The sequence below is a fragment of the Heptranchias perlo genome, chromosome 1 (genome assembly GCF_035084215.1).
Source record: "Heptranchias perlo isolate sHepPer1 chromosome 1, sHepPer1.hap1, whole genome shotgun sequence".
NCBI classification, from domain to species: domain Eukaryota; kingdom Metazoa; phylum Chordata; class Chondrichthyes; order Hexanchiformes; family Hexanchidae; genus Heptranchias; species Heptranchias perlo.
This window is the reverse complement of record NC_090325.1, coordinates 118,250,113-118,322,201: the sequence shown is the minus strand read 5'-3', so window position 1 is coordinate 118,322,201 and position 72,089 is coordinate 118,250,113. Positions and strand designations below refer to the sequence as shown.

The 72,089-nt window shown below is 43.8% G+C and overlaps 1 protein-coding gene across 3 annotated transcripts; it reads left to right on the top strand.

The window, feature by feature from the left end:
* The first annotated feature begins 28,398 nt into the window (after positions 1–28,398).
* On the top strand, positions 28,399–68,231 carry tmem175 (transmembrane protein 175). 3 transcript variants are annotated; one of them, XM_067990549.1, is made up of 10 exons: positions 28,399–28,786; positions 37,947–37,985; positions 40,115–40,212; positions 40,486–40,537; positions 50,100–50,135; positions 51,906–51,989; positions 55,530–55,694; positions 61,176–61,254; positions 61,665–61,794; positions 66,534–68,231. In XM_067990549.1, exons 1-10 carry the CDS (start codon positions 28,568–28,570, stop codon positions 67,198–67,200), a joined length of 1,569 nt encoding a protein of 522 aa, XP_067846650.1. In that variant the 5' UTR covers positions 28,399–28,567; the 3' UTR covers positions 67,201–68,231. The 3 variants fall into 3 exon arrangements, with proteins under 3 accessions (XP_067846650.1, XP_067846658.1, XP_067846668.1); XM_067990567.1 differs by lacking the exon at positions 28,399–28,786 and adding an exon at positions 32,271–32,351; XM_067990557.1 differs by lacking the exon at positions 37,947–37,985.
* The last annotated feature ends 3,858 nt before the right edge of the window (positions 68,232–72,089 follow it).

The window sequence follows — 72,089 nt, the reverse complement described above, 5'->3', positions numbered from 1 at the left end:
TACCAGGTCGAACTGAGGGGGAAGGGAGAATTGTGCCACCATGTACTCGGAGGGTTGGAGGGGGTGTTTTTGTGCGAGGGGATTTGGAGAAGGTAAATGTCTCTGTGGACTGGATCCATCAGGGGAGGGCTAGAGAAAGGAAAGTGACTGTTGGGGTAATTTTTGCAGAATTAAAAATCCTAAAACCACTTTGTCTTTCCTATTTTTCAATTAAAAATTTACCAATTGCGAAGTACATGATGTCCAAAGGGACTTAGGGGTTCAGGTACATAGATCATTGAAGTACCATGAACAGATGCAGAAAATAATCAATAAGGCTAATGGAATGCTGGCCTTTATATCTAGAGGACTAGAGTACAAGGGGGCAGAAGTTATGCTGCAGCTATACAAAACCCTGGTTAGACCGCACCAGTGAGCAGTTCTGGGCACCACACCTTCAGAAGGACGTATTGGCCTTGGAGGGAGTGCAGCGTAGGTTTACTAGAATGATACCCGGACTTCAAGGGTTAAGTTACAAGGGGAGATTACACAAATTGGGGTTGTGTTCTCTCGAGTTTAGAAGGTTAAGGGGTGATCTGATCGAAGTTTATAAGATATTAAGGGGAACAGATAGGGTGGATAGAGAGAAACTATTTCTGCTGGTTGGGGATTCTAGGAATAGGAGGCACAGTCTAAAAATTAGAGCCAGACCTTTCAGGAGTGAGATTAGAAAACACTTCTACACACAAAGGGTGGTAGAAGTTTGGTTCTCTCTTCCGCAAACGGCAATTGATGCTAGCTCAATTGCTAATTTTAAATCTGAGGTAGATAGCTTTTTGCCAACCAAAGGTATTAAGGGATATGGGCCAAAGGCACGTATATGGAGTTAGATCACAGATCAGCCATGATCTTATCAAATGGCGGAGCGGGCTCGAGGGGCTGAATGGCCTACTCCTGTTTCCATGTTCCTATGAAAATATTTAAAATTAACCAGAATCCAGATTTTGTGTGAGGCAGCATTTGGAAGGAGTGCGTACAATTCTAAACTTTTCCATCCCAGTTTCTGCCTTAAAATATAAAGAAAAATAATTCAATTCAAATGTCAAAAGAGAGTAGCTCTCGATGAAGTTGAGCAAATGGCCCTTCTTACATAAAAATAAAATGCAATGATCTTCATTGTAGATACCAAAAAACCTGAAAAACATACCAAATAAATTGCCAAAAATCAACGTTTTCTGAGGGCATTTCCCCGGGCACTCTCCCTAAAACAAAATCTTGTAAGTTCAGCACTTGCAGGCTTTCGTGTCCTTCATTACAAGTAAACAATTGGGGGTAAATTCCTGAGTATGCACTGGTGGCAAGGAACCTCAATTTGGGCAGTGTATTGTGAAAAATTATGGCCGCGCTGCTTGCGATTTTCTGATGTGTTGCTAATAGGCAAGGGTCCCTGCCACCAGTGTATACTCAGAAAATTAGCCCCATTGGGTATACCTACAGATTACATTACAAGCCCATGTTTCATTGCACTGTCAGTGTATTTACTTGATTTCACAAGTCATGGGCTTATATTCAGTGTAGCTTTTGTGTTCTTATCTCCTCTGGTGCAATGTCAGCTGTAAAACTGTTGGTCAACTTTTGCTAGTTTTATAGGTTGCCATGCATACGTTCTGCACCACTGTATTACCAATATTAATATGTTTTATTTTGTTAAGTGTTCCCTAGCTCTCTGATGCTGACTCTTTTCTCTTATTGCGGCCATCCTGCCTAGCTACATGTTCTACCACATTCCCTGCCCAAACTGCAGCAGTGTGGCTCTTAGCTACAGGTCCCACTATTCCTTTGTTCTCTGGCCTCTTCTCCTTGTTTGAGCACTTCAATCTTTATCACCCCTCCCACTTATCTTTCAAGGTTCTTATTGCTTACCATCTCTGAAGGTCCCTGATGATTTCCTTACCAAAATTTCCTTCCTATTTTCCACACTCAGCCTTTAAACCGAGTGACTCCACACCCTTAGTGACTTCAACCTTCAGCTAGAGTCTCCATGACCCTTCTCTTCTGACAGTTATACCCTCATGTCCTCTCTCAGCTTCACAATGAATATCAACTTCCCCACCCATAGCCAACCCCTCAGCTAGGCATCAAAACTGGAGCTAGTTTTTTCCAGTGGTGGAAGGTAATGGCCTTGTCAGTGATTGATACCTTGCAGGTGGAATAGCTTGGCTTGATGGTCCAGAGCGCCCTCCCCCAAGAGCAGGGGTGCATCATGTCTGGCAAGAGATGACAGACAGACTGAATGTTGTCTATAGTGCTTGGAAACAGATGTGAAAGACAACACACTTCAAAGAATCTGTCAAAATGAGACTAACCAACATGTACTAAGTGGATGGCACATGTCATAAAGCATTTATTGATCACCCATGCCAAACCTTCATAGAACTTTACAGCTCTTTGATTGCATCTCATGCATTCCCATAACTCAGCAGGACATACAGTCAAGATGTAATATACAATACTAACTTGCCATACTAACATCTTCCAAAAGCTTCAAGTTGGACACATGGTAGAAATCAGTGACCCCCTGCACTTTAAAAACAGCATCAATGTAGTGACATTGGGCATGTGGAAAAGCAGATAAAACTGTTCGACAAATGCATCAATCACCTTTTTGATTGCTTATGTGGCCAGCCCAGGAACTTATATTAGTGTTAGCTAGGGCTGAATCATTGACTTAACAACTGCTGATATTGGTAATCTTGCCAATTACTGGTAGTGCCAACCTTATGTTGTAAGTTTGCTGATGGTATCCTTCCTTCAGGTGACAAAGCTCTTTTCTGCTAACCTGGATCAAACTGAGGCAGTTGTCCTGGGTAACTGGGAAGTAGATGTGCCACGAGCTGCAGAATGGTTTGGGGTCTGTTACTCTCCCTTCTTTCATCTTGTTCTATCTTGATCTTGAAATGGTGGTGCTTTTACAAACAAACGTACCTTAAGTGAGCAGAAATGGCCATCAGCACATTTTCCCAAAAAATATTTTCATAAAAAATTCAGAAATATGGAAAAACTGTCTCATTAAGGCCACTGCACTAAAAAGATGCTATAAACATTACAACAAAACCTTCCAAAGACTATTTAAGAGCACTTGATTTCTTCTTTTTTTATTCATTCCCAGGATGTGTATGTCACTGGCAAAATTATTGCCCATCCCTTTCCTTGCTCTCATTCCAAGTGGGCATAGAAAAAAAAGCAAATCCAGCACCAATACCATGGAATTGTGACTGGTATTCATTAAATATTTTTGCATCCAATCTGAGACATAATGAAGGTGGTCCATGAAATGGATTCAATCAGCTCCTATTAATAGATCCTGGCCTGGAGTTTTCACTTAGGGCACAATCAGCATTTGGGTGCTAATTGCACATAAAAATTGCACAAATAGGCTGAGAATCGCCAGGTTTCTGCTAAAGTCCATTAACATAATCACAAATGTAAAATCTGCCACGCATCAGCGCAATTCGGCAGCTTAACATAACGTAATAATCTATTTTTTTTCCAATAATGTATTTAAGAGTGGTAATCCGATGCAGTTTTATTAATACAGCTGAAAATGGGTGTATCATTAAAAATAAGCATTTTTAATAAAGGTGTCAAGTCCTCTGAATTAAAATCACTGAAAATGACTCAAAAAAAACTATACTGAAGCATTTATTGTTTTCATTGGTGTAGACTAGTCAATTTCTTAGTCAGTTAATGTTTTTTAATATTTAAAAACATTTACACCATGCCTACTAGTGTTTTTTTGCACCAAGAAAGCTAGCTTAATTTTAAAAGCCTCCTTGAACGGATGCACGATGACACAATTGGTGGAAACTCACCATTCTCGTTGTTTCAAGAGGGGGCATGGTCAGTTTTGTGGGCAGGACCTGCTTCAGTGCTTTTTTTTAGGCAGTGCAAAAGATCCCAGAAACTCAAATTACGCTGGGTGTAAATTGCGCCCTGTGTAAATCGAAATTCCACTATGTTTTGCACTGATCCAGATTGATTGTGCTGAAAAAGCCAGCGCAAACTCTGGGCCCACATGTTTGCAGCTTTGAAAGAAATTAATGCTGGGCCTCCACACTCAATTCACCACTTCCTCTACATCAGCTGCACTATCCTAGTGCACAAGACCCTCCAACTCTTACTCAGGTTTGACCCCCTATCCCTCAATTGTGAAACATCTTGGAACGTTTTGCCATGTTAAAGGTGCTATATAAATGCAAGTTGTTGAATTGGTTGTTGTAATGAAAATTAATTTCAGGTAGGTCTCATGCAGCCTATAAAGAGAAGCGACTTTTGTCCCCTTAGATCGATTTGGAATCCATTGAAGAAAGAAAGAAGTAAATAACGAATTAATTTGTATTTATAAAACTCTTTCACGACCCAGGATGTCCAATAGCTTTTCAAAATCGATGAATTACTTTTGAAGTGTAGTCACTGTTGCTACATAGGCAAATGCAGCGGCCCGTTTGTGCACAGCAAGATCCTACAAACAGTAATGATAGAAATGACCAGTTAATCTGTTTTTGTTTTGTTGATATTGGTTAAATATAATTGTTGATCAGGAGATTCAAACATTCTTCTCATAGTTTGCTATCTCATTCTCTATTGCATTATGTAATGCTATATATAAAAATCAATATTGGCACTTAGACAATAGCATCTTATAACTACCTAAGAAAGGATATACTTGTCATAGATGGAGTGCAGCGAAGGTTCACCAGACTGATCCCTGGGATAGCAAGACTGTCGTAGGAGGAGAGATTGGGTCGACTCGGCCTGTATTCACTCGAGTTTAGAAGAATGAGAAGGGATCTCATTAAAACAAATAAAATTCTGACAGGGCTAGACAGACTGGATGCAGGGAGGATGTTTCCCCTGGCTGGGGGGTCCAGAATGAGGGGACACAGTCACAGGATACGGGGTAGGACATTTAGGACTGAGATGAGGAGAAATTTCTTCACTCAGAGTGTGGAGAACCTATGGAATTCTCTGCCACAGAAGGCTGTGGAAGCCAAGTAACTAAATATATTTAAGAAGGAGCTAGATAGATTCCTAGACACAGAAGGCATCAAGGGGTACGGAGAGAAAGCGGGAATATGGTATTGAGATAGAGGATCAGCCATGATCATATTGAATGGCGGCGCAGGCTCGAAGGGCCGAATGGCCTACTCCTGCTCCTATTTTCTATGTTTCTATAACTTTTATCCAAATGTCTCAAAGATCCCCTCACAGCAAATTATTTTTCTAGCATGCAGTGACCGCTGTTATGTAGGCAAACATGGCAGCCATTTTCCAACAGCAACATCGTAAAAATAGCAACAAGATGAAAACCTGGTTTTTTTTATGGTGTTGATTGAGGGAAGATTGTTGACCAGGACACTGGAATAGCTCCCTGCTGTTCTCTGAAAAGTGACACAGGATCTTTAATGTCTATCTAAACCACTGGAACAAGTAGACAGGTTAGTTTGAGATCTTGTCCAAAGATTGGCATCTCTAATAAGGTAGTACTCCCTCAGTACTGCGCTGGGGTGTCAGTCTAGATTATGAGCTCAAACCCTGGTATTGCAACATTCTGACATTTTATGTGCATATTTTTTTCTATATAGTGGGTGATTGATTCTCCTTTCTTCATCTATTTTTTTCCAATTTAATTTACTTTTCCTCAGGTCCTGACATTGACTATGCACGCTGGTCTGAAATCGATATTGCACTATTAATAATTTCATTCAATCTGCTCACTTACTAATGCGAATACTGAAGTGCTTTCTCCTCACATTAGTAGCACGATATTGATTTCAGACCAGAATGCTTGATAGCAGTTTTCCACTGAAGAATCATCTGGCAATGTAAAGTGCTGAGACAGCACTGCTACTCACCACAACCATAGACTTCTTGTACCAGGTTGAAGCTTGCTATTTGTCTCTTATTGAAATGAGAGCCTTGTTCTCACCACAAAAGCCTACACTCAATGATCAAAAACGTAACCTTATGCGTTTATTGGGTCGGATCTTGCTGGAGCGGGGTTTCTTGCAGCGTGCCAGTGAGTTAGACTTTTTTCTGCACCCTTCAGTTCAAACATTTTTTGCACTGTAACTTGCTGGAAGTGCAAGCTGATAACAGCGAGGGCAATAGGCATCTGAGACCCCAGTGAATGGTGGGACCAACATCTCCTATGAGATTTAAGGATTGAGAAATAAACAGAGGAACAACTGAGAAGGAGGGTGAATTAGAGTGGGTTAATTACCCTAGGACTTGAATTTTTCAACCCCTATCAATTCCAGAATTTCAGGTCAGAAAGGATTAATTAAACAAACCAGCCCAGTGGGGATGCAAGAGCAAAATGGGGTTTGTAGCCTGTTACCTTGTTAAGTTAGCTGACGATGATAGTTCAGGGAAGCCTTATGCACTCAAGTCTCAGGCTTCAGGTGCACAGTCCTGCAATGGAAATACTGTTAGATACATTTCAAACACAGAAAATGCTGTTATATAGGTATATTTGATAATTTTCTTCTAAATTTTGTATTTCCAGTTAGTCCTCAGTAAATAATGGTTAACTTTGGGTTTTTTTATTCGTTCATGGGATGTGGGCATCGCTAGCGAGGCCGGCATTTATTGCCCAACCCTAATTGCCCTTGAGAAGGTGGTGGTGAGCCGCCTTCTTGAACCACTGCAATCCGTGTGGTGAAGGTTCTCCCACAGTGCTGTTAGGAAGGGAGTTCCAGGATTTTGACCCAGCAAAATTCTCTATATGATGGACAGATTTTGAATTGTTTAAAAGACAATTCCTTAGCCGAGAGAAACAGTGTGTAAAGCTTTAATACAGGCATTCTAGGTATACATTGAAATTTACAAGAACACAAGATGAAGCTTGGGAGAAGCTGCCGAGAGAAACACTATAAATCGATGGAGAAGCGGCTGAGTGGAGCACTATAAAGCACAGGAGAAGCGGCCGAGAGGAGCTTTATAAAACGCGGGAGAAGCGGCCGAGAGGAGTGTTATAAAGCACGGGAGAAGCGGCCGAGTGGAGTGTTATAAAGCACGGGAGAAGCAGCCGAGTGGAGCGTTATAAAGCACGGGAGAAGCGGCCGAGTGGAGTGTTATAAAGCACGGGAGAAGCAGCCGAGTGGAGCGTTATAAAGCACGGGAGAAGCAGCCGAGAGGAGCGTTATAAAGCACGGGACAAGCAGCCGAGAGGAGCGTAATAAAGCACGGGAGAAGCAGCCGAGAGGAGTGTTATAAAGCACGGGAGAAGCAGTTGAGAGGAGCATTATAAAACACGGGAGAAGCAGCCGAGAGAAACACTATAAAGCACAGGAGAAGCGGCCAAGAGGAACATTATAAAGAGTGGGAGAAACACTGAAAGGAGCATTATAAAGCATGGGAGAAACACTGAGGGGAGCGTTATAAAGCATGGGAGAAACACTGAGAGGAGCATTATAAACGCAGGAGAAGCTCTAAAAGAAGCATTATAAAACTAACACATGGAAAAATCTGGAAAAAAAATTCTGAAACTGAAAAAGTGACATCAAAGCAGAGGTGGAACCCGAAGAATTACAGCTAAGCATTTAATTTATTATATAATTAAGTCAAGTGTTTAATTTATTATATAAATAAGCTAAGTGTATAATTAATTAATCAGTTCTAAGGGGATAAAACTAAAATTAACTAGAGGATACTAACATGGAAGGGGTCTGAATTTCATTAAATTATAATCTGGTACAAATAAATAATAAATAGGAGTTAAGGAAATGATAAAATAAAGAAGTTAATAAACAAAAGAAAAGGCTAATTAGCTACAAATTAATCTGAAATCAAGTTAAATCCATCTACTAAATATAATCTAGATCTCAAGTAATTCTATTATATCTAGAACTAAATAAATACTAATAAATAAAAACTAGAAATGGCAGTGCAGGCTATGTTTCGGGACTGTAATATGTGGGCATTTGTGGACAGCGAGACTGTCCTTGTTGCTACATCCGCAATAAATTTCTCTGGCTCGAGACACTCCGGCTCAGAGTCTTTGAGCTGGAGTGCAAGTTAGACACATAAGAGAGGGGGAGGAATTTTTGGACAGTTTTCACCAGAGTACAGTCACACCTCAGAGGAAAGCACAGGTACAGGAAGAGAAGAGTGTGACTGTTGGTTAGCAGGGTAAGGGTAACAAGTGGAGATAGAGAAGGAGGTCCCGTAGCACTGGTCCTGTCCAGCAGGTACAATGTACTTGCTACCTGTGAGGATAAGGATGCAGGCTGCAGAATGGATGGCCAGAATGCTAACTATGGCATTGTGGAGCAGGAGGCAGTCCAAGAAGGGGGTGGGGAGAGCAGAATAGAAAAGTTGTAGTCATAGGGGATAGATATCATCTTCTGCAGTCGCAACCAAGAGTCCATAAGGGTGTGTTGCCTACCTTGTGCAAAGGTAAAGGATATCTCAGAGCAACTAGAGAGGAACTTGGAAAGGGAAGAGAAAGATCCAGTTGTAGTGGTCCATGTTGGGACCAATGACATACGAAAGAAAAGGGATGAGGTCCTGCTAAGGGAATAACAGAAATTAGGAACTAAATTAAACAACAGGACCTCATGGGTGGTAATCTCGGGATTACTACCAGAACCACGTGCTAATTGGCATAGGGATAGGCAGATCAGGAAGGTGAATGCGTGGCTGAAAGACTGGTGTGGAAAGGAGGGGTTCCATTTCATGGGACACTGGCACCGGTACTGGGACAGGAAGAAGCTGTACCATTGGGACAGGCTCCACCTGAACCAGAATGGGACCCGCGTCCTAGCAGAAAGGATAAATAGGGCTGTCGATGAGACTTTAAACTAGTAAAATGGGGAGAGGGAACTGGTGAAAATAACATCAGTCTGAAGATAAAAGAAATAGATGAGTGTAAATTCATTAGAAAAGGGAATAGTGCCAGAGGACTGGGGGACAGCTAATGTTATTGCTATATTTAAAAAGGGAGATAGAGAAAGTCCAGGGAACTATAGCTTAATGTTGGTGGTAAGAAAGATAATGGAATCTTTACTCAAAGATGTAATAGAAAAAATATAGAAAATGAAAATATAATAAAGAGTAGTCAGCACGGATTTCAGAAGGGAAAGTTATGCTTGAACAACTTTATTGAATTCTTTGAAGAAGTAACAGAAAGAGTAGACAAGGGTAATGTAGTAGATGTAATATATTTGGATTTTCAAAAGGCCTTCGATAAGGTACCGCATTATACACTTGTGACTTAGGTCAGAGCATGTGGAATCAGGGGACAGGTGGCAGAATGGATAGCAAGCTGGCTGCAAAACAGAAAACAGAGAGTAGGGTTTAAGGGTGGCTACTCAGACTGGCAAAAGGTGGAAAATGGTGTTCCACAGGGATCGGTGCTGGGACCACCGTTGGTCACAATTTACATCAACGATTTGGACTCAAGAATCAGAAGCACAATTTCAAAATTTGAGGATGACATGAAATTGGGGGGGGTGCAGTTAATACAAAGAACGAATGCGTTACAATGCAAGAAGACATTAATAAACTTGCAGAATGGGCATGTAATTGGCAAATGAATTTCAATATAGATAAGTGTGAGGTGGTGCATTTTGGAACAGCGCTGTGGGAGAACCTTCACCACAAGGACTGCGGTTCAAGAAGGCGGCTCATCACCACCTTCTCAAGGGCAATTAGGGATGGGCAATAAATGCCGGCCTCGCCAGCGATGCCCACATCCCATGAACGAATAAAAAAAAAGGCCACATATTGCTTGGATAATAAGCGTCTAAATGGGTAGAGGAGCAAATGGATCTCAGAATATAGATTCACAAATTATTAAAAGTAGCGACGCAGGTTAATGAGGCCTTAAAGAAGGCAAAGCTAGCACAGGGGTTCTAGAGGGATAGAACTGAACAGCAGAGAGGTTGGGCGGCTAAATTGGGCCATGTAGCGCCCATTGTTTCGGCGCTACACGGCCTCTCCGACATCCAAGATGGCGTCTTGGATGCACATGCACGTTTCCTGCGTGACGTGCGCCAGATGCTATCTTGGTATAGGAGTTAGCACATGCGCAAATACCGAACGCTGGAAGCATGAAAAGTAGGGAGAAAATGCGTACAATCAGTGTGCAACGCTGATTTAAAGTGATACGCACCATTTTCGACCTTAATGCTCAACTCAACGCACAGTCTTATCCCCGACCATCTAAATGGGTCTTACAGTGCCTGAAGGACTCCCCACCAGCACTATTTAAAGGGGCCATGCAGGTGTTGCGGGTTAGTTGCTAGATTATTGCTTCTGGCTGCTGGAGGAGTAGGAAGTATTTTTTGAAGCTCCTTATTCTTATTGAGAGTTCCTAAGCTACTTTTCAGAGTGCTTTGGCAGGTATTGTCTTATGGGTCGGAAAGTTACAACCATGGTTGAACAACATTCCTGCCAACCATGGGCGGTCTGCTAGGGCTCCTAGAGCATTGAGCATGACTGGGAGCGTGCAGAGAGGCCATGCATATCAGGTCAAGCTGCGAGGAGATGGAGGACGAGGAGCTGCAGGGCACTGAGCAGGAGGCCCTACCCAATGAGGGCCTTCAGGGATCAATTTTCTTACCTCAACATGACTGAGGAGGATTGCATCCGACGCCTGAGGTTCACCAAGGAAGCCATCACCGAGATCTGTCAACTGGTGCGGCCACAGCTGCAGCCTCAGAGCAGGACGAGAACAGCGTTGCCGGTGGCTGTGAAGGTCACTGTTGCGCTGAATTTCTACGGCTCAGGAGTATTTCAGGCCTCTGCTGGCGATGTGTGCAACATCTCGCAGTATGCAGTGCACTGCTGCATAAGGGAACACTTCAGCAGTCATGGACATTCATCCACCGACCTTCGGGTAAGCGTACTCCAAGGCGGCCTTCGAGACACACGACAACGCAAAATCGTCGAGCAGAAATTGATAGCCAAGTTCCGCACCCATGAGGACGGCCTCAACCGGGATCTTGGGTTCATGTCACGCTACACGTTACCCCACCAGCGAGCAAATGTTATCTGTTTTTAATATAACGGGTCAGTTGCTGTCTTTTCTATGTTTCTACCTCTCTATCTCTGTTTTTTTTTGTTTGTTGTTTTTTTTTTGGTGATTTGTATATTCTGTGAGACCTGGCAGGTAACACCTGTCTGTCTGCACACTGATTGCCTTGGCAACGGGCAGTTGAAAAAACTGTCTGTACTCACCAAGCATTGTTCTGTGAATTATAAATGCGATTTCATTTCGAGGTTTTCATTTTCACATCGTTCACCTGACGAAGGAGGAAGCCTCCGAAAGCTTGTGAATTTAAAATAAAATTGCTGGACTATAACTTGGTGTTGTAAAATTGTTTACAATTGTCAACCCCAGTCCATCACCGGCATCTCCACAGCATAAGGGAAGTCACAGACGCACTGTACCATGAGGAACAGGTTCATCACCTTCCCTCTGCACAGAGACAAGCAGAACGAGCGAGCACGGCTGTTCGCCCACATTGCTGGCTTCCCCATGATGCAGGGTGCCATTGACTGCACGCATATTGCTCTGCATGCCCCGCATATCAACCCGGCTGTCTTTGGCAACCGAAAGGGCTTCCACTCCCTCAATGTGCAGGTGGTATGCGACCTCACCCATCAAATCATGGAGGTTGATGCCCGCTATCCTGGGAGCAATCACAACGCCTTCGTCGTGCAGCAGTCCAACGTGCCAGCTATCTTTCATCCGACTCGGCAAGTCAAAGGCTGGCTACTGGGTGACAAGGGCTATCCCCTCACGACGTGGCTCATGATACCGGTCAGGAACCCACGCACATGTGCACAGCAGGCCTATAATGAGAGCCATGCTGCCACATGCAACATCGTGGAGCACACCATAGGCCTCCTCAAACAATGCTTCCACTGCCTGGACTGGTCTGGAGGAGCTCAGCAGTACTCCCCTGAGCGGGTGGGCAGATTTGTGGTGGTATGCTGCATGCTGCACAACCTTGCCATCATGAGGGACCAGCCTTTGTCACCAATGATTGCAGAACATGCTGAGCCAGAGGTGGAGGAGGAGGAGGCTGAGGAGGAGGAGGCCGAGGAGGAGGAGGAGGAGGAGGAGGAGGAGGGGGTGGAGCCGGAAGAGGCAGTGGAGGAAGGTGCAAGGGTGCAACAGGAACCACACGCCGTGTCTGCAAGGGCTCTGCGTGCTCGCCTGATCCGTGCCCACTATCAATAATTTGAACTACATCCCCCAACTCACCAACAGTCCTACACTCCCCACCTTTCCACTCACACCAGACAATCAAATCACCCTCCATCTGATTACACATCTACAGAATACACTGCAGCAACTCTCCAAGGCTTCTTCGATAGCACCTCCCAAACCCACAACCTCTACCACCTAGAAGGACAAGGGCAACAGGCACATGGGAACAACACCACCTGCACGTTCCCCTCCAAGTCACACACCATCCCGACTTAGAAATATATCGCCGTTCCTTCATCGTCGCTGGGTCAAAATCCTGAAACTCCTGACCTAACAGCACTATGGGAGAACCTTCACCACACGGACTGCAGTGGTTCAAGAAGGCGGCTCACCGCAACCTTCTCAAGGACAATTAGGGATGGGCAATAAATGCTGGCCTTGCCAGCGATGCCCACATCCCATGAACGAATAAAAAAAATGTCCCTCTCAGTTCACTGCATAAATAAAAACCACCGCCAAAAGCAAAATCAAAGTCTCATTTATCAATGAATAAATGCAATTATGCAAATATAACAGAACTATTCACCCTTGTGCATTCCCTTAGTGCCTTTTGTTCGTGTGCCTTTACCTATCCTAGTGGCTGGAGCATAGGTGGTGGGAGGCTGCTGGCCTTCAATGGATGAGCATGCATATGGCCTTGGAGGATGACCTCGAGCAGCTCTGGGCCAGGAGGGCCCGGCTTCAGACTGCACAATCTCAGCATGGGCTGCACCAGTCTGGCCTGGCTGGCCAAGAGGCAACAACAGGGGCTTTGGCGGAGTGGCAGGGGTGGGAGCAGGAAGGCTGTCGTCCTGAGAGAGGACAGCAGATCCGACTGCCGTGGCGCCACTGCCACTCTCCCGGGGCGGCGCCTCAGCAATCCTGGTGATCAGCTGGAGAACGGATTGCTGGAGTGCTGTGATGCCCTGGAAGCCACATTCCACAGTGATCCCCAGACCCACAATAGCAGCAGTCTGAGCTTCCAAGGCAGCATCTGAACTGCAAATGCAGCAGTCAGACCTTGGATGACAGATGTTTGTGCTGCGATGGAAGCTGTGATATCAGTCATCAGACGTTGCATCATGGTGGGTTCCACAGGTGCGCAGATGGAGGTGACCACCCGTTCCATGTTGGAAAGGATGGGCTCCAAGCTCTGCGCAAAGCCCTGTGCCAAGTTGGAGCTGGAATCCTCCATGCCCCTTCTCATTGTGCGCAGGCTTTCTGGCAGGTTTTCCAGTGCCCCAAGCATTTGTTGGTGTACCCCCATCAGCTGTCTTCTGTAGCCTGGCCCATCGAAGTCCTCATCTGACTCCTCTGCAGCAGAACTAGTGAGCGACCTCGCCCTCCGGCGAGCTGGCACCTATGGTATCCATTCCTCCGCCCCGGCTCCTGCACACTTGTGCTCGGTGTCTCACCACATGCAGATCCCTCCTCTAACCTAACCTCTAAAGGATGCGCAGTGTCAGTCTCTGAGCTGGTGGAAGCAAGTATCAGATCGAGTGACGGTGTGGCTTCAGTGTCCTCCTCCTCCCCCTCCTCCTCCTCCCCCTCCTCCTCCCCCTCCTCCTCCGACAGTGCTGCCACGTGTTCTTGGGTATCTGCAATGACAAAGGGAAACAGGTCGAGTTGTGGAATGGAGAGAGGAGCAAGTAAGACGTGTGTGCAGCACATGAGTCAGAAACTATTATGGGAGGAGGGAGATGTGGAAAAGGAGAAGGAGCATGAGATATGCAGAGACCTCCTTCATCGGGACCTCCAGCGTGGCATGTTGTGACGGCTGCAGCGATGGCCTGCCCAATGATCCTGAGCACTGTCTCCTCTGGGGGGGTGAGGACGTGTAAACATGCCCATCCACCCTCCGGTCCCTCCTGCTGCCGGGTGTTATGTGCCACCTTCTCCTGCAAGACAGAGGACGGTGTGTCAGTGAGTGTCCTGCAAGGTGTGTGGGTGATGTGCCTGTCATGGTCGAATAGCTACTAGTTTGTGTGACTTGTGAGTGGTGGTTGTGTGGCCTGCAAGTGTGGTACTATGTGCGGGTGAGATGCAGCATGCCGAGTGCAGCATTGCGTATGGATGGGCAGTGTTTGTTGGAGGGTGGATGGCAGAGGTGTCATGCGTGGAGCAGTGGTGCAGTTGGTAGGATATGCCACTTGACACTTGTATTCACTCACCTTGACCACTCGTGTCAAATCATTGAACTTCTTCCGGCACTGCACCCACGTGCGTGGTGCAATGCTCCTGGTGTTTACTTCCTGCGCCACAGCCTGCCAATGCCTGCGGAGCTGCAGTCTGGAGGGTCTCCTGCCACCCTGTGGGTACATGCTGGCCCTCCTTTCATCCATGCCTTCCACCAGGGCCTCCAGAGCATCATCTGAGAAGCGTGGAGCCCTCTCTTGTGCCGGCCCAGCTATTCTCGTGGCCATCTTTCCCTCCTACAAGTAAGCTGTGTACCTGCCATTTGAAATGTGCCTGCACCTTTAAGAGGTACAGGCTGCTGATGACATGCGCTGTGCACACCCCATTTCCAACTTCCTCATTCTCCGTGCAGCCTCTCAGCAGTGCGGGTTGCACTGGCTGCATGGAAATATCATGGTAAGTAGCAGGCAGCACGAAGTTCACATGCTGCCTGCGTAGGGTCTATCGGGCGTGGGGTGGCTACCACCGCCCGAAACGGACCCTTATCCAATTTTTCCCACCTTATGTTAAACTTTTATAGAACCTTGGTTAGACCACACTCAGAGTACTGTGCACAGTTCTGGTCTCCATATTACAAAAAGGATATGGAGACATTGGAGAGGGTGCAAAAAATATTCACAAGGATGATACCAGAACTGAGAGGATTTATTTATCTGGAAAGATTAAACAGTCTGGGGTTCTTTTCTCTAGAATGGGTGACCTGATAGAGGTCTTTAAGATAATGAAAGGGTTTGATAGGGTAGAGAAAATGTTTCCACTTGTGGGGGAGTCCAAAACTAGCAGTCATTAATACAAGATAGTCACTAATAAATCCAATAGGGAATTCAGGGGAAAAGTCTTTACCCAAATAGTGGTAAGAAAGTGGAATGGGCTACCACAAGGAGTAGATGAGGCAAATACCACAGATACATTTAAGGGAAAGCTAGATAAGCACATGAATGAGAAAGGAATGGAAGCATATGCTGATAGGGTTAGATGAAGTAGGGAGGGAGGAGGCTCGTGTGGAGCATAAACGCTGACATAGACCAGTTGGGCCGAACGGCCTGTTTCTGTGCTGTAGACTCAATGTAACAAGGTAAAATAAATATAGATGGAGAATGTCCCATCTTATTACATTCATCCAAAGAGAAAAACCTGCAGTTTCCCCATCACGGTTTCCACTGGCTCTGAAATAATGCTAAGGCTCGGGTATCCAAACTATGTCCCAAAGTCCAGATGTGGACGCTGAATTTGAGCTATCTAGCCCACATCCATGGAACACCGTGACCTGACCACTCAACATGTTCCTGATTCCTCTCTATTTAATGTCACTACCAATTCCCACCTCTTCCTGCTGCTCCAAGTGATTGAATGGCACTGCAAACCGTGAGCAGAAATTCTCAAGCTATCAGGAATTTGCACCCATAGTATTCAGTGGCATTCAATTACTAGGAGCAGCAACAAGAGGTCGGAACTAGCAGTGTCACTAAGAGAGGAGGAGATGGGAGCTGCATGAAAGTCATGAGAATGACAGCATAAAAGTGATGGGGGGGCAACTGCATCCGTGTGAAATCAGACAGGGGAGAAGAGTACGAGCATGAAACTTGATGAGGGGACAAAAGTGCCAGCTTGATGAGATGGGGAACAGGGGTGGGGAGGAATAAGAGTGGCTGCATGAAATTGGCAGAGAGGAAAAAATGCCAGCACAAGCTGGGCAGAGGGGAGATAAGTACCACCTTGATCTGGAGGAGGGGGAAGAAAAGTACCAAAGCATGAAAGCATTAAGAAACTGGTAGAGGTACACTGCTTTTTATCTGCAGCCCACAGGCTCTAAGATAAGCAACTGCGTGTCCATGAAGATAAAAGGTTTGAACACCTCTGCTCAAGGTTTTTACCTTCATTATTCTTCCTGAGAGTGTTTATTGCTTTTGTATGAAGAAATTCTTTTGAACATCATTCCTAAATTCACCCTTCACCAGTTTGAACCAAGTCTCCTTGTCCTACTGTTCTAATTTACCTTGAAGTAATGTTACAAATTTAACTTTTCTACACAGCTTAATATCTTATAGAGTTGGTGGCAGAACAAATTCAGAAGGCTGTTAAAAAAGCATATGGGATCCTTGGTTTTATTAATAGAGGAATAGAGTACAAATGCAAGGAAGTTATACTAAAGCTTTATAAAACACTGGCTAGGCCTCAGCTGGTGTATTGTGTTCAATTCTGGGCACCACACTTTAGGAAGCATGTCAAGGCCTCAGAGAGGATGCAGAAGAGATTGACTAGAATGGTGCCAGGGATAAGGGACTTCAGTTATGTGAAGAGATGGGAAAAGCTGGGGTTTTTCTCCTTAGAACAGAGAAGGTTAAAAGGATATTTGATAGAGGTGTTCAAAATCATGAATGGTTTTGATAGAGTAAATAAGGAAAAACTGTTTCCAATGGCAGAAGGGTCAGTAAGCAGATCGCACAGATTTAAGGTGATTGGCAAAAGAACCAGAGGCGACAGGAGGAAACATTTTTTTACGCAACGGGTTGTTTTGACCTGGAATGCGTTGCCTAAAAGGGTGGTGGAAACAGATTCAATTGTAACTTTCAAAAGGGAATTGGATAAATACTTGAAGGAAAAAAATTTACAGGGCCACGGGGAAAGAGCAGGGGAGTGGGACTAATGGGATAGCTCTTTCAAAGAGCCGGCACAGACACGATGGGCCAAATGGCCTCCTTCTGTGCTGTACCATAGGTGATATTATGATACTTCTAAAAGGGGTCCCCTCAGTTTCTCTCCTTCTAGTTATTATCTCTAGTCTTCCTTTATAGCGCAGTCCTCTGACACTGTGGCCCAGACTTATGGATGTTCATGCTCTCCAGAACTTGAATGTTTCGTTTGTGTCTTGGTGATCTCTCTTGGTGAGGTGATCTCATTGAAACGTACAAGATTCTGAGGGGGCTTGACAGAGTTGATGCTGAGAGGTTATTTCCCCTGGCTGGAGAGTCTAGAACTAGGCTGCATAGTCTCAGGATAAGGGATTGGCTATTTAAGACTGAGATGAGGAGGAATTTCTTCACTCAGAGGGTTATGAATCTTTGGAATTCTCTACCCCAGAGGGCTGTGGAAGCTGAGTCGTTGAATATGTTCAGGGCTGAGATCGATAGATTTTTGGACTCTAGGGGAATCAAGGATATGGGGATCGGGCGGGAAAGCGGAATTGAGGTCGAAGATCAGCCATGATCTTATTGAATGGCAGAACAGGCTCGAGGGGCCATATGGCCTACAGCTGCTCTTACTTCTTATGTTCTTATGTTCTTTTGACCAAATCTGGACTCTGTGATTACAACACTATTTATTTTCAGTATAACTTCCTCTAACTCATACTTTACTGATTCAGCAATACAGTTCAGCATTCTGTTCCTTTTTATGATTGCTCCTCCACAGTGATTTAACACATTAAGTGCCAAGGCTACTGATCTTGTGAGATCTCTTCGAAACTCATTAGTAGCTATTTCCATACCATTCACAGAAGATGCATGTTGCCCATTTTACCCCAATTTGTAATACCTTATACTTAGTAGGGGTACGATGTGGAGATGCCGGTGATGGACTGGGGTGGACAAATGTAAGGAATCTTACAACACCAGGTTATAGTCCAACAAATTTATTTTAAAATCACAAGCTTTCGGAGATTATCCCCTTCGTCAGATGAATGAGTGAAAAGGTTCTCAAATCGCATATCTTATACTATGCTGGGACAGCATCACACCAATCAAAAGGTGTCGTTGTTATTCAAACAGGCCAGTCACGGAGAACAGCACGTCCCAGTACACTGGATATACATTGTGTCAATTACACAGACAGGCAGAAAGAAACCCAAAATGGCAGAGAGAGAGAGAGAGAGAGAGAATATTAAAAAACATAATTTTTCCCCCTTTTTGCTTGTGGGGTTACGTGTAGCGTGACATGAACCCAAGATCCCGGTTGAGGCCATCCTCATGGGTGCGGAACTTGGCTATCAACTTCTGCTCGACGATTTTGCGTTGTCGTGTGTCTCGAAGGCCGCCTTGGAGAACGCTTACCCGAAGATCGGTGGCTGAATGTCCTTGACTGCTAAAGTGTTCCCCGACTGGGAGGGAACCCTCCTGTCTGGCGATTGTTGCGCGGTGTCCGTTCATCCGTTGTCGCAGTGTCTGCATGGTCTCGCCAATGTACCATGCTCCGGGGCATCCTTTCCTGCAATGTATGAGGTAGACAACGTTGGCCGAGTCACAGGAGTATGAACCATGTACCTGGTGGGTGGTGTCCTCTCGTGTGATGGTGGTATCCGTGTCGATGATCTGGCATGTCTTGCAGAGGTTGCCGTGGCAGGGTTGTGTGGTGTCGTGGACGCTGTTCTCCTGAAAACTGGGTAACTTGCTGCGAACGATGGTCTGTTTGAGGTTGGGTGGCTGTTTAAAGGCGAGTAGTGGAGGCGTGGGGATGGCCTTAGCGAGGTGTTCGTCGTCATCGATGACATGTTGAAGGCTGCGGAGAACATGGTGTAGTTTCTCCGCTCAAGGGAAGTACTGGACGACGAAGGGTACTCTGTTGGTTGCGTCCCATGTTAGTCTTCTGAGGAGGTCTATGCGATTCTTCGCTGTGGCCCGTCGGAACTGTCGATCGACAAGTCGAGCGTCATATCCCGTTCTTACGAGGGCGTCTTTCAGCGTCTGTAGGTGTCCATCGCGTTCCTCCTCTTCTGAGCAGATCCTGTGTATTCGTAGGGCCTGTCCATAGGGGATGGCCTCTTTGACGTGGAAGCTGGAAAAGTGGAGCATCGTGAGGTTGTCCGTGGGCTTGCGGTAGAGTGAGGTGCTGAGGTGCCCGTCTTTGATGGAGATTTGTGTGTCCAAGAAAGAAACCGATTCTGAGGAGTAGTCCTTGGTGAGTTTGATGGTGGGATGGAACTTGTTGATGTTATCGTGTAGTCTCTTCAGTGATTCTTCGCCGTGGGTCCATAGGAAGAAAATGTCGTCGATGTATCTGGTGTATAGCGTTGGTTGGAGGTCCTGTGCAGTGAAGAAGTCGTGCTCGAACTTGTGCATGAAAATGTTGGCGTATTGGGGTGCGAATTTGGTCCCCATGGCTGTTCCGTGTGTTTGGGTAAAGAACTGGTTATCGAAGGTGAAGACATTGTGATCCAGGATGAAGCGGATGAGTTGTAGGATGGCTTCCGGAGATTGGCTGTTGTTGGTGTTGAGTACTGAGGCTGTTGCAGCGATGCCGTCATCGTGGGGGATACTGGTGCAGAGTGCCGAGACGTCCATCGTGGTGAGAAGTGTTCCTGGTTCAACTGGTCCGTGGGTGCTGAGTTTTTGTAGGAAGTCTGTAGTGTCGCGACAGAAGCTGGGGGTTCCCTGTACGATGGGTTTCAGGATGCCCTCGACGTATCCAGAAAGGTTCTCACACAGGGTTCCGTTGCCTGATACGATAGGACGTCCGGGTGTGTTGGCTTTGTGTATCTTTGGGAGGCAGTAGAAGTCTCCCACGCGGGGAGTACGTGGGATGAGAGTGCGTAGGATGCTTTGAAGGTCTGGATCGAAGGTCTTGATCAGTTTGTTGAGCTGGTGGGTGTGTTCTTTGGTCGGATCTGCGGGTAACCGTCTGTACTGTTCCTGGTTGTCCAGTTGTCGGTATGCTTCTTTGCAATAGTCCGTTCTGTTCTGTATGACAATGGCTCCTCCTTTGTCCGCTGGTTTGATGACGATGTTTCGGTTGGTCTTGAGAGCGTTGATGGCGTTGCGTTGTGCTCGGGTGACATTCTGGACTGTCTTCTGAGTGCACCTGATGGGCCACAGCGAAGAATCGCATAGACCTCCTCAGAAGACAAACACGGGACGCAACCAACAGAGTACCCTTCGTCGTCCAGTACTTCCCTGGAGCGGAGAAACTACACCATGTTCTCCGCAGCCTTCAACATGTCATCGATGACGACGAACACCTCGCTAAGGCCATCCCCACGCCTCCACTACTCGCCTTTAAACAGCCACCCAACCTCAAACAGACCATCGCTCGCAGCAAGTTACCCAGTTTTCAGGAGAACAGCGTCCACGACACCACACAACCCTGCCACGGCAACCTCTGCAAGACATGCCAGATCATCGACACGGATACCACCATCACACGAGAGGACACCACCCACCAGGTACATGGTTCATACTCCTGTGACTCGGCCAACATTGTCTACCTCATACGTTGCAGGAAAGGATGCCCCGGAGCATGGTACATTGGCGAGACCATGCAGACACTGCAACAACGGATGAACGGACACCGCGCAACAATCGCCAGACAGGAGGGTTCCCTCCCAGTCGGGGAACACTTTAGCAGTCAAGGACATTCAGCCACCGATCTTCGGGTAAGCGTTCTCCAAGGCAGCCTTCGAGACACACGACAACGCAAAATCGTCGAGCAGAAGTTGATAGCCAAGTTCCGCACCCATGAGGATGGCCTCAACCGGGATCTTGGGTTCATGTCACGCTACACGTAACCCCACAAGCAAAAAGGGGGAAAAATTATGTTTTTTAATATTCTCTCTCTCTCTCTCTCTCTGCCATTTTGGGTTTCTTTCTGCCTGTCTGTGTAATTGACACAATGTATATCCAGTGTACTGGGACGTGCTGTTCTCCGTGACTGGCCTGTTTGAATAACAACGACACCTTTTGATTGGTGTGATGCTGTCCCAGCATAGTATAAGATATGCGATTTGAGAACCTTTTCACTCATTCATCTGACGAAGGGGATAATCTCCGAAAGCTTGTGATTTTAAAATAAATTTGTTGGACTATAACCTGGTGTTGTAAGATTCCTTACATTAGTACGGGTACGGTAGCATAGTGGTTATGTTACTCGACTAGTAATCCAAAGGCCTAGCCTAAAAATCCAGGGTCATGAGTTCAAATCCTGCCAGGGCAGCTGGTGAATTTAAATTCAATTAATTAAATAAAAATCTGGAATTAAAATACTAGTATCAGTAATGGTAGCCATGAAACTACCGGATTGTCGTAAAAACCCATCTGGTTCACTAATGCCCTTTAGGGAAGGAAACCTGCCGTCCTTACCTGGTCTGGCCTAAATGTGACTCCAGACCCACAGCAATGTGGTTGATTCTTAATTGCCCTCTGAAATGGCCAAGCAAGCCACTCAGTTGTAAAATCTCGCTACGAAAAGTCATAATAAGAATAAAACCGGACGGACCACCCGGCATCGGACCACTAGGCACCGGACACCGGACAACGGCAAACCAAGCCCAGTCAACCCTGCAAAGTCCTCCTCACTAACATCTGGGGACTTGTGCCAAAATTGGGACAGCTTTCCCACAGACTAGTCAAGCAACAGCCTGACATAGCCATACTCACAGAATCATACCTTTCAGCCAACGTCCCAGACTCTTCCATCACCATTCCTGAGTATGTCCTGTCCCACCGGCAGGACAGACCCACCAGAGGTGGCAGTACAGTGATATACAGTCAGGAGGGAGTGGCCCTGGGAGTCCTCAACATTGACTCTGGACCCTACGAAATCTCAGGGCAAGAGCAAGGAAACCTCTTGCTGATTACCACCTACTGCCCTCCCTCAGCTGATGAATCAGTCCTCCTCCATGTTGAGCACCACTTGGAGGAAGCACTGAGGGTAGCAAGGGCACAAAATGTACTCTGGGTGGGGGACTTCAATGTCCATCACCAAGAGTGGCTTGGTAGCACCAGAGCTGGCCGAGTTCTGAAGGACATAACTGCCAGACTGAGCCTGCGACAGGTGGTGAGCGAACCAACACGAGGGAAAAATTTACTTGACCTCGTCCTCACCAATCTACCTGTCGCAAATGCATCTGTCCATGACGGTATTGGTAGGAGGGACCACCGCACAGTCTTCATGGAGACGAAGTCCCGTCTTCGCACTGAGGACACCATCCAACGTGTTGTGTGGCATTACCACCGTGCTAAATGGGATAGATTCAGAACAAATCTAGCAGCTCAAAACTGGGCATCCATGAGGCGCTGTGGGCCATCAGCAGCAGCAGAATTGTATTCCAGCACAATCTGTAACCTCATGGCCCAGCATATTCCTCACTCTACCATTACCAACAAGCCAGGGAATCAACCCTGGTTCAATGAGGAGTGTAGAAGAGCATGCCAGGAGCAGCGCCAGGCATACCTAAAAATGAGGTGCCAACCTGGTGAAGCTACAACTCAGGACTACATGCATGCTAAACAGCGAAAGCAACATGCTATAGACAGAGCTAAGCGATTCCACAACCAACGGATCAGATCAAAGCTCTGCAGTCCTGCCACATCCAGTCGTGAATGGTGGTGGACAATTAAACAACTAACGGGAGGAGGAGGCTCTGCAAACATCCCCATCCTCAATGATGGCGGAGTCCAGCACGTGAGTGCAAAAGACAAGGCTGAAGCATTTGCAACCATCTTCAGCCAGAAGTGCCGAGTGGATGATCCATCTCGGCCTCCTCCCGAAATCCCCACCATCACAGAAGCCAGTCTTCAGCCAATTCGATTCACTCCACGTGATATCAAGAAACGGCTGAGTGCACTGGATACAGCAAAGGCCATGGGCCCCGACAACATCCCAGCTGTAGAGCTGAAGACTTGTGCTCCAGAACTAGCTGCGCCTCTAGCCAAGCTGTTCCAGTACAGCTACAACACTGGCATCTACCCGACAATGTGGAAAATTGCCTAGGTATGTCCTGTCCACAAAAAGCAGGACAAATCCAATCCGGCCAATTACCGCCCTGTCAGTCTACTCTCAATCATCAGCAAAGTGACGGAAGGTGTCGTTGACAGTGCTATCAAGCAGCACTTACTCACCAATAACCTGCTCACCGATGCTCAGTTTGGGTTCCGCCAGGACCACTCGGCGCCAGACCTCATTACAGCATTGGTCCAAACATGGACAAAAGAGCTGAATTCCAGAGGTGAGGTGAGAGTGACTGCCCTTGACATCAAGGCAGCATTTGACCGAGTGTGGCACCAAGGAGCCCTAGTAAAATTGAAGTCAATGGGAATCGGGGGAAGACTCTCCTGTGGCTGGAGACCTACCTAGCACAAAGGAAGATGGTCGTGGTTGTTGGAGGCCAATCATCTCAGCCCCAGGGCATTGCTGCAGGAGTTCCTCAGGGCAGTGTCCTAGGCCCAACCATCTTCAGCTGCTTCATCAATGACTTTCCCTCCATCATAAGGTCAGAAATGGGGATGTTCGCTGATGATTGCACAGTGTTCAGTTCCATTCGCAATCCCTCAAATAATGAAGCAGTCCGAGCCCGCATGCAGCAAGACCTGGACAACATCCAGGCTTGGGCTCATAAGTGGCAAGTAACATTCGCGCCAGATAAGTGCCAGGCAATGACCATCTCCAACAAGAGAGAGTCTAACCACCTCCCCTTGACATTCAACGGTATTACCATCGCCGAATCCCCCACCATCAACATCCTGGAGGTCACCAGTGACCAGAAACTTAACTGGACCAGCCATATAAATACTGTGGCTACGAGAGCAGGTCAGAGGCTGGGTATTCTGCAGCGAGTGACTCACCTCCTGACTCCCCAAAGCCTTTCCACCATCAACAAGGCACAAGTCAGAAGTGTGATGGAATACTCTCCACTTGCCTGGATGAGTGCAGCTCCAACAACACTCAAGAAGCTCGACACCATCCAAGATAAAGCAGCCCGCTTGATTGGCACCCCATCCACCACCCTAAACATTCACTCCCTTCACCACCGGTGCACTGTGGCTGCAGTGTGTACCATCTACAGGATGCACTGCAGCAACTCACCAAGGCTTCTTCGACAGCACCTCCCAAACCCACGACCTCTACCACCTTGAAGGACAAGAGCAGCAGGCACATGGGAACAACACCACCTGCACGTTCCCCTCCAAGTCACACACCATCCCGACTTGGAAATATATCGCCGTTCCTTCATCGTCGCTTGGTCAAAATCCTGGAACTCCCTTCCTGACAGCACAGTGGGAGAACCGTCACCACACGGACTGCAGCAGTTCAAGAAGGCGGCTCACCACCACCTTCTCAAGGGCAATTAGGGATGGGTAATAAATGCCGGCCTCGCCAGCGACGCCCACATCCCGTGAATGAATAAAAAAAACATTTATAATATATTAAATTTGCTGTGTATGCTGTACACTCCTTATTTGGGCACCAACTGGGATACACAATCACTTCTGCACCACTAGATGGAGTTTTATAAGCTGCAGGTCTTCATAAATAACCCTACAGCAGCACTATTCAGATAGCCACACAGCTCCAGGACACTGCCAACATTCCTAATTTTCCTTCTGAATGACAGTAAGTTTGGAACACCTACGCACCATTTTTTCTTCCCTTAGTTAATTCCTCCTTTCCCATGTTTAAGTGAATAATTTGTGAAACTTTTCTGTGTTTTGCTCCCCGAGATTGATTCTGCATGTCATAATTCCCCCTCCCCCCCTTCAACGGGACCTGTTGTCCACCGTCTTGGGGTTCATGCTCTCTATGCGTGTCTCTAAATGCATTTCCTGCAATGATTATCAGTTTTTGAGCTTTCCTGTCTGTTTTTGGCAGCCTGGTTTTACTCTCTTTAAAAACTATGGGGATAATTTTAATTTTTGGCAATAGTGTAAAACAGGCACTATCAAATTGGCCATCTGTTATATACTTCACCTGATTTTACTTTCCATTGACTTCCGTGGTCCTGCCACTGGCCTCATTAGGGCACCTGCAACGCATGCACTACACGCTGTCCGTGTCCCGATTCGGGCGCGATCCAATTTCTAGGCCAATATGTTCTGTGTATTCTCTGATGTGTTCTATCAGGATGCACTGCTGCTGAAAGTTGGGGCCAAGGTGCAATCTGGACCTCCAGGAACTAGGTAAGCTCCAAATTCAATTTTTAGTATAACTGAAAATACAGCATTCTCTGCCATTGAAGGAAAATGACCAACAACAACAACTTGCATTTATATAGCGCCTTTAATGTAGTATAACATCCCATGGCACTTCACAGGAGCGTTATCAAACAAAATTTCACCCCGAGTCACATGAGCTATTAGGACAGATGACCAAAAGAGGTAGGTTTTAAGGAGCGTCTTAAAGGAAAGAGAGAGGTAGAGAGGCGGAGAGGTTGAGGGAGGGAATTCCACGGCTTAGGGCCTAGGCAACTGAAGATACGGCCGCCAATGGTGGAGCGATTAAAATAGGGGATGCGCAAGAGGCAAGAATTGGAGGAGCGCAGAGATCTCGGAAGATTGTAGGGCTGGAAGAGGTTAGAGATAGGGAGGGGCAAGGCCATGGAGGGATTTGAAAACAAGGATGTGAATTTTCAAATCGAGGTGTTCCCGGGAGCCAATGTAGGTCAGCGAGCACAGGGGTGGTGGGAGAACAGGACTTGGTGCAAGTTAGGATACAGGCAGCAGAGTTTTGGTTGAGCTCAAGTTTATGGAGGGTGGAAGATGGGAGACCAGCCGGGAGACCATTGGAATAGTCCAGTCTGGAGGTAACAAAGGCATGGTTGAGGGTTTCAGCAGCAGATAAGCTGAGGCAGGGGCGGAGATGGGCGATGTTACGGAGGTGGAAGTAGGTGGTCTTGGTGATGGGGCGGATATGTGGTTGGAAGCTCATCTCAGGGTCAAATAGGACGCCAAGGCTGCAAGCAGTCTGGTTCAGCCTCAGACAGTGGCCAGGGGGAGGGATGGAGTCAGTGGCTAGGGACCAAAGACAATGGCTTCCATCTTCCCAATATTTAGCTGGAGGAAATTTTTGCTCATCCTGTACTGGCTGCCGGACAAGCAATGTGACAAATGAGAGACAGTGGAGGGGTCGAGGGAAGTGGTTGTGAGGTAGAGCTGGGTGTCGTCAGCGTACATGTGGAATCTGACATTGTCGTTTTCGGATGATGTCGCAGAGGGGCAGCATGTAGATGAGAAATAGGAGAGGGCCAAGGATAGATCCTTGGGGGACTGGTAACGGTGCGGGAGCAGGAAGAGAAGCCATTGCAGGTGATTCGCTGGCTACGACTGGATAGATGAGAAGGGAACCAGGCGAGTGCAGTCTCACCCAGCTGGACAACGGAGGAGAGGCAATGGAGGAGGATGGTGTGGTCAACTGTGTCAAAGGCTGCAGACAGGTCAAGAAGGATGAGGAGGGGTAGTTTACCATTGTCACAGTCACATAGGATGTCATTTGTGGCTTTAATAATGGCCTTTTCAGTACTGTGGCAGGGGCGAAAACCTGATTGGAGGGATTCAAACATGGCGTTGCGGGAAAGATGGGCACGGACTTGGGAGGTAGAATTCTAATTAAATTGAATCAGATGTTCAGATAATTAAAATGATATAAACACTTAATTTCAAATTTCAAATAATCTACTCTGTGGTGTATTAAATTTGAGATTCAGACTCGTTTTTTAAAAAATAGCTTAGAATATAATATTAAGATGTTTTCATATTGAATAGTTACATTTGGTATGGGTTGAAGGATAAATATTGGCCAGGATATCTCCCCTGTGCTTATTCAAATAGTGCCATAGGATCTTTTACAACTACGACAGGGACTCAGTTTAACATTTCATCTGAAAGACGGCACCTCAGATAGTGCAGCACTCCCTCTGTACTGCACTGAAATGTCAGTCTGAATTAGGTACTCAAATCTCTGTAATGAGGCTTAAACCCACAACCTTCTGACTCAGGTGAGTATGCTACCACTGAGCCAAGGCTGACACCTAATCTTGCAATTTAATTTAAAGTAATTTTTGGGATTTAGCTTTTCCATACGGTTTACAATCTTGTTCACCTGTTTCAGGTCGATGACCTTTCATCAGAACTGGAAGAAGTTGAACATTAAACTGTTTTTAAGCAAGTATAGAGCCAGGCAAAAGGCAGGGGGAGGGGGCGGGGGAAAGAGGGCAGGAAAGAACAAAAGGGAAGATCGCCCAATTACCATCGCCGAAACCCCCACCATCAACATTCTGGGGGTCACCATTGACCAGAAACTTAACTGGACCAGCCATATAAATACTGGCGCTACAAGAGCAGGTCAGAGGCTGGGTAGTCTGCAGCGAGTGACTCACCTCCTGACTCCCCAAAGCCTTTCCACCATCTACACGGCACAAGTCAGGAGTGTGATGGAATACTCTCCACTTGCCTGGATGAGTGCAGCTCCAACAATGCTCAAGAAGCTCAACACCATCCAGGACAAAGCAGCCCGCTTGATTGGCACCCCATCCACCATCCTAAACATTCACTCCCTTCACCACCGGCGCACAGTGGCTACAGTGTGTACCATCTACAGGATGCACTGCAGCAACTCACCAAGGCTTCTTTGACAGCACCTCCCAAACCCGTGACCTCTACCACCTAGAAGGACAAGAGCAGCAGACACATGGGAAGACCACCACCTGCACGTTCCCCTCCAAGTCACACACCATCCCAACTTGGAAATATATCACCGTTCCTCCATCGTCGCTGGGTCAAAATCCTGGAACTCCCTTCCTAATAGCACTGTGGGAGAACCTTCACCACACAGACTGCAGCGGTTCAAGAAGGCGGCTCACCACCACCTTCTCAAGGGCAATTAGGGATGGGCAATAAATGCTGGCCTCGCCAGTGACGCCCACATCCCATGAACGAAAAAAAAATCTGTGGTAGGGAGGAGGGCAGGAGTGATTAAATGACAAAAGGGATGATGGTACAAGGCAAGGAGGATGGCAATGGGACAAATAAAGAAACAAAAGATGGGTCTAGAGGAACTGTAAATGGCAACAGAACCATTACCTGCGCCTGCCTCCAAAAAAATTGGGAGCAGTGGTTATAATCTGAAGTTATTGAAATCAATGTTGAGTCTGGAAGGTTTGAGTTTGGAGGAACTGAAACAAAATTATTTTCACTTCAATTATTTTAACAGTTAGGTGTCAACTGAAAACAGGCAAAAAAAAGGTTTGTCCGGAAATAAAGCCTCAGTCAGCTAAAGTTTTAATTAATTCACCCAAACTCCGCCTAAAACGCGAGGGAAAGTCGCGATCGTCTCCTGGCGGAAGGGCGCGAGCTGTTGTCCGGAGCGCGGCGGCAGAAAGGCTGACGGTTGGCAGGTGTCGGTTCACGGCTCGCCCTTTTACCGTTGACAATGATGTCGGTGTCGCAGCACGAGGACGGGGAGGCCATTGAAGCAGAGCCGAGCCCCTCGGGCCCGTCTGCAACCGGAGACGAGTCTCTGCGCTTTAGTCCCAGCCCGAGTCCGGCCAGGGGGGTTGCAGAGGGACATCCCGTCCACGGCAGCGAGCAGTCATCGCACAGGCTGCTGGCGTACAGCGATGCACTGATCTCTATCATAGCCACTGTCATGGTAAGAGGGCCAGTGACAGTCAGCAGGGTCGTGTTTTGAGGTTGGTTTAAGTTCTGATGTAAATTCATGCCCAGGCAGAAAGGTTGGCGAAACAGCATTCCCTTCAACGACGAACTTCCGGATAACCAACCACGCAGAAGAACTAGCTAGAAAAATCTCGAAAACATGGTTAGCCCGTGGCGTGCTGTATTTTTTTTAAGTACAGTAAGATACAGTTTTTTTTTTCTCAGCATTTTAAAATACTACAATTGGATACGGAGATTGAATATATGTTCACGTGGGGTGGTTTATTCCTCAGCAGGCAGTGATGTAGATACCTATCTGTGAGGTATAAAAACTGATTTATTAGAATACTGTACAAACCTTGTGAACGCAAGATTACATAACCAACTCACCCTGTGAGTTAAAAGCAAATCACTGCAGGTGCTGGAAATCTGAAATAAAAACAGAAAATGCTGGAAACACGCACCAGGTCAGGCAGCATCTGTAGAGGGAAAAAAAGTTAACGTTTCAGGTCGATGACCTTTTGTCAGAACTGATGAAAGGTTATCAAGCTGAAATGTTATCTCTATGCTTTGTTCTCCACAGATGCTGCCTGACCTGCTGAGTGTTTCCAGCATTTTGTTTTTATTTCACCCTTTGAGCTTGTGGCTTATGCAGTCATGTTATTGGTTTAAGTTTCTATAAACTATGGCTTCCCATCATTTGCTGTCATTACCTATCATTGCTCTAAACTAATCTGGGATCATATAAATATTGAATATGCTACCTAATTACCAGTTTAATCACTAAATTTAAAGAAGAGCAGAGGAGTTCTGACATGATCCTGGCTAATATTTATCCTTCAGCCATCAAGAACAGATTAACTGGTCATTCATAACATAAGAAATAGGAGCAGGAGTAGGCCATATGGCCCCTCAAGCCTGTTCTGCCATTCAGTAAGATCATGGCTGATCTTTGACCTCAACTCCACTTTCCTGCTGGATCCCCATATCCGTTGATTTCCCCTAGAGTCCAAAAATCTATCGATCTCAGCCTTGAACATATTCAACGACTCAGCATCCACAGCCCTCTGGGGTAGAGAATTCCAAAGATTCACAACCCTCTGTGTGAAGAAATTCCTCTTCATCTCAGCCTTAAATAGCCAACCCCCAATCCTGAGATTATGCCTCCTAGTTCTAGACTCTCCAGCCACGGGAAACAACTTCACAGCATCTACCCTGTCAAGCCCCCTCAGAATCTTCAATGTTTCGATGAGATCACCTCATTCTTCTAAACTCCAGAGAGTATAGGTCCATTCTACTCAATCTTTCCTCATCGGACAACCCTCTCATCTCATTGCTATTTGTGAGACCCTGCTGTATGCAAATTGGCTGTTGTTTTAGCCAATAAAATAAGCGTGACTACACTTCAAAAGCTATTCATGTGCTTTGGGATGCCCTGAGCATGTGAAAGGTCCTATATAAATGTTAGGTTGTTCTTCGATGAGTCGTCCTGTGGCAGTTACTTTTATTTTTTGTTTGTAAAGTAAATGCAGATTTTCATCCAGAGCCCTTCCCAAATCCTGGAAATGAGGGAATATTGTATAATATTTTATTCCCTTTTTAGCCAAAAAGTAGGTGCAAGTATACAACATCTACTTTTCCATTAAAATTAACTAATACCACAAAATGTAACCTCATGTATTGTATGTGATGGTGTTTATTACGCTGAATAAATGTATCTTACCTCAGAAACTTGTGAAAGTCTTCAGGTGGTAAATTGTTTAAATAATAATTAAAAATTGAAGATAAATAGATGAGTATTCTAAATTACATAAATCCGATCCTATAGGATCATAATTAGATTAAGTTGGATATAAGTGGATACAACATAATCAAAACACATATAATTTTAACAAGTCTAAACTGACAAATGTGGATTACTAGATGAATGTGCTCAATAAGCACAGGTGATTTACAAGTGTATGTCAATTTGATCAGGGAAACTTGGTATCTGATATAAAGCATTATGATCTATTATTTTGTTATCTCGGCTTCAAACAGTTATCTGGTTTAATTTTTAAAATGCCAAGATTTATCTTGTGCAAGGTGCTGTCATTTAGGGTTTTCAGAATGAAATTTCTGAAAATGTAATGTCCTGTACTTTTAGTTGGGTAACAGATTTCAGATGATTTAATTTGAGTTTTGATTGATTTTACCACAGTAGAGAAGAGACAATTGTCATGCTGATCATCTTTAAAGGAATTATATGCCTTATCTTAAATTGTATGCCTTTGATTTAATGTAAGGTTTTTTTTAAACTTAATGGCCCAGATTTTGCTGGACTTTTCGTGCACGTTTAGGTTTTAACATTTTTTAATATTCCCCCTCTGTGTAATATTCCCCCCCTCTGTGTAATATTCCCCCTCTTTTCTTGTATCTAATAAGATGGAGCTGACTCAGACTAGAAGTTGGAGGTGGGGGGGAGGTGTGAGTGTGAGTTGTCTTGTGTACAGTGTTGTTTTCTCATGCATACAAGAGCTCTATATGGTACTTGAGAACGCTGACCTTACATACAGAATCAGAACAGATAAACAGTATATCTATCTGTAATATATTAAAAATCTTATGTCTGTGCACATCCTGCCTGTACAACTTGACTTCCTGTTGTCACTTTATTCTCACACAATTTGTGTTAACTTTTTCCCTATTATAAATTGCTATGTCCTCATTTATAATGGATTTTGTCAATGTAAACCTGTCACTACAATTGCACAGTCTGGCCATTGGATTCCCACAAATCACTCAAAAGACTTCGTGAACATTTTTTTAATTTACCAATTTATCCTTAGTAACTAAAATATCTAATGTCCAAAATTAGTATTCATACAATTTTTTTAATCAAGAAATGCATATTTCACAATAATACTATTAAATTTATCAACAGAATTGTCTTCTGTGTCTTAATGCATTCATTAACATTTTTACTTGAAGGCTTCAGCCTTTCACAAAAGCCTGGGTTTTGACTTGATGTTTTGCCCAGAGCTGTGACTCTGAACTGAATTTGGATTGTGCAGTCTCAGCACATGCAATTTGCCTAATTTCTCAGAAAGCAACAGCTGTACTGATGGAATATTTTACTTTAGATTCTAGTAGTTTCTGCTCAAAAGTGTTTCAAACTCATTTGAAGAAAAGCTAGAGGACAAAGTTCAAAATCTTAATTTAGGTTAAAAAAAAGAGGCTGCGAGTGTCAGTGAGGGGGAAAAAAGAGACTACTGATTACACATCTGTTGTAATTTTTGCTTGGTATTCTTTACACTTTAGAAGGTGCATTAAGCTCAGAGAGAAATGTCTGTCCTCATGTAAATTAAGTTCATTTTTTTTAAAAAGTGAATTTTGAAACAAGCAACCTCTAATTATTTCATTTGATTATCACCTGTTATGTTAACAGAAAATGTAATAGTAAATGTAACTCTAAATCATTCATGCTGTCATCCACAGAGACAGAAAGATACACACGCAAAGGGGCCGATTTTCTTCCACTGCTCCTTGCTGGAACAGGACAGTAGCACCACCGGAAACAGGTGGGAGCCTCCTTAGCCCCTGCAAATCAGGATTCTATGGCATCAATAGGACCTCAATGCAATTTTGAAGTATCAATGAGCGGAGCCACACACATTCCACCCATTGATACTTGGTTGAAGGCTTAAAGGGACCGCTACAGGCCTCTCTCAAAAAAGTTTTTAAAAAGGTTTATAAACAATTTTAATGTGGCCAATAGGAGCATTAATGCGCCCCTGGGGTTGCCTCTTTTCCCCTGCCCATCTCACCTTACCTGCACCAGCTGGGCTTCATGGTGGAACCACCAGATTTCCTGTTGCTTCTGATCAGTAAGCTGCTCCAAAAGCAGTGCTAATGAGGCCTTAGACCACATCCATCAAATGGGCGGGCAGCGGGTTCGCTCCTCCCTCCCGATGGAAGCAGACATTTGAAAACTTACTTCCCAGTGTCTTTCTATAAAAAACAAATGAATTGAATTTTGAAAGCTTTAATTACCACCTGTTTTGTTGATGGTTAGCAATTAGGCTCTTTAAATTTTCTTATACCAGTGTGAAAAAGAGAGACGGAGCATGAGTCAGAAAGACATAGAGATTGAATCGTGGATGTCTATCACAAAATACCAAAGTCAATGTTTACAGAGATGCCTTAGATGGTCACAAACCACTGCTGCCCCACATGGGATTTCCCCCCCCCCCCCAGCAACCACTGCTATCAGGCCCATACCCTGCCTCTCCCTTCACTGATGACAGACACTGGGAATCCACCAGTGAGCCAAACCTCATTTGTGGCAAACCTCTGCCCTGCCTTCCACCATTCTGCCAAACCCCAACTCAAGAAACCCCTCTGTAGTGCTGTCAACCCCCACCCTAGTTCTGCCAAATTCCAGGACCATTCCTCATTGCTAACAAAATGCAGAATTGCCCCCATCCAGATAAACTCCATTTCCCCCTCCCACTGCTGGATACTTCCAATTTCTACCTCCAAATGGCACATCCTCCATATCATCTTGCTGTATATTCTCAACATTAAATATGCTAAGGGGATGAGATTAAAAATTAAAAACATAGATGAAGGTATATATATAGAATATATAGGCTACTCATTTACGGTTTTCATAGAACAATCGACAGTGTTGTGAAATTCAATCCCCAAAGCATCAGTAAAAATCTCAGAATATAGTTGAGATATTATCCTCCACATGGCATAAACAATCCTGTTATAAAACAGCAAACCCTCTGACTCATTAAGGGCAATGTCACAGGAGATCTATGTGTGTGTGTATTTATCTCTTCAGACCTCCGAGTTACTGTTCTCCACAGCGCCACCTATCTGAGGACTCCAAAAATTGGGCCTATCATCTGACCATGTCCTCTAACCTAAACACTCTCCTCACTCCCTACTACTGCACAGGGCTACCTGCAAGCTACACACCAAAATCAACAGGCTATATATAGAGCTAAGCAGTCCCACAATCAATGGATCAGAGTAAAGCTCTGCACCCCTACCACATCCAGTCGAGAATGGTGGTGGACAACCAAGCAACTAACAGAAAGAGGAGGCTCCATGAACACCCCATCTTCAACCATGGCAGAGCCCAGCACGTGAGTGCAAGAGACCAGGCTGAAGTGTTTGTGAGTATGTCCAGCCAAAAGAGCTGAGAGGATGATCTTACGTGGTCTTCTCCGGAGGTACGCACCGTCATAGATACCAGTGTCAAGCCAATTGGATTCACTGCACGTGACATTAAGAAGTGGCTGAAGGGCACTGGACGCATTCCAACTGTAGTGCTGAAGACCTGTGCACCAGAGGTAGCCGCTTCTTTAACCAAGTTAAGCAATGACGGTGGCATTTACTTGTCAGTGCGATTGCTCGAGTATATCATAACAAACAATAGGATAAACTAACCCAGCCAGTTACCACTTGGTCAGCCTCCTTCCAATTGTCAGTAAATGATGGAAGGAGTCATCAATAGTGCCATCAAGCAACACTTACTCACCAATAACTTGCTTACCCATACTCAGTTTGGGTTCCACTAGAACCACTCAGCTCCAGGCATGAATAGATGCGCTGAATGTCTGAGAACATGTGTAATTAGTTGCCCTTGATATCAAGGCAGCACTTGACCAGTATGGCACCAAAAAACCCAAGCAAAACTGGTCAATGGAAAAACCCTTCAGTTGCTGGCATCATACCCAAAGCAAAGAAAGATGATTGTAGTTGTTGGAGGTCGGTCATCGCAGCCCCAGGATATCACTCGAGGAATTCCTCAAGGAAGTATCCTCAGCCCAACCGTCTTCAGCTGCTTCATCAATGATATTCTCTCCTTCGTAATGTCACAGTAGGGCTGCTCACTGACGATTCCAAAGTGTTCAACTCTGGTAATGAAGCAGCCCATGCCGGCCTACAACAGGACCTGGATAACGTGACAGGTAACATTTGTGCCGCATAAGTGCCAGGTAATGACCACTTCAAAACAAGAGAAAGTCCAGCTGTCTCTAATTGACTATCAACGTGCCATTTCTAAATCCTCTACCATCAACATCCTGGTTGTCACCATTGACCAGGCACTGAACTGGACCATGGCTACAATAATAGAGCAGAGGCTAAGTACAGTGTGATGTCTAGCTCACTTCCTGATGACATAATGTCTCTGCCCCCTCTAAAAGGCTCAAGTCGGAAGTTTGATGGAATACACACCAGTCGTCTGGATGGGTGCAGCTACAACCACACTCAAGAAACTCACCACCGTCCAAGACAAAGCAGTTCACTTGATTAATGCCTCTGCCACTAGAATTCTTATCCACTGCCGGCGCACTGGCTGCAGTGTTTACAATGTACAGGGCATGTTACAGCAATTCAGCAAGGTTACTTCGACAGCACCTCCCTCCTTTGCGACCTCTACCACAAAGAAGGACAAGAACAGCATAGTCGTGGGAGCACCATCACCGCCAAGTTCCTCACCAAGTCACGCATTATCCTGACTTGGACATATATCGTTGATCCTTCATCGTTGCTGGATTAGAATCCTGGAATTCCCTACCTAACCCCATTGTGGGAGCATCATCATCACAAGGACCGTAGCAGTTCAAGAAAGCAGCCCACCACAACCTTCAGTGCAATTATGGATGGGCGATAAATGCGGCTTTGCCAGGATCGTCCACATCCCATAAGTTATTTTATTTTTTAAAAGTCCCATAATCCCTAACCCAGTATGAGTGTTCAGCACTTTGGGACTGGCCAATTTCTGGATGTGGCCCCTCAAAAAGGTTTTATTTGAAGAATGAATGTAAGAATTTTTTTTAAACATGATGAAGTGTGAAGAACACCGCTCCTTAGAGTAGTGAACATCATTCATACAGGTTGTTTATGTTGGTTGTCATGAGCTGTGAGAGACAGTGTCAGTGTTTGTTCTTAAAAATCTGATTTTTCGTGATTTGTTATGACCACAACATATTAGTTCAGAAGACCATTCCTGCTTTCATATTGGTATAACCAATGTTAGTGGTAAGCTTGCTATGTCATAGTCATGATTTCAAAGGAAGAAAAACCTGGTGGGAAGTCTCCATTGGCCACTTTCCCATATCTGCTACTGGCTAGCCAAAAGTGGCTTTAATAGTAGTGTACATGGAAGATAAGTGACTAGTGAAACCAGTAAGAAGAGAGTGAGGGAGAGGAAAAGGGGTTAATCCCCTTATTAATGTTAACATACAACCCCTCCTCCAAAAAAAAAAATTCTATTGTGCATCATTAGATATCCCCGCTAGCAACTTGGGTGAGTACTGAAGTAATATTCATCACATACCCACTTGGAGTATTGGTCTCTGGTAGGACTCCAATCACCAGAGATTTTAGTAAATGTCTTACTATGTTGCTGTTAGGATACAGTTTTTATTTTTTGATTAAACTACTATAGTTTTCTAAAAGTTATTGAATAGTGAAGGTACTTTGTGCATCATATAGTAATCTATTATGCTGCAGTATATTTAAAATAGGGCTAGAAATTAACTTCTCAGATGAAGAGGTTTTGCACAATTCTGACAGAACTGTTTTAACCTGCTTTCATTGTTGTCTTGAACATGTTGATCTGTGTGGATTACATGTGGATCTGTGTGCAGACACAGATTGTGTCGCCCTTTGACAAAATTTCACAATTGATTAGTTCATTGTGTTTGATTGGAAACCATGTTTAAATATACGGACCGATTTTAACCCTACTGGCGGGCAGGCAGCAGTTAGAATGGCCACGGTGACTTACCCCTTCCGATCCTGCCAGGGACACCTGCCAGAAGGCAGCGGGGTCTTTAAATATGCATATAGAGCTTTGATGATGTCTTTGAGTCCAATTGCAATTTTAATCTGAGGCTTAAGTGGGGAAGCCGTTATGGCTTCCCTGCCAGGGTAACCTGGCAGCAAGTAGAAGCTGGGGTCAGAAGAAGCGCAGAAAGGTATGTTAATTTGATTTTTTTTTTCGGTTTCCTTGTAGGCCAGGAAGAACAGGAGTACTCCTCCAGGCCCCACAAAGATACCTTGGGCTTCCCTTGCCCCGAGCTTCCCTCTCCCTCCTGCAATCATGATTCCCTCCCAGCCTCTTACTTAGTACTGGGTCCATACCTTCGGGTCTTCGGTGTTGGCCTCCTGCCGCCCAAAATCCTACTCCAAGCAGGATGCTGATGGGACCTATGCAGGTGAGACCCGGGAGTTAAAATCTCCCGGGCCTCATGCTGTGGAGGGGCAAACAATTTGTCATCCGACTTAACCCCTGACCGCATAGCTCCCAGCAGGGAGTTAAAACTGGGGCTAGAGTCTCTGATGCCGTTGGTTAGAATGTATCATTTGGCAAACATAGTCTAGATCTTCCGAATAATGTTATAAGGCTGTGATCTGTTTAATGTTCAGTCAGTTCAGTCTAGAAATAGTTAAAATGTAGTGCAACATATGCCCTTATCCTTCTGGAGTATATGGTGTTTTTGAAGTATATTTACAGCACGCTGCTCACCTAACCAGCTCCACCGAGCTCCAAGTCTGGAATGTGAGGGCGTAGATATAAGATTAAATGTAAGAGATATAGGATGGAAAGCAGGAGAAACCTTTTTATACAGGTTTGTGAGGGTGTGGAATGCACTACCAGAGTTAATGATTAAAGCAGAGACCTTATCAACCTTTAAGAATAGGTAAAGGAGAACAAAGGGATATGGGAATGGAGCAGGCACATGGGATTAGAGCTATTGCTCATGTGGAGGATAAACACCAAAAATGGACTGGTTGGGTCGAATAGCTTGTTTCCGTATTGTACTTTCTGTGTAATTTTTTCACTGGCTGAGTCGGAAAAGCAATCATTTTTGAGCATACAGCACCTGGCCTTTCACCATGGAGTGACTAGGAAATGGGATCAGGCTGCAGTCGGCAAGAACTTGTACTGCAGTTTGCCCACATAGTAACTGATACCAGGAATGCTACTCCACTTGTAGTTAATTAAAACTTCTTTGTTGGTGGTCGTAATCAGTAATTTTGCTGCCCGGTGCATAAAAACATACTGCAGTTTTTAATGCAAGATTTTAAAATCTTGGACCAAAGCAATGGTACACTTTTAAATATGCTGTATTGTACTTTTCTTCCAGATTTTGCCTGTGTGTCATACAAAAATTAGAGCTGATCAGGTATTGTACCTCTTAAAACCTAAATATAATTGTTTCAAAATAACTAATTGTAGTTATTTCATGTGATTTTATGTAAGTGTCCACTAATAGAATTAATTTTTATTTTTCTAATGTGAACTTCTGTGTTTCTGTTGGCGTAGTAATCAAAACTATGCAACAGCATAGCAGTAATGGGATACTGGAGTTTTTCCCCTTTCTAGTAAAGCAGGGAGGGGAGAAAGAAAACCAGAACATGTGAAGCCTTGGTTTAGTAGTAATACCCTTGCCTCTGAGTTAGAAAGTCATGGGTTCAAGTCCCACTCAAGGACTTAAGCATATAATCCAGGCTGACATTTCAGTGCAGTACTGAGTGAGTGCTGCACTGTTCGAGGTGGTGTCTTTTAGATGAGACATTAAACCGAGGCTCTGTCTGCCTTCTCAAGTGGATGAGAAAGATCCCATTGCACTATTCAAAGAAGAGCAGGGATTTCTCCCCATGTCCTGCTCAACCAACGTCACCAAAAATGGATTAACTGGTTATTCATCGTATTGGTTTTGGTGGGACCTTGCTGTGCACAAAATGGTTACTGCGTTTGCCAACAAAACAACAGTGACTATATGTTAAAAGTAATTCATTGGGCTGCACTATACTTTGGGATGTCCCATGAAAGGCATTACATAAATGCAAGTCGTTTCTTTCTTTCTATTGCCAGGCAATTATCTTAATATTTGGGCTCATGGGATTTGGGGTAATACATTAGCATGGATTGAGGATTGGTTAATGGACAGAAAACAGAGAGTAGGAATAAAGGGGTCATTTTCGGGTTGGCAGGTTGTAACTAGTGGGGTGCCGCAAAGATTAGTGCTTCACTGATCAGGGCCTCAACTGGTTACAATATATATCAATGACTTAGATGAGGGGACCGAGTGTAATGTATCCAAGTTTGTTGACAATACAAAGCTGGTGGGAAAGTAAGCTGTGAGAAGGATGCAGAGAGACTGCAAAGGGATAGAGACAAGCTAAGTGAGTGGGGGAGAAGGTGGCAGATGGAGTATAATCTTGGGAAATGTGTAATTATCCACTTTGATAAGAAGAGTAGAAAAGCAGAATATTTTTTAAAAGGCGAAAGACTAAGAAATGTTGGTAGTCAGAGGGATTTGGGTGTCCTTGTACACAAGTCACAGAAAGTTAACATGCAAGTACAGCAAGCAATTAGGAAGGCAAATGGTATGTTAGCCATTATTGCAAGGGGGTTGGAGTAAAAGAATAAGGAGGTCATGCTGCAATTATATAGGGCTCTGGTGAGACCACACCTGGAGTACTGTACAGTTTTAGTCTTCTTACGTATGGAAGGATATACTTGCCTTAGAGAGAGCGCAATGAAGGTACACTAGATTGATTCCTGGGGTGTGAGGACCTATGAGGAGAGATTGAGTAGAATGAGCCTCTATTCTCTGGAGTTAAGAAGAATGAGAGGTGATCTAATTGAAACATATACAATTCTTACAGGGCTTGACAGGGTAAATGCTGAGAGGCTGTTTCCCCTGACTGGTGAATCTAGAACTATGGGTCATAGTCTCAAGAGAAGGGGCCAGCCATTTAGGACCAAGATGAGGAAAAATTTCTTCACTCAGAGGGTTGTGAATCTTTGGAATTCTCTACCCGACAAGACTGTGAATGCTCAGTCATTGAGTATATTCAAGACTGAGATCAATAGATATTTGGACACTAAGGGAATCAAGGGATATGGGGAGAGGGCGGAAATGTGTAGTTGAGGTAGAAGATCAGCCATGATCTTATTGAATGGTGGAGCAGGCTCAAGGGGCTGTATGGTCTACTGCTGCTCCTATTTCTTATGTTCTTATCTCATGGTGAATGAAGACCAGTATTTGCTGCAGAGGTCTGAAAGCCAGAGTTACAAGTCCTGTATCGACAGGAAAAAATAGAATTTATACCCTTGTTTTTAAAAAATAAATTACTGCGTTGTGGTTTATGTTGAAGCTGATTTGAGTTTGATTACAATCCTAATATGAACATTTACATTCATGGAGGTACATTTACCAGTCACCATACAGTTAAGCCATATATTATTTGTGTACATTTTGATAACATCCACTGCCAAATAACATCATTATATTTTCTAAACTAGGAATTGGAAGAAAGTCTGCAACAGCTTCTTACAACCAAGATAGCTGTGTACATTATGACCTTTTTAATAGTGACTGCAGCTTGGGCCTCACATATCAGGTAAATATTGTATTTACAACTGCGGTGCTGTTTAACTGTTATCTTACTGTAGTAAGAATCATGGATGAGTGCAGGGCCTCTCACTACTCTAAATTATGTGAAGAAATGTTGCAGCTAACAGTTTCAAGCACACCACTGAGTTCAATTAGTATGAATATGATGGCATAATGTATTCCTAATTGGAAGAATTTCCTATTTACAGTTTTCATTTTTAAAATTTGCATTACTTTTGAATACAGAACTGTAATTTTTAATTATCTCAATTTTTGGTAGATTGTTCCAAGTGATTGAACGAATAGATGATTTTCTTGCTCTTCTCAACTTGGTGAGTATACAAACTTCACTACAATCTGCCTCTTAATATCATACCAACTAAAGTAAGCTCAGCTACTGTTCACTATTGTGAAAGGGTACTAGTAACCTGCTGTCAATGGTCAGATACTGCCTTTTTAAGTTCTACATTGAAATTGTTCCTAGTGCTATGGTTGTACTGCATAATCTTTTGCATTGCACTCAGTAACAATGAGTAGCTGTGCCACAGACACCAAGAAGGTTCCAGGTTCAATCCTCTATCTATGCTGAGTTATTTGATCTCAACTAGAGTAGTAATGGTAGGGGTGCTACTGTTGGCCCGTGATCCCAGGTTTAGGGAGAGGAAAATCAGCAGGGTTAATCACTATCCTGTGACCCCTGCTGGAAGTGAGTGTGTAGATTTCAGCTGAGGATAGGATCGTGCTCAACTGTAGTGTTCTCCATGTCGAATTATCTGCTGCTGGTCACTTTACATCGAGTTGCATTGAATCCACAGCACAGAAACAGGCCACTCGGCCCAACTGGTCTATGCTGGCGTTTATGCTCCACACAAGCCTCATTCCTTCTTACTTCATCTAATCTTATCAGCATACCCTTCTATTCCTTTCTCTTTCATGTGCTTCCCCTTAAATGCATCTATGCTATTTGCCTCAATTACTCCTTGTGGTAGCGCGTCCCACATTCTTACCACTCTTTGGGTAAAGAAGTTTCTCCTGAATTCCCTACTGGATTTATTAGCGACTGTTTTATATTTCTGACCTCTAGTATTGGATTCCCCCACAAGTGGAAACATTTTCTCTGCGTTTATCCTATCAAACCCTTTCATTATCTTAAAACCCTCTATCAGGTCACCCTTCTCTTTTCTAGCGAAAAGAGCCTCAGCCTTTTCAGCCTTTCCAAATAAGTGTATCCTCTCAGTTCTGGTATCACCCTTGTGAATCTGTTTTGCACCCTCTCCAATGCCTCTACATCCTTTCTGTAATATGAAGACCAGAACTGTGCACAGTACTCCAAGTGTGGTCTAACCAAGGTTCTATACACGTTTAAGATAACTTCTCTGCTTTTCAATTCTATCCCTCTAGAAATGAACCCTAGTACTTGATTTGCCTTTTTATGGCCTTATTAACCTGCGTCACTACTTTTAGTGATTTGCGTATCTGTACCCTTTGATCCGTTTGCTCCTCTATCCCATTTAGACTCTTATTATTCAAGTAGTATGTGGCCTCCTACCAAAATGCACCACCTCACACTTATCTATATTGAAATTAATTTGCTAATTACTCGCCCATTCTGCAAGTTTATTAATGTCCTCTTACATTTTGACGCTTTCTTCCTTTGTATTAACTATACCCCCAATTTAGTGTCATCTGCAAATTTTGAAATTGTACTTCCGATTTCCAAGTCCAAATTGTTAAGGTAAATTGTGAACAACAGTGTTCCCAGCACCGATCCCTGTGGAGCACCACTTCCCACCTTTTGTCAATCGAAGTAGCTATCCTTAAAACCTACTCTCTGTTTTCTGTTTTGTAGCCCACTTGCTATCCATTCTGCTACCTGTCCCTTGGCTCTACGTGCTCTGACCTTAGTCATGAGTGTACAATGTGGTACCTTATTGAAGACCTTTTGAAATATATTGGGCTCGATGTTACCAGGGCTGCGGATTCGCGGCGGGGGGGTTATTGGGCGCGTGGGTAACGCGCCTGGCAAAATCAGTCTGCCCCCGCGCGATCGCAGCCTAATTGGATCCACTTTCCTGGTCTTCCGGGTTCCCCACTGCTGATCTGCGTGTCGGGCGGACTGCGCATGCGCAGTAAGCTCTGTCAGCTGGAGGAGCTCTATTTAAAGGGGCAGTCCTCCACTGACATGCTGTAACAAATAGCAAAAATTACAGCATGGAGCAGCCCTGCTCCCAGTTTAATAATGCCTCACTCCAGGTATCATTGGATGGGGTGAGGAGGAGGGGGAGGACAGAGATCTTCCCCCGGCGGACGGGAGGAAGCGGCCTGCCTCTGCCACCTGGAAGGCCTGGCTCGAGGTGGCAGAGGAGGTTACCTGCACCACCAACATATCGCGCACTGCATACAGTGCAGGAGGTGCTGCAATGACCTAAGTAGGTCAGCCAAAGTGAGTACACTTACTCATTCCCCTACACTCCATCTGCCACATCACCGCCCCCACCCCACATCTCCTTCTGCACTGCCAACACTACTCTGTCACTTCACCCCTAACACCCACTCAAACCTCATCCTCATCTTACTTGCACTTACTCACCTCGCCAGTACTCATCCCGCCACTACCACTCAACCCAATCCTCATACAATCTCATGGCTCTATCTCATACTCACCCTCTCATGCATCTCTTTCACAGTCAGCCTCACTCAACCTGCCACTACCTGTGCTGCAGCCACAGGGCATGCATCACATATGTGCAGTAGGCAGCGTAAGGCAAACGTGTCGTGAGCATGAAGGGGATGCACAAGGGTGTTTGAGGGTTTGTCATGGTTTTTACTTATATTTAATTTCTGACCAACTCACATGACATATTATATTGGCACCACTACTGCCACGTCTTTGCAAATCTTGTCTGGTTTGTGCAATAATGCCGTTTCCTGAGGATCACAATGAAGACCCACACCTGATGCCACCCATTGTGTCACTGCAGAGTGAGTGTAGGTGTATTTGCAGGGCTCTTTTGTGCAGACAACTGAGAGACATCGGCGATGTCCCCGGTGGCACCCTGGAAGGATGCGGAGGAGAAGTTGTTGAGGGCAGTGGTGACTTTGACAGCGACAGGTAAGAAGATGGTGCTCGGGCCAACCGGGAGCAGCTCGGCATGAAGGAGGCTGCAGATGTCCACGACTACATGTTGAGTGACCCTGAGCCTCCGTGTGCACTGCTGCTCAGAGAGGTCCAGGAAGCTGAGCCTCGGTCTGTGGACCCTGTGGCGAGGGTAGTGCCCTCTGCGACGCATCTCTTTCTGCGGTTGCCCTCCCTCCTGCTGTGCAGGTGGATGTGTCACAGCACTGTGTTGTGGAGCTCCACGTGTCAGAGGTGGATGGCGAGGCTGGTGAGACTGGTGATGCTGTTCGCCCTCCGAGGAGGTCATGACTGCAGCTACGGCGGCCCCCATCCGGAAGATGCAGGCTGATAGGTGCAACACGTCCATTTCAACTGGGACTGTTTCCCCCAGTATGGGAAACAGTCCCAGTTGTCTCTCAAATCCAACCCCTCCTGACATATTCCCTTAATCAGGTCTGTTAATGACCTGAAATACCTAAGTAAATACTGTGAAGTGGCACCCCGCCGGCTTTAATTGCCTGCGGGAGTCCCACATGCGGGGGCTGCGCGCGCACGTCGCGCGTGTGTGGGAAACCTGGAAGTGAGCGGGTTGGAGCCGGGCTCCCGACCCGCTCCGGGATTCCCCAATTTTCGGAGCCCCCCCGCCGCGAACGCACCCGATAGCGGGTGCTAAAATAGAGCCCATTACATCTACTGCATTACCCTTGTCTACTCTTTCTGTTACTTCTTCAAAGAATTCAGTAAGGTTGGTGAAGCATGACTATCCCTTCTGAAATCTGTGTTGACTATTCTTTATTATATTTTCTTTCTCTAGATGTTTTTCTATTATATCTTTGAGTAAAGATTCCATTATCTTTCCTACCACCGACGTTAAGCTAACTGGTCTATAGTTCCCTCGACTTGTTCTTTCTCCCTTTTTAAATGTGGGAATAACATTAGATGTCTCTCTGTCTGAACACTTTGATTGCCTTGACAACGGGCAGTTGGAAAGATTATCTGTAATCACCAGGCATTGTTCTCTGACTATAAATGCGGTAACGTTCAAGGAATCCCGCACTTCACCTGACGAAGGAGAAAGCCTCCGAAAGCTTGTGATTTTCAAATAAAACTGTTGGACTATAACCTGGTGTTGTAAGATTCCTTACATTCATCAGTCTTCTGGCACTGTTCCCTTTTCTAATGAATTTTTATATATATGTAATAGTGCCTCTGCCATCTTCTCACTAACTTCTTTTAATATGCGCGGATGCCTTCCATCTGGACCAGGGGTTTTATTCTCTCTAAGTTTGATTAGTTTATCAATTATCTCCCCCCTTTTTATCTTAAATGTTTTTATATCTTTTTTGATATCTTCTTCTAATGACATGCCCACCTTGTCAGTCTCCCTTTCAAATTCTGAGGATAAGTAACCATTCAATATTTTTGCCATTTCGCTGTCCTTGCCTGTGAGTTTATCGTGTGCATTTCTTAGTGGCCCTATCCTTATTCTGATTTTTCTTTTATTATGTGTCTGTAGAATACTTTACTGTTTCTTTTTATATTCCTTGATAATTTAATTTCGTAGTTCCTCTTTGCTGTCCTAATTTTATTTTTACTTCTTTTCTAAACTCTTTGTATTCCCTTTTGTCATCCTCTCCTTTATTGTCTAGGTATTTAGAGTATGCCTTTTTTTAGTTTCAGTGTTACCGTTATCTCTTTATTCATCCATGGTGTTTTGTTATTGGCTAGTTTGTTCTTTAGTGGAATATATTTCTTCTGAACTCTATTGATCATTTTAAGTATTTCCCACTGCTGTTCTGTCTCTTTGTTGTCAACATTTGTTTCCATTTTACCTGCCCTAGTTTCATTCTTACCCCCTCAAAATTAGCTTTTTTCCAACCTATTACTTTGGCCTTTGTCTTACTTATGTATTTCTCAATCATTATTTTAAACCTTATTATGTTCCCCTACACTTACTTCTGGTTCATTTCCCATTACTACATCCAGCAGTGATTCCTCTCTTGTTGGGCTTCTCACATACTGGGTAAGAAAGGAGCCCTGTACGCACTGCAAAAACTCCATTCCCTTTTCCCCATTCCTACCTCTTCTTCTCAGTTTATTTGGGAGAAGTTGAAATCTCCCATGATTGTTAATTGATATTTTTTACTCATTTCATAGATTTGTCTACATATTTCATCCTCTGCTTCCCTTCCATTATTAGGTGGTCTGTAGAATATTCCTATTAACGTGATCGATCCCTTCTTATCCTTTGTCTCAATCCATATGACTTCTGTTTCTATCCTAATATTACTTATGTCCCTTTTTTCTATTGCCATTATGTTATCTCTAATTAGTATAGTTACCCCACCCGCTTCCTTCCCTATTCTTTCTAAATATGTTATATTCTGCACTATTTAACTGCCAGTCCTGTTCTTTTTGTAGCCATGTTTCAGTTATCCCTACCACATTGGGCTCCTCGCTATGAATCACTGGCTCCAGTTCCCCCGTTTTGTTTCGAATGCTGTGCACATTGCTGTACAGGCAATTTAATTTGTTTTTAGTAATTATTCCCCTTACTTTATTTTTAACAGTCATTTTCTACTTATGTTCTATAACTATATTTGTCCCCTGACCATTTATGTTACCCGTATTCCATACTTTGGTCTGACCTTTATTCTCAATTCCTATTTCTTTTTTCTTCAGACTTATGTTATCTTCACCAGATCCCTTCTTTCTAGTTTAAAGTCCTATTGACACCCCTATTTATTCTTTCCGCTAGGACACTGGTCCCATTCCAGTTCAGGTGGAGCCTGTCCCAATGGCACAGCTCCTTCCTGTGCCAGTACTGGCGCCAGTGTCTCAAGAAATGGAACCCCTCCTTCCCACACCAGTCTTTCAGCCACGCTTTCACCTTCCTGATCTGTTTATCTCTATGCCAATTAGCACATGGCTTGGGTGGTAATTTAGTTCCTAACTTCTGATATTCACTTAGCAGGACCTCCTCCCTTTTCTTCCCATTGATCCCAACATGGACCACAACAAGTGGATCTTCCCCCTCCCTTTCCAAGTTTCTCTCCAGTTTCTCCAAATTTACCTTTGCACCAGAAGGCAACGCACCCTCCTGGACTCTCGGTCACGACTGCAGAGGCTGCTATCTATCTCCCTAATTATCGAATCCCCTATGACTACAACCTTTCTATTGTGGTGCTCCCCATCTTGGACTGCCTCCTGCTCCATGGTACCAAAGTTAACTTTCTGAATGTCCTCCCCACAGCCTACACCCTTATCCTCACTGGTAGAAAGCACATGTACAATGTACATCGGAATAATGACCACTTAGGTGAACTAAAGGGCAGCTGACTACTGTGGAACCATTGTCCAGTAAGGTGTAAGTGCATTCAGGAGAGGAGAAAATTGGTGAGAAAAAATACAAAGAAATAAGTGGAACTTTGTAATAAAAATGGTTGAAAATGTCACTCTTGCTTTCCATGGTTTGCACAAATGTGTGCAATATGTACGTATTAAGTATGCAAATGCAGAACTCCTGGGTTGTCATCTGTCCAAAGAATGAGTAGATGATATTCTGTGCTGTCTGTTCACATTGCTCAGAAAACAGCACCGGTATTGTAGGAGTATAAGGGCAACATTGCAGAACTGTAAGATTCATCAAAATTGGCACATATTTCTTCATAACTTGTGTATAATGTATGGTATTATAGGCTGCCATTATACTAAATAGACCTGTCTTTTACTGATATCTATACAGTGTGATATGCAGCCTGCAGACCTGAATTACACTGCCAATTGCATCTTACATTGAGATAGTTTTCTGGAGCAATATGTTCTAGAACCAACAAGAAGGCAGGCCATACTAGATTTAGTAATGAGTAATGAGCCAGACTTAGTTAATAATCTAACAGTAAGGGAACATTTATCTAACAGTGATCAGAACATGATCGAATTCAATGTTAGGTTTGAAAAGGAGAAACTTAACACAGTTACTAAGATTCTAGATTTTGGTAAGGCTAACTTTAACGGGGTGAGACAGAGACTGACAACAGCAAACTGGTCAAAACTGTTTTTGGGTAAAACTACAGATGAACAGTGGGAGGTGCTCAAAAAAGAATTTAGCTTAATACAGGACCAGTATACTTACCAAATAAAACAGCCCTGGTCGACAAAAGACATGAGAGATAACGTAAAACTGAAGGAAAAACCAGATAGAAGTGCAAAGGATGGTGTAGATCCAGGGGACTGGACGAGATATAAAGAACAGCAAAGGAAGACAAAAAAAGATAATAAGAGCAGCAAAAAGGAATACGAAAAGAAACTTACGAAGGATATCAAGATTAACACGAAAAGTTTCTAATTATATTAGAGGAGAAAGGGTAGTTAAGAGTAACATGGGCTCTTTAAAAACAGATGCTGGTAATATTGTAAATGAAAATAAGGAAATGGCAGACTTGTTGAATAATTACTTTGTGTCAGTCTTCACAGTAGAGGAAGAGAATAATATACCTGACATTCCAGGGAAACTAATAATGAATCAAGGACTGGAACTCACTGAAGTTAATGAAAACAGTATTAGTAAAATATGGCACTGAAGACTGACAAACAAAGCCCCAGGATCTGATGGTTTCCACCCCAGGGTTTTAAAGGGAGTAGGTGAGGAAATTGCAGATGCTTTAGCCATAATCTTCCAAAGCTCTCTTGATTCAGGAATCATCCCTTTAGGTTGGAAAATTGTAAATGTAACTCCATTACTAAGAAAGGTGAGAGAGAGAAACCAGGAAATTATAGACCTGTTAGTCTAACATTTGTTGTGGGGAAGTTATTGGAATCAATAATTAAGGATAGGGTGACTGAGCACTTAGAGAAATTTAAGCTGATTAGAGAGAACCAGCATGGATTTGTAAAGGGTAGGTCATGTCTAACGAATCTAATTACATTTATTGAGGAAGTAACTAAAGTAGTAGACAAGGGAATGTCTATGGATGTAGTTTGTATGGACTTCCAGAAGGCATTTGATAAAATTCCACATAAGAGACTGTTAGCTAAAATTAAAGTTCATGGAATTAAAGGCAAATTATTGACCTAGTTAGGAGATTGGTTAGGCGGTAGAAGACAGAGAGTAGGGATAATGGGTATGTACTCGAATTGGTGTTTCACAAGGATCTGTGCTGGGGCCTCAACTATTCACTATATTTATTAATGACTTAGATAACACAATATAGAGTCCTGTATTAAGTCTCTTATGTGGAATTTTATCAAATGCCTTCTGGAAGTCCATATAAACTGCATCCATAGACATTCCCTTGTCTACTATTTCAGTTACTTCCTCAATAAATGTAATTAAATTCGTTGGACATGACCTACCCTTTACAAATCCATGCTGGTTCTCTCTAATCAGCTTAAATTTCTCTAAGTGCTCAGTCACCCTATCCTTAATTATTGATATCCAAGTTTGCCGATGACACAAGGATTGGTGGCATAATAAATAGTGTAGAAAGGAGCATAAAATTACAAAGAAACAGTGATAGATTAGTGGACAAAACTGTGGCAGATGGATTTCAAAGCAGGAAAGTGTGAGGTCATCCATTTTGGACCAAAAATGGATAGATCCGAATATTTTTTAAATGGTGAAAAGCTAGGAACAGTGGAGGTCCAAAGAGATTTAGGGGTCCATCACCAAAACATAGTAGTCAGATACAAAAAATAATCAAAAAGGCTAATGGAATGTTAGCCTTTATAACTAGAGGGCTAGAATATAAAGGGGAGGAAGTTTTGCTACAGTTATACAAAGCCTTGGTTAGACCACATCTGGAGTACTGCGTGCAGTTCTGGACACCACACCTTAGAAAGGATATATTGGCCTCGGAAGGAGTGCAGCGTAAACTCACCAGAATGTTACCACGGCTCCAGATTATGAGGAGAGATTACATAAACTAGACTTGTATTCCCTGGAATATAGAAGGTCAAGGAGTGATTTGATTGAGGTTTTTGGATTTTGGAAGGAATTGATAATGTAGATAGAGAGAAACTTTTTCTACTGGTGGGGGAGTCTCAGACAAGGGGACGTAACCTTAAAATTGAAGCCAGGCCATCCAGGAGAGAAGTTAGGAAACACTTCTTCACGCAAAGGATGGTAGAAGTGTGGAACTCTCTCCAAAAAAAAGCAGTAGATGCTAGATCAATCAATAATTTTAAAGCTGAGATCGATAGATTTTTGCTAGCCAAGGGTATTAAGGGATATGGAGCCAAGGTGGGTAAATGGAGTTAGGATACAGATCAGCCATGATCTCATTGAATGGCGGAACAGGCTTGAGGGGCTGAATGGCCTACTCCTGTTCCTATGTTTAGTGCCAAGTGAGTCCTGCTCCCTTTGTGGCTAATTTTTAATGTTAGGAGAGTCTGAATAGGAGCATCACTTCTGTTCAAAAGTTTTTATACTACCTTTAAAAAGTGCCCACCTAGTCACTGTTCAATAAGAGCCTACACAGGACTTCGCATTGAGTTGAAATTGTATTGCACCTGATGTGAAGACCAAGTGATGTGAGACTATCTACTGGAGGGGGTTTAGCTTCTTGTAGTTTTAGTCACACAGGAGTCAGATTGAAAACTGACTCTCCAGTTACACTGCCATTTTTTTCATCAGTGTACAACTTAAATCACCTTGCATTGAGGCAAAAGTGATACATAATAGCAGCCTTAGTTGATATTGGTGTCCTAAATTGCAGTATAACAGTAGTCTCAGTCTATATTGGTGTCTAAAGTGATATAATATTTATGTTTTTTAGGCATGTATGATGCTCATCACCTTCCTGCCTTATACAGTAAGTAAATATATACTGTAGAAGCGGCAATGTCTACTCAAGAAAGGAGGGAGAGAGAAAACAGGGAACTACAGGCCAATTAACCTGACATCAGTCGTCGGGGAAAATGCTGGAATCCATTATTAAGGAAGTGGTAACAGAGCACCTAGAAAATCATAATATGATTAGGCAGAGTCAACATGGTTTTATGAAAGGGAAATTGTGTTTGACAAATCTATTAAAGTTTTTTAAGGATGTAACTAGAAGGGTAGATAAAGGGGAACCATTGGATGTAGTATATTTGGATTTTCAAAAGGCATTCAATAAGATGCCACACAAAAGTTGTAACACATGATAAGGGCTCATGGGATTGGGGGTAATATATTAGCATGGATTGAGGATTGGTTAATGGCCAGAAAACAGAGAGTAGGAATAAATGGGTCATTCTCAGGTTGGCAGGCTGTAAGTAGTAGGGTGCCGCAAGGATCAGTGCTTGGGCCTCAGCTATTTACAATCTATATTAATGACTTAGATGAAGGGACCGAGTGTAATGTATTTACATTTGCTGATGATGCAAAGCTAGGTGGGAAAGTAAGCTGTGAGGAGGACACAAAGAGTCTGCAAAGGGCTATAGACAGGTTATGTGAGCGGGCAAAAAGGTGGCAGATGGAGTATAATGTGGGGAAATTTGAGGTTATTCACTTTGGTAGGAAGAATAGAAAAACAGAATATTTTTTTAAATGGTGAGACATTAAATGTTGGTGTTCAGAGAGATTTGGATGGCCTTGTACATGAAACACAGAAAGTTAACATACAGGTACAGCAAGCAATTAGAAAGGCAAATAGTATGTTGGTCCTTATTGCAAGGGGTTTGGAGTACAAGAGTAATGAAGCCTTGCTACAATTGTACAGAGCTTTGGTGAGACCACACCAGCAGTACTGTGTTCAGTTTTGGTCTCCTTACCTAAGGAAGAATATACTTGTCTTGGAGGCGGTGCAATGAAGGTTCACTAGATTAATTCCTGGGATGAGAGGATTGTCCTATGAAGAGAGATTGAGTAAAATGGGCCTATATTCTCTGGAATTTAGAAGAATGAGAGGGGATCTCATTGAAATGTATAAAATTTTTAGAGGGCTTGACAGGGTAGATGCTGAGAGGCTGTTTCCACTGGCTGGAGAGTCTAGAACAAGGGGGCATAGTCTCAGGATAAAGGGTTGGCCATTTAAGACTGAGATGAGGAGGAATTCCTTCACTCAGAGGGTGACGAATCCTTGGAATTCCCTACCCCTGAGGGCTGTGGATGCTCAGTTGTTGAGTATATTCAAGGCTGAGATCAATAAATTTTTGGACTCTAAAGGCATCAGGGGATATGGGGATTGGGCGGGAAAGTGGAGTTGAGGTCGAAGATGAGTCATGATCTTATTGAATGGCAGAGCAGGCTCGAGGGGCCATATAGCCTGCTGCTGTACCTGTTTCTTATGTTTTTATATCTTATGTTCTTATGTCTACAGTATAAATGAACAGAACATGCCAATATGTTTTAAGGCAGTAACTGTTTTTTAAAAATATATCACTTTTGTGAAAATGCACGGTAAAACTTTTTATAAGTTCATAAAATACATTCCCTGGTTAAGGTACGATATATTTACGTTGACTTGGTAGTAATTGGAATTGTAGAAAACATAATTCATATCAGGGTTGAATTAAGGATTTTCTTACTAATTATTACTAGGCTTCAACAAATAGTCTGCAAATGTAAACTTGTTATTGAAATATATTTCCCCTCTTAGTTTTCTCTGATGGCCTCATTTCCAGATGACCCACTTGGAATTCTATCATTTTGTGTTTGTGCCATTATCATTGGATTAATTCAGGTATGGAATAAATGCATATTGATGTGGCTTGTAGAAATCTATAAACTTATCACTGGCAGAAAGGGATTAACATTGTGAGGCTGAAGTTCCTTGGCCATTCTGTCATAATCCACCGGAATGGCCACAAAATCTGCTGGGGCCCAGATACACCGGGTCCTGCCTTTTGGTTAGTTCCAAGGATGACCTTGTGGAGATAGAGCCACCCCCTACAAGATCATCAGCATCAAGCAGGAGCCTACATACATATGCTTGGTTCCACCAGACATACCTCAAGGACACCCAACAGAGATAGAGCTCATAGGGAGGTACATGCCAGGATTGGGGCCTGGACCCCTGAAGATCAAGGCCATAATTTTTTTTCCTGATTTCTAAAGTGGCCCCCTGATATAAGGGAGAAGCAAATAAATTTACATAAGCTATGTTTACACACATCTTGGTCCTGAGAAATAACTAGAATTTTGCTGTCAGCTCCTAAGGTGATGTCTTCTTTGTACTGTATGGTAGAAATTACTGTTGTTGATGTTTTCATACCTGTTTATTTTAAATGGATTAATGTCAGTTAAAATAGTAGAGGAAGGAATAAGGTCAAATCACATTAAACATTGCTGATCATAATTTCTACTCTTAAATTTTACAATTATACTACCCATGTTTTAGTGATGTGATGTATTATTCACTTCTGTTATGATAAGCTGTTTGGAACATAATGTCCCATTTAATATCTTTTCCTGTAAATAAAGCAGTTCAAATTTACTCCTGATGTGGTCAGCATTTCTTCACTCATGAACTGTAAAGTAATGATGGAGTAAAGTAGCAACATATCCCCACTAACTGATCAATTGTGCGGTACTGAATCACTGAGATAAAGGGGGTAATTTTAACCCCCAAGAACGGGTGGTTGAGGGGCATGTGGGCAGTAAAAATAGTGGATTTTTGGAGCGGGACCACATCCCGGGTTTGACCCGGGTACGTTTGAATGTATGTGCGCAACAGACACCTGTAAGTCCTGCCCCACTTAAAGCCAGCGGGTTTATACTTAAAGGGGCAATGTACCTAATTGAAATATGTGAGGTACTTAACATTTTGTGTATTACAAAAATAAAACAACTTTAACTGTACATGTTCGGGTTTTCCATCGCTTCCCATTTACGTCAGTGAAAGCAGGTGAGAAGGGCTGGATCCGTGAGGTGAGTGCCTTTATTGCATTGCATGTGGGCCCGGAGGAGCAGGAGTGCTTCCAAGCTCACCTGGCACGTCAAGACTCCGCGATTGGCCGAACCCACCCCCGATGCTGGCCACCCCCCGCTTCCCGATCTTCAAATGCTGGCCCTGCCCCCGATCTTCCGATGCTGGATCCCCCCCCCCCCGATTTTCGGTGCTGGATCCCCCCCTGATCTTATCCAAGGCCCACTCAATGTTGTCTGCCTCCCTCCACCTCCCCCCACCCCTCCGATTTCTTACAGGGCCCACGATCTTTCCCTCCTCGCTCTCCGATTCACAGCTCCTTTCCCTCCTGACAGGTAGCCAGCCTGTCAATCTGGTTGCCTGGCGCGTGGGAAACTCGGAAGCACAAATACATACCTTCAATTGACTTGTACTTGCAGATTGCGATACTCATTTGGCTTCCGGGTTCACCATGCAAATATCTAATGACAGGCTGGGTTCCCGGCTCCAAGCTAAAATCATGCTCAAAGTCTCTCCGTTTCACCATGCCTAGATTGCATATTTCAATACAGGTATTACTCTATCCCGGTCTTTCTTATTTGCTTCTCTCTGACCCACAGTCCCTCCTTCCAATCACTTTGGCCACCTTCTCAAAACTACCACTGATCTAAGCCACTAAGAGCACTGCTTTTGGATTGCATTATTCAACATTTAAGGGGAAACTAGATAAGCACATGAGGGAGAAAGGAATAGAAGGTAATGCTGATAGGGTTAGATGAAGAGGGATGGGAGGAGGCTCGTGTGGAGCACAAATGCCAGCATAGACAAGTTGGGCTGAATGGCCTGTTTCTGTGCTGTGGACTATATAACTTCAGGCCTGTAACAAGTTTCTGCCTACCTGCAAAAATTATCTTAAAATTCAGTATTAAAAAAGTGTTTTAAGCCAAATATAACAAATCCTAAAACTTTGGCTTTATGGTTTACTGAAACGCAAACTGCACAAGTCAGCCTGCACTCACTCGTTGGGCTTCTTAGGCCACATAACTTATTTATTAGTAAGTTGCCTCAAAATGAGCCATGCATTATAATATCTGCACTTTATATTTGTATTGGTGGAACTGCTCTATAAAGTATTAGTTTTAGGTGAAACATTTGGAATGGCATGCTATAGTGGACTTTAATTACTACTTTTAATAGTGCTTTAAAATTTTATTCTGAATAGAGAATGGTATGTTAAATGTATATCTTTGGAGCTGCATGGGGGAAGTTCTGCATTTTTGCTTGTAGATTGTGCTGTACAAAGATTCTATTCTGCACACATGAACTTCTGTGTAACAATACTGCTTTTGTGGTCTCATTCACCTAAATGGAGTGTGACTAGCCTTCTTATTGAAAGCAAAATAAAAGCTTACTGTATTGTTTCATTTTGAACTTAGCCCTTGTGGGAAATGTTGGACGTTATTGATTAAATGCATTATACTGAATTTGTGCATCAGTAGAATGAATTTTATTTAAATTGTGGCCTCTGTGTGTGAGATTGCCTAAGGCAGTTTGGGCTATGGTCCTATGTTCACCAGGAACTGGGTTGATCTGTCCAAATCCATTGTCGCCAACAGAAAGGGGAAAATTTCATCCCATCTATCTGAATTAGATTCGGTAGATCGTGCAGGTGATAGGCCAGTGTGTTGTCTCAGTGCACCACCCAGTTCACCTCTTTTGCCATGTTTTATGGTATGCAGCTTTCTATTAAACAGTATCTTATGACATACAGTCATGTTATTGATTACAAAATTACAGAATAATTTGTTAACATTGGTCAAGAGGATAATTGTATTTGTGCTTAGAACTTTGACGGCTTCCTTGGTGGCTCAATGGGTAAATGCACCATGTTGTGTTGTACTGAGCCACACAGAATAGAAACCTCTGAGGTTTGATCCATCGTTTGTGCTGAACTGCTTGATTTTTAACTGCAGAACCAATGGGTGTACTACAGTTACCCTCAATGTCCTTGGATGAGGAAGGGGAGAAAAAATCAACTATTCGGTTGAACCAACCGGGTCTCATTCCTAAACTCTAGTCATTGGCTGCTGCTGTAAAATATGCATATGTGGGCATTGGGAAAAGACAGGTTCAGGTTCAGCTGTTCTCCCCAGAGATAGGAGGCCTGCTGAATCCCACTGCCTGGACTCATTCACTAGTGCTGCTGCCATCCATGGAATTGTACACCTGCATGAGACTTTGAGAAATTGGCAAAGGAGGAAAATGTGTACTTTTGGATGTCATGTAACTAGTACACTCAAATGATAATGGTGTGTTCTGTAACTGTTAGAGAAGAAACTTCACAGAGCTAACTTTTCCTTCTTAATTCCATAACAGGCTGTAATTGTGATTTATGGATTCCGTCGACCTTACTTATTGAATGCCCATATATGTGCATCAGAAGATCAAATTTCTTATAAGTACCAAATTTTAAAGATGACTTTACGAGCTCCAGCTCTCTTCCTTATAGCAGGGATCTTGTCTTTCATCTTTTGCCCAGTGGTAAGTTTATTTTTCCCTGTGCTCAGCTTTAAAGTTCTCAGTAGATTTGTTTGTAAATGTGTGGAGCCATCAAGAACCATACTTGCTGAACATCTGGGGACTTGTGCCAAAATTGGGAGAGCTGCCCCACAGACTAGTCAAGCAACAGCCTGACATAGCCATACTCACAGAATTATACCTTTCAGCCAATGTCCCAGACTCTTCCATCACCATCCCTGGGTATGTCCTGTCCCACCGGCAGGACAGACCGACCAGAGGTGGCGGTACAGTGATATACAGTCAGGAGGGAGTGGCCCTGGGAGTCCTCAACATTGACTCTGGACCCTATGAAATCTCATGGCATCAGATCAAACATGGGCAAGGAAACCTCCTGCTGATTACCACCTACCGCCCTCCCTCAGCTGATGAATCAGTCCTCCTCCATGTTGAACACCTCTTGGAGGAAGCACTGAGGGTAGCAAGGGCACAGAATGTACTCTGGATGGGGGATTTCAATGTCCATCACCAAGAGTGGCTCGGTAGCACCACTACTGACCGAGCTGGCCGAGTCCTGAAAGACATAGCTGCCAGACTGGGCCTGCGGCAGGTGGTGAGCGAACCAACACGAGGGAAAAACTTACTTGACCTCGTCCTCACCAACCTACCTGTCGCAAATGCATCTGTCCACGACAGTATTGGTAGGAATGACCACCGTACAGTCCTCGTGGAGACGAAGTCCCGTCTTCACACCGAGGACACCATCCAATGTGTTGTGTAGCACTACCACTGTGCTAAATGGGATAGATTCAGAACAGATCTAGCAGCTCAAAACGGGGCATGTATTCCAGCACAATCTGTAACCTCATGGCCCAGCATATTCCTCACTCTACCATTACCAACAAGCCAGGGGATCAACCCTGGTTCAATGAGGAATGTAGAAGCGCATGCCAGGAGCTGCACCAGGCGTACCTAAAAATGAGGTGCCAACCTGGTGAAGCTACAACTCAGAACTACATGCATGCTAAACAGTGGAAGCAACATGCTATAGACAGAGTTAAGTGATTCCACAACCAACGGATCAGATCAAAGCTCTGCAGTCCTGCCACATCCAGTCGTGAATGGTGGTGGACAATTAAACAACTAACAGGAGGAGGAGGCTGGCTCTGTAAACATCCCCATCCTCAATGATGGCGGAGTCCAGCACTTGAGTGCAAAAGACCAGGCTGAAGTATTTGCAACCATCTTCAGCCAGAAGTGCTGAGTAGATGATCCATCTCGGCCTCCTCCCGAAATCCCCACCATCACAGAAGCCAGTCTTCAGCCAATTAGATTCACTCCACGTGATATCAAGAAACGGCTGAGTACACTGGATACAGCAAAGGCCATGGGCCCCGACAACACCCCGGCTGTAGTGCTGAAGACTTGTGCTCTAGAACTAGCTGCGCCTCTAGCCAAGCTGTTCCAGTACAGCTACAACACTGGCATCTACCCGACAATGTGGAAAATTGCCTAGGTATGTCCTGTCCACAAAAAGCAGTACAAATCCAACCCGGCCAATTACCGCCCCATCAGTCTACTCTCAATCATCAGCAAAGTGATGGAAGGTGTCGTTGACAGTGCTATCAAGTGGCAGTTACTCACCAATAACCTGCTCACCGATGCTCAGTTTGGGTTCCGCCAGGACCACTCGGCGCCAGACCTCATTACAGCCTTGGTCCAAACATGGACAAAAGAGCTGAGTTCCAGAGGTGAGGTGAGAGTGACTGCCCTTGACATCAAGGCAGTATTTGACCGAGTGTGGCACAAAGGAGCCTTCGTAGAATTGACGTCAATGGGAATCAGGGGGAAAACTCTACGGTGTCTGGAGTCATACCGAGCACAAAGGAAGATGGTCGTGGTTGTTGGAGGCCAATCATCTCAGCCCCAGGGCATTGCTGCAGGAGTTCCTCAGGGCAGTTTCCTAGGCCCAACCATCTCCAGCTGCTTCATCATTGACCTTCCCTCCATCATAAGATCAGAAATGTGGATGTTCGCTGATGATTGCACAGTGTTCAGTTCTATTCACAACCCCTCAGATAATGAAGCAGTCAGAGCCCGCATGCAGCAAGACCTGGACAACATCCAGGCTTGGGCTCATAAGTGGCAAGTAACATTCGTGCCATACAAGTGCCAGGCAATGACCATCTCCAACAAGAGAGGGTCTAACCACCTCCACTTGACATTCAACGGCATTACCATCACCGAATCCCCCACCATCAACATCCTGGGGGTCACCATTGACCAGAAACTTAACTGGACCAGCCATATAAATACTGTGGCTGCAAGAGCAGGTCAGAGGCTGGGTATTCTGCGGTGAGTGACTCACCTCCTGACTCCCCAAAGCCTTTCCACCATCTACAAGGCACAAGTCAGGAGTGTGATGGAATATTCTCCACTTGCCTGGATGAGTGCAGCTCCAACAACACTCAAGAAGCTCGACACCATCCAGGACAAAGCTGCCCGCTTGATTGGCACCCCATCCACCACCCTAAACATTCACTCCCTTCACCACCGGCGCACTGTGGCTGCAGTGTGTACCATCCACAGGATGCACTGCAGCAACTCGCCAAGGCTTCTTCGACAGCACCTCCCAAACCTGTGACCTCTACCACCTGGAAGGACAAGAGCAGCAGGCACATGGGAACAACACCACCTGCACCTTCCCCTCCAAGTCACACACCATCCCGACTTGGAAATATATCGCCGTTGCTTCATCGTCGCTGGGTTAAAATCCTGGAACTCCCTTCCTAACAGCACTGTGGGAGAACCTTCACCACACGGACTGCAGCGGTTCAAGAAGGCAGCTCACCACCACTTTTTCAAGGGCAATTAGGGATGGGCAATAAATGCCGGCCTCGCCAGCGACGCCCATATCCCATGAACGAATAAAACAAAAAGTTGTCTGAAATCAAAAGTTTACAATTAAAAGGTCCATGAAAGCATAGAAATTCAATTGGTTAAATTAAGATCAGCCACGCAAAAGCATGATCTCATAAAAGCTGCTAGTTCTGATGGTGTAGATGCTCTGATTCAACTGAAGAACCAACTGTTTCCCTGCCTCATCTATTTTAACTTTGCCCACCAACTGCCATTGTCCCATTTGAGCAGAAAGCTGTTACAATTGTGTTTACCAAATAAAGGAATCAAAGTCAGACCCTGAATGCCATAGACCAGTATCCATTCTGCCAATTATGGCAAAATAATCGAAAGCAAAGTGAATGAAAAGCTTTTGCAACATCAGAGTCTCTGTAGGGTAGCCTATTCCTTGTCACTAATTTGGTTTTAAAGCAAATTGATCAACTTATGATGCTCCCAAGCTTGTAGTCTAGAAATTGAATAATTTTAGCATGAGTTGGAACAGCAGCCCTCATAATTTCAAGTGCCTTTAATAGAGTATAATATTGAGGTCTCATTTGAGAAGTTAGCCTCTTGACACATATCTGGTGACGTACTGAACCAAATACATATCTTCCACAGAAGTCTAAAATACTGTGTCATGATAAATAGATATTCATAATCTTATTGCTATTCCAAATACAGTGGATCCCTCAAAGAATTGTGCTGGAACTGTTTCTTTTCTTCACATACGACTTCCCCTGCTTAGGGAACTCTCCCAGAGAGCGTAATCACCTGGCAAACTATCTCTTGTATGCAAAAGTTCTAATACATTGTTAACCATCACAGGCTGAACTAGGATTACTGGAGTTTATATTAGGCTATGAAAAATCTGTCTTGCCTGTTGGTAGCTTACTACAATGGCCCGAAATTACCTATAAATTTGCATCCAAACAAATGTGTAAACACGGCGTAATGCTGATTTCTGGCACACAAGGTCGAGAAAATTCGGGCATAAATCACTTATGCTCGTTCTCACACTACACCCAAATTTCCTCAATCTTTTGCACCAGTTCTTCAAAAACCTCCACCCTCTGTCCATTAACATAGCTCTGCCCCATGCGAAAGACAGGAATTTTTTTCCTGCAATTACGCTAGTTCAAAATGGGTGTAAATTTAAGCCCAAAATCTTAGGCGCAGCAGGACCCAAAGTTTTGTGGCAATTTTTTAAAGCTTTTTTTATATATTTCTCTTCAATGAGACCTGCACTATTTTTTCAGTGAATGCCCTTTTATGGTGTCAGAATAAGTCACCTTAAAAATTGAAAAACTTGCATGATTGCATTTTCTTAAACATGTTTTGCCTAATGTGCAAAAATGGTGGTAAGATGGCTTAAAACTTTAATTTTCATACTTAAAGAAGGAATATATGACGTGAGTTACACGCTTTCCTCGGACCCCAATTGTTTATGCTCATTTTTACCTTCTGGTGTATGCTAATAAGATTGGTAGGAAATTTCAGCATAAATTGCCGATGGTAAAGTGGGCATGAATTTTGCATGAGATTTTGGCGTAACTTGCCAGTTACATCGCCACAGGAAATGGCCAATTTGTCCAAGTTTTTTGTTAAGCTCGTGTGATATCTGTTTTTGTTTCAGTTGTCTCCGTTGCACTGTATTTTTATGTCGCCTAATGAAGCAAAAGAAAACCTGGGGCAGATGTAGGCTTCAACCAGTGACCTGTTGGTTACACCTTTGAAGCACAATTCAGGGAACTTCATGCTACGTATGGCTGTGTGAAACATACTGTTAATCGTTGTTGGGTAAACTGGGTGGAAGGTGGTATTCTCCTCCCACTTCCATGCTTTATGAGTAAGTTCCAGCCACTGAGAGGCTATAAAAGTATGTTAATTTGGTTTTTGTGTGACTCTTACACAATATGGAATTCCAGATAGCCTCTGGACAGTTTTTTAAAAAGTGGGTATTGACGGTTCAGACACAGATCTATGGAATAACCTATAAGTGATTCAATGTGTTATCTTTGGAAGATAAAAAAAACATTAGACTCCTTTATCTTCTCATGATATTCATGGATTCACTCTTAGCAACACCCTCACTTGCAGGTATGGATTATGCTTTGTGTTGAACTGATGCAGTGTTTTAAATAATAGGGCCGATTCTACACTCGCGGGGAATGCATGGCGGGGAATGCATGGCAGGAAATCCCTGGTGCACAGCCCATTATTTCTAATGGATGAATAATCATGGGCTGTGCACCCATAATTTCCTGTCCTGTGCTCTCATCTGGAAATGCAGAATTGGCGCTAATGTGATTACATAAATTCGATATTGCATTCAAATTGCAGTGGCTCACTCATAATTGCAGTGGCTCACTCATAAATTTTCTCCTGTTCCTTTTATACAATGGTACAATGACAGAGTATATCTTTATTATATAATATATTATATAGGCACGATGGGCCAAATGGTCACCTTTTGTGAAGTATGGTTATGATTTGGACTATTTTGTATTTTCATGTAAATGAGATTACCAACAGCATCATATTTTATGCTGTATTATGGTATGATCTCGCATTGCTTTTTACTGTTGGCAACTTTCTTTTTCACAGGCATATGCAGTGCTTGCACTTGTCATCTTTCTCCCGTACATTACTCAGTGTGCACCGTGGTGTAGAAACAAGATAAAGGGTGAGTATATGTAATGTTACTTATAGTGCAAAGCCACTTTCAAACATTTCCTGCATGTTTATAGCTATATTATCTCACTTAGAAACTTCAATCTAGGGAAGGGCAATTGCTTTTTGGAACAGCACGATGTCTTTCCCTGTCCCCACTTCCCACCATAGTCAGATAGTGGAGTAACACAGTGAATGTGGAGAAGTTTACAACTAAACTATCCCATCCTTTCCTTGAGGAATGAAGAGCCGTGGTGGGAAGTGACAATGGGGATAATTAAAACAAAAACTAAAGGAATACAAATTTTACATGTTTTAATAAAAATTATGTGCTTTTCCTGCTTTAAATGAAAATACATACAAGTTGAGTGAGCAAAGAGAAAAAAACAAAAGTTTATTTACATATTTTCTATTTTATGCAAGGTCCAAAAGAATTCCAGAGAGTGCCATTTTACACATTCCACCCAAATGAACCACTGAGCAAAGAGCGTGTGGAAGCTTTTAGTGATGGGGTGTTTGCTATTGTAGCAACGCTTCTTATTTTAGACATATGGTAAGTTATCTCTCTACATCAGTCGCGTCATTAAGCCTTTCAACCACTTACCATGATTTGCTCTGTTGGCTAGTTTTAATTTTTAAAAAATTGATATGGGTTGTATATTGGTAGAAGCCACTAATGGACTATTCACCCATACTTAGCACTGAACTATGGATTCCTAATCTCACCAAAATTGGCTCAATTAGAACTAACAAATGGAATACCGTTTTTTGTTCATTAAGATCTTTAATGATTTACTCATGCAACATTCTGATCTGTACAGTCAAATTTGAAAAGTCAGTATTTTACTTATTTTTAGATCTGGAGTTAACTTAATAAATGGTAAGATTTTAAACTATCTTCACGGAAATAAACAATACAGAGGGATTTTTTTCTCACAGATCACGGCAGATCACAGATCATTGGCAGTATGTTTATAGTAGATCTAGGGGAAGGTTGTCCAAGAGCATGGACGACATAGGAAGCGTATGACTTGCAAGGGGTACTACCCCAGGCAGCTAGTCTATCCGGATATGGGTAGAGGAGCAGTGTTGAAGAGGCTTGGCTGACCAGGGAGGCTGTGTGTCCAACCTAGTCCACGAAGTCAAGGAGGGACAGTCAACAGGTGTGGCAAAGCACACCACAGGGCCTTTCTAACCATGAATAAGGAACAGCTTAGGTATAAGCCACTCTGTTTAAACATTTTTTGGACAACCAGTGCTTTCCTTTCTGCATAACGGAAGATCGATAGACTGCTAGAAAGTCTGATCCCACCTGTAAAGGAGATGAACAAGGCTCTAGGGGAGAATTTTAACCAGCCAGGATGGGCGGGGTTGGCTTAAAAATTTAAAAATGGGAAACCCGACTCCAACGCGTTCACTTCCCGTTTTAACGGAGGCAGGTTGTGGGGGGTTGGGGGACAACTAACCTGCTCTCCAGAGGCGGGTCCCTAATTTAAATATTTTAATGAGGCTGTTTGCCTCAAATTTTACATCTGTTTCAAATTTAATGGCTGCAGGCCAGATTTCCCAGGGCTCAGGAAAGCCAGCAGCTGAAGGGAGGTGTAAACAGCTGGATCCAACAGGTAAGTACCTTTCTAGCACTACTTGTGGGCCAGGAGGTGCAGGAGTGCTTCCCCCGGCCTCCCAGCTAGCCTGTTTCCCATTCTACGCGATCGAACCCCGCGATCTATCCATGCCCCCCACCCCGGCCCAATCTCTCTGGCCCGGAATCTCTCCACGTGGCCCCTGACCAACCATTCCAGCCCCCGACCGATCTCTCCACAGCCCCCTGCCCCCGATCTATCCGCCCCCGATGTCCTCCCCAACCCACGATCTCTCCCACTCTCCTCTCCGCTCCCCAGCCTTGGCGCCCGACAGCCATCCAGCCTCTAAATCAGGTTGGCTGCAGCCGGGAAACGGAGTCCAAAATTTGAATTCAAGTCCTGCCGTTAAATTCGGCAGAACTTCCAGGAAACCTGTGTTTCTACTACACCTCCCCCTCACTCGCTCCCCGCCTGCCCATAAATATCAGAGCTTAAAGTCTAGAAAGAAAACAGTGAAGGAAGAACTTCATTGAACTACATAAAATATTAAATGGTGTAGACAAAGTAACCCAGAATATTACTTTAAAGTAAACCGGGACGGTAGAACAAAAAACATAATTAGTGAATAGTAAATTTAAAACGATATTAGAGAAACTTCTTTGCTTGGAATGTGAAATGTCTGGAATAATTTGCCATGCTGGATGGTGCAGGCAAAGATGTTAGACAAGTTTAAAATGGAGCCGGATGCTTTAAAGGAAGAGGGATGAGCTTTGTTCGGCTATATGTCCTTTTCTCATCCTTGACTTTCTTCTATTCTAAATTAATTTTATTCAGTTATGCAGTGGTAATGGTGTATGCTTTGCTGGTGATCTTACTTCTTGTGTGTCTGTGTTAGTTGTGCGTTTGAAGGAATAGCATCAACGGGTGGCCACTGGTGAGCTGCATGGGATACAGGAGACCTGTACCTGTATCTGCGATTAATCATGATGCACCTGCGTCAGTGCTGGAGGTTTCCTTTACTACAATTGCTGTGGGCATATTGTTTTCTGAAGTGGTGCCTGCAGTTACTTCAGCAAGGCTATATGATGGCACAGAAGAGTGCTGACATGAGTGTCAACTATCTTCTCCTGTGCTACTTCACAAATGCCATTGCTGGAGGGCATCTCTTAATAAAGCCTACTATTGCAAGCTGATTAATAGAATAATATTTTTGAACGTAGTGGAGTTTTTTCACCTCTTTAGCCCCTCTCAATGGCTGGAAAAGGGATATTTGGTGGTGAGTAATCTGCAAAAGAGAAGGGAAGAGTGATTTTTTTTTAAAATGTTGAATGATAAAATCAAAAACCATGACCAATTTTTTTTTACTCATTCTCGAGATATGGGCATCACTGGCAAGGCCGGCATTTATTGCCCAATTCCTAGTTGCCCTTGAGAAAGTGGTGATGAGCCATCTCCTTGAACTGCTGCAGTCTGTGTGGTGAAGACACTCCCACAATGCTGTTAGGTTGGGAGTTTCAGGATTTTGACCCAGCTACAATGGAGGAATGGCGTGTGACTTGGAAGGGAACTTGGAGGTGATGGTGTTCCCATGCACCTGCTGCCCTTGTCCTTCTAGGTGGTGGAGTTTGCGAGGTATTGCCGAAAAAGCCGTGGCGATTTGCCACAGTGCATCCTGTAGATAGTACAGACTGCAGCCACGGTGTGCCGGTGGTAGATGGAGTGCATGTTTAAACTAGCGGATGGGGAGCTGATCAAGCAGTGGATGGTGCTTGAGTATTGCTGCAGCTGCATCCATCCAGGCAAGTGTAGAGCATTCTATAACACTCCTTGTAGGAGTATGGGGAGAGAGCGGGAATATGGTATTGAGATAGAGGATCAGCCATGATCAAATTGAATGGCGGAGCAGGCTTGAAGGGCCGAATGGCCTACTGCTCCTATTTTCTATGTTTGTAGGTGGTGGAGAGGCTTTGGGGAGTAAGAAGGTGAGCCATTCGCCGCAGAATACCCAGCCTCTGACCTGCTTTAGTAGTCATGGCATTTACATGGCTGGTCAGTTGAATTTCTGGTCAATGGTCACCCCCAGGATGTTAATGGTGGAGGATTCAACAATGGTAATACCATTGAATGTCAAGGATGGGTGGTTAGACTTTCTCTACCAACTTTGACACCAATCCCCAGATGTTAGTGAGGAGGACTTTGCAGGGTCGACAGGGTTGGGTGTGCCTTTGTCATGTCATAATTCGATGCCTAGATTGTAGCCAAACGGCCTGTCCTGTTTTTTATTCTTATTCTTTGGCCAGACAGGGTAAGGACAGCAGGTTTCCTTCCCTAGAGGATGTTAATGAACCAGTTGGGTTTTTACGACAATCCAACAGTATCATGGTCACTTTTACTGCTACCAGCTCCTTACTCCAGATTTTTTTAAAACTAAATTCAAATTCTCAAACTGCCTCATTGGGATTTGAACTCACATTCTCTGTATTATTAGGCCAGTAACATAACGTCTTTGCATATAGGGTCAGGAGGAGCATTTCTCCAGAGTTATAACTTTTGAGAAAAAAAAGTTATCCAATTAAAAGGCCACTATCTTTTTGAGAAAATATTTGGCTAACTCTTTTTGGAGAGGGAGAAAGCTATAAATTATTGTTATTACAATGGCATTGCATGCAAATCATGGAACGAGAATTTTCAATGTAAGGTTTGCTGTGTGTTTGTAAAACAACCAAAAACAATCTCAAATACTTTTTCATAAAAACAACAAAACATTGCTTTAATATGGGTGCATGTTAATAGGTGTGCTTTTAAACAGCACTATTTGACATTCTAATGAATCTTTTATAATCGCAATATTTATATGCATCTTAGTTCAGAAAAACACTATAATTCTGATAGGAAAAAGCCTTAAAATACAGAGGTAGATAATACTTACTGAAGCACTCTTATTATAGAATTTATTTGAGCAAGGAAGACATTTATGATTGTTACTTTGTCAGTCATAAGTTAATCAAGTCTTCCTTGCTCTTGGAGTACTTTCAGTATTCCACAGGTGACTTTACATGTGTTCCTTTACAGTATCTTTTTGATTGTAATAATTTGTTACCAACAAAATATAGTGATTAAATTATGCAGTCAGACAACTCTTTTAAAAATTACAGTTCTGTACGCCCACGTAATTTATCCTCCACCCTCTGTACATTCCAACATATCCAAAACTCTGCTACCCATACCATGTCATTCATTTTTCCTCACCCATCATTCCCCTCTTTGCAGATCTACATTTGCTCCCTAATTCTCAATCTATTAAATTTAAAACCCTCATCATCCACAAATTCCTCCATGAGCTCTGCACCCTCCTTCATCCTTATATCCCCTCCAGAAACCTCTTCCTCTAATTCCAACCTTCTGTGCTTGCTCCCTCCTCTGTTGGTGGTAGAGTGTTCAGCTGCCTAAGCTTTCTCGAGCTCACTCCCTACATTCCTCTGCCTTTCCACCTCTCACTCCACCTTTAAAAAACATCTCAAAACCTATTCCTTTGACCAAGCCTTCTGTCAACCTTTCTAATCTCTCCTAGTTATGTTCATTTGTGAGATGCCTTGGGATGTTTTTACGGTAAATGCTAGATGTAAATGCCAATTGTTGTATAAAATTAGTCATGAAGTGAATTAATCTATTGCGTTTTCCTATAACTATTGGCATATTTTTGTAACAGTGAGGACAACGTCCCTGAACCTAAAGAAGTTGCAGAGAAGTTCCATGGCAAACTTATTGAAGCACTTAGTGAGTACGGTCCAGAATTTCTGGCTTATTTTGGTTCGTTTGTGACTGTTGGCCTTCTCTGGTTTGTTCACCATTCACTCTACCTCTACATCACTAAGTCAACAAGACTGATGGGCCTCCTGAACACATTCTCACTGGCTTTCATTGGTGGACTTCCATTGGCCTTTCAGCTCACCCACAAATTTGCTGCCAAGTCACGTAATGAACTTGAGGCCATTCAAATCAGTTGTGTTATAATTTTTCTTGCAAGTCTTTTTCAGTTCGCAATATGGGCTGCAGCACTTTACAATGAAAGGGAAACCCTGCATCACCATGTTCGGTACGGGGGCAAAGAACATGCTTTCATGTTTGCCAAGCTTTCACTTTACCCTTCTGTAACCTTTGTTACGTTCTGTCTGACGTATGTTTTAAGTAAGTTTAGCACAGAAATTTTCCATTTGATGCAAATTATTGTTCCTTTTGCATTTGTTCTTTTACGAATCATTGTCCGAATTGCTCTGGCTATTCTGACATGGTTATTCGGTCGATTAAAACCAAGGACATCAATATTAAAAGAGGAAGAAGAATCTGTCATTTCTGTAAGTGAGGCTACATCATAACAGTTCATTTGCTGTTGCAGAGCTTCCAGATTCAGAATGCATGGTTTAAAACATTCATATACATGCATGTTTGAGTCTGTTTGTATTCATTTGTCCCATTTCCACTATTACTATTTTTAAGTAGCACCTTAACACATCAAGACCTGTCAAAAGCACATTTTGGATAGAGATAAAGTATGCTATTCTATAATCCTGTTGTGTGCCAAAAAGGAAATAGTGGAAAGTGACTTTTCTTGGTTATCAAAATAACTTCACATATTTTATTCCTAATTTTAATGTTCTACGTATTTCTTTATTTTGGTACTTTTATAGGTTGAATAATTTTGTCATGCTGTAATTTCAGTTTTACTGTTACAGTAGGGATATGGTTCAATATAATTTTCAAAAGTGATTTCTGCATTATGTACAGTTTCAATTTTGCCTCTTTGCTCTACTTTAAAAACTACTCGATTCTTAAATACATTTTTTCATTATTGTGTTTTTGTAAAAAAAATTGTACACAATATTATTTCTTAACCCCTAGTGGCAATTGTGTACGTCAGTTACTGAGGGAGTCTAGTTGTTTTGCCGATTGTTTTACATTTTTTTAAGTACTAAACGCTCTTGAAAGGAAAGCCCTGTTCACCCTGATGCAAATAATCATTCCTTAGCAAGCTAATCATTTGAAACAATATATCTGTATCACACAGATTGGTCCTTCATTCCACATAGCTGTCCTCAGTGTCTGTTACAATTTAAGTGGTTGTTCATTATTGTTTAAATGATGTTCTTGTTGCAGTTGTAAAACTAAATAATGTAAAAAGGCATGTAAGTAAATTGGAGGATGAACAGTGCATTTAATAGCATTCTCTGAATAAACTGGAAAAATTCCTTGCACTACAGTATGGAATTATGTAAAATGCTACAGCAGCTCTTAACCTTTAGCTTAAAATTCTTGAAATGAAGCAATTGTTAAAATGTCATATTATTTGTACATGTTGAACTTTTAAAATGCTTGTCTACTGATGTTGATCATTCTGAAAGCTGTTAAAATTTAAACCTATAATATATTATTGATAATGTACAATTGTGACATTTTAAAATAAATTCCATTTGTTTGTATTATACAGTGTTGTTTACTTTTCCTCCAAAAGAAAATGCATGAAAAGCTTTCCTTATTAAGCTTGTCAGTGGTGAAAGGGAAAAATTCAATAATGTTTAAGAGCTAGCATATTTTGCAATAGCCAAACAGGCCTCGTGATCTGAATACTCAAGACAAGTGTGTCTACTCCAAAATTTAAGTCATGGTTTTTTCAACTTCCATTATTATTCACCTTTGGTGCAAATTATATCTATGTAGAGATTGAACAAATGAGGATGAATGTCTTTCCCCCTCAGAGCGGACCCTTTCTCCCGCCTTCAGAATTCTCGTTCCATCTGGACCCCTCCCTCTGGCCTCTTACCCTCTCTTGATCTTTTCACTGGGAACTGCCGGCGTGACACCTGCCGTCACAATTTCTCTACTCCCCTCACTCACTCTAACCTACCTCCCTCTGAACTTGCAGCATTCCGTTCTCTCAGGTCCAACCCTGACATTGTCATTAAACCTGCTGACAAGGGCGCACTGTTGTTGTGTGATGAACAGACCTCTACCTTGCGGAGGCTGAACGCCAACTGTCCGACACCTCCTCTTACCTCCCCCCTGGACCATGACCCCACCGCTGAACATCAAGCCATAGTTTCCCAGACAGTCACTGACCTCATCTCCTCTGGAGATCTTCCCCCCCACAGCCTCCAACCTCATAGTCCCCCAACCCCACACAGCCTGCTTTCTACCTCCTTCCTAAGATCCACAAACAGGACTGCCCCGGTAGGCCCTTTGTCTCAGCCTGTTCTTGCCCCACGGAACTTATTTCTTCCTATCTCGACTCTATTTTCTCTCCCCTTGTCCAGTCTCTTTCGACCTACATCCGCGACTCTTCCGACGTCCTCTACCACTTTAACAGTTTCTAGTTCCCCAACCTTAACAGTCTCCTTTTCACCATGGACATCCAGTCCCTCTACACCTCCATCCCCCAGCAGGACTGCCTGCGGGCCCTCCGCTTCTTCCTCGACCGGAGGTCCAACCAGTCCCCATCTACCACCACCCTCCTTCGCCTGGCTGAACTGGTTCTTATGTTGAATAACTTCTCCTTTGACTCCACTCACTTCCTCCAAATAAAAGGTGTCGCTATGGGAACCCATATGTCCTAGCTATGCCTGCCTTTTTGTGGGATATGTGGAACATTCTTTGTTCCAGTCCTGCTCAGGTACCCTCCCTTACCTCTTTTTCCAGTACATTGATGACTGTATCGGTGCCGTTTCCTGCTCTCGTCCCGAACTGGAAAATTCCATCAACTTTGCTTCCAATTTCCACCCTTCCCTCACCTTCACATGGTCCATCTCCGACTCTTCCCTTCCCTTCCACAACTTCTTTATCTCCATTTCTGGGGATAGGGTGTCAACTAATATCTACTATAAGCCCACAACTACCTTGATTACACTTCCTCCCACCCCGCTTCCTGTAACGACTCTATTCCCTTTTCCCTGTTTCTCCGTCTCCCTCGCATCTGTTCTGATGATGCCACCTCCTTCACCAGTGCTTCCGATATGTCTTCCTTTCTCCTCAACCGAGGATACCCCTCCACTGTAGTTGACAGGGCCCTCAACCGTGTCCGTCCCATTTTCCGCACTTCTGCCCTCACCCCTTTCCCTCCCTCCCAGAATCATGATAGGGTCCCCCTTTTCCTCACCTTCCACCCCACCAGCCTCCACATTCAACGTCTCAACATCCGCCATTTCCGCCACCTCCAGCGCGAGGCCACCACCAAACACATCTTCCCCTCCCCGCTTCCGAAGGGACCGCTCCCTCCGCGATATCTTGGTCCACTCTTCCATCACCCCCAACATCCGCTCCCCTCCCCACAGCACCTTCCCGTGCGAGCGCAGGAGATGCAACACCTGCCCTTTCACCTCCTCCCTTCCCACCATCTAGGACCCCAAACACTCCTTCCAGGTGAAACAGCAATTTACTTCTTTCAGTTTAGTATACTATATTTGTTGCTCACAATGCAGTCTCCTCTACACTGGGGAGATCAAACACAGATTGGGTGATCGCTCTGCTAAACACCACCGCTCAATCCACAGGCGTGACCCTGACCTGCCGGTCACTTGCCATTTTAATTCCCCGTCCCACTCCCACTCTGACCTCTCTGTCCTCGGCCTCATACACTATTCCAAAGAAGCTCAACGGAAGTTTGAGAAACAGCACCTCATCTTTCGATTAGCATTTTACAACCTTCTGGACTCAACATTGATTTCAATAACTTCAGATCATAACCACTGTTCCCATTTTTTCGGACAGCAGGTGCTGGTGATGGTTCTGATGTCGCCATTTGCAGCTCCTCTAGACCCATCTTTTGTTTCTTTACTTGTCCCAATACCACCCTCCTCGCCTTGCACCATCATCCCTTTTGTCATTTAATCACTCCTGCCCTCCACCCTATCAGAGAACTGCCCTTTTGTTCTTTCCTCCCCTCCCCTTCTCCCCTCCACCCCCCCACCCCCCCAGCTTTCCTTGGCTCTGTACTTGCTTAAAAACTATTTAATCTTCAACTTCTTCTGGTTCTGACGAAGGGTCATCAACAGACATTTTAACTCTCTTTCTTTCTCCACAGATGCTACCTGACCTGCTGAGTATTTCCAGCATTTTCTGTTTTTATTTCAGATCTCCAGCAGCCGCAGTATTTTGCTTTTGATGAATGTTAAATGATCTATTTCATTCTTTGAATGTTGCTCAACCTCCTTTCTAATCTTCAATTCTTTCTCTGCCAGCTTTGAATGATGTGGAGATGCCGGTGATGGACTGGGGTTGACAATTGTAAACAATTTTACAACACCAAGTTATAGTCCAGCAATTTTATTTGAAATTCACAAGCTTTCGGAGGCTTCCTCCTTCCTCAGGTGAATGTTATAGTTTTGAATGAATCATAGGCTTGGGAGATCATGTGGTTTGCATGATCACATTGAGGATATAAGACTTTTTAAATGGACACTGTCCTTTTGCATGACAAGCTATTAATTTGTGTTTGAAATTTGAATAAACAATGTATACTCGGACCAATTTTTCCAAACTCTAATCAGCACGAGTGTTGAATTAGCTAAGATTATCAGGAATGGCTAATCTGATGTATTAGTTGAAACAGACAATGTTTACTCCAGTGTAGTTGAACTCCAACCCTTTATCCCCAGATTTCCTCAGTTAAGGTCAGCTTCCCAGCTGTCTTCAAAGACATTGCACGTTTAATGTGTAAAAAAAAACAGTTCAATGGAAACGAAAATCGGGAGAGGTGTTAAATGGGTGGCTGAGCCTATATCTCATGTTTTACATTCTCGTCCATAGTCAAAATTACCCCTCTATGTGCAACACCATGGGAGATTGACTAGTAATAAGAGAAAACATTGCTTTATTTGATTTAGCTTTTTAATACAAAAATCAAAAAAAAACATTGAGTTTTTCCATGTTTCTATAATAGCTTATCAGGAGGCAGAACAGGAATTTTTTTTAAAAATCTAACCGGCCAGATTTTGCTGTCAAAATAACGGTAAGGCTAATGGCACTCACCGCTATTTATGCGTTAATGGTACAGCAACTTCAGGTGAGGAGCAGATGAGTGGTTAAATGCCAATATCTAAAAGTTACTTTTCGAGTTGCACTGCTCCACCGTTAGCTTTGCAAAAACGGCCTTTCGCTGCCTGATTCACCATTGACATGCATTGAATGTCGTGAAGTTGCTGTATTTGTGAAGTAGATACGAACTAAACTCGCCACAGAAAGTTAGGTCTTGAACTTACCCCTAAGTACCCCTTTA

Excerpts from the sequence above, each read along its gene's own strand:
- tmem175 (XM_067990549.1), top strand. The coding sequence starts at position 28,568 with ATGATGTCGGTGTCGCAGCACGAGGACGGGGAGGCCATTGAAGCAGAG. Across the intron at positions 28,787-37,946 it reads CTATCATAGCCACTGTCATG|ATTTTGCCTGTGTGTCATAC; the intron begins GTAAGAGGGCCA and ends CTTTTCTTCCAG. Across the intron at positions 40,213-40,485 it reads GCTTGGGCCTCACATATCAG|ATTGTTCCAAGTGATTGAAC; the intron begins GTAAATATTGTA and ends AATTTTTGGTAG.